This window comes from Tenrec ecaudatus, chromosome 11 (assembly GCF_050624435.1).
Source record: "Tenrec ecaudatus isolate mTenEca1 chromosome 11, mTenEca1.hap1, whole genome shotgun sequence".
NCBI lineage: Eukaryota > Metazoa > Chordata > Mammalia > Afrosoricida > Tenrecidae > Tenrec > Tenrec ecaudatus.
The window spans coordinates 97,969,708-98,041,796 of NC_134540.1; the positions used below are offsets into that span (position 1 = coordinate 97,969,708).

Below are 72,089 nucleotides of genomic sequence, written 5' to 3' on the forward strand. Positions count from 1 at the left end.
TCCTTGTAATCGGTTCCCTCTTTCCAACCCACACTCCCTCCACTCTCCCATTATCACAACTCACACCACTGGTTCTGAAGGGATCATCTGTCTTTGATTCCCTGTGTTTCCAATTCCTATCCATACCAGTGTACATTCTCTGGTCTAGCCATATTTGTAAGGTAGATTTGGGATCATGACAGTGGAGGTGGGGTGGGGGGTGGGAGGAGGAAATATTTAGAAACTAGAGGAAAGTTGTATGTTTCATCGTTGCTATATCACACCCTGACTGGCTCATCTCCTCCCTGAGTCCCTTCTGCAAGGGGGTGTCCAGTGGCCTACAAATGGGCTTTGGATCTCCACTCTGCACTCCCCACCTCATTCACTGTGATTCATCATTCTGATGATGCCTGATACCTGATCTCTTTGACACCTCCTGATTACACAGGCTAGTGTGCTTCTTCCGTGTGGGTTTTGTTGCTTCTGAGCTAGATGGCCACTTATTTACTTTCAAGCCCTTAAGACTCCAGATGCTATATCTTTTGATAGCCAGTCACTATCAGCTTTCTTCGCCACATTGGCTTGTGCACCCATTTGTCTTCAGCGATCATATCATGGAGCTGAGCACATAATTATGTGATTTTTTTGTTCTTTGATGCCTGATAACTGATTCCTTTGGCACCTCGTGATTGCACAGGCTGGTGTGCTTCTTCCATGTGGGCTTTGTTGCTTCTGAGCTAGATGGCCACTTGTTTACCTTCAAGTCTTTAAGACCCCAGACACTATACCTTTTGATAGTCGGGCACCATCAGCTTTCTTCACTACATTTGCTTATTCACATGCTTTGTCTTCAGCGGTTATGTTGGGAAGATGAGCATCATAGAATGCCAATTTAATAGACTAAAAGTATTCTTGAATTGAGAGAGTACTTGACTGGAGGCCCAATATCTTTCTGCTACCTTAATACTAAACCTATAAATATATGCACATAGATCTGTTTCCCCATCCACATACACAAACATATTTGCATATGTACATGCCTTTATTTAGACCTCTGTAAATTCCCTTTGCCTCCTAGCTCTTTCCTCTACTTCCTTTGACTTTCCTCTTGTCCCACTATCATGTTCAGTCTTCATTTGGGTTTCAGTAATTTCTCTTGGTTACATTACCCTTTATTATACCCTATCAGGTCTCCTACACCCTTCTCACCACCGATTTGGATCATTTGCTCTTCCCTTGGCCCTGGGTTTGTTAACACTATGACCTTTCCCCCCACTTCCCCTTCTCCCAAGTCCCCCTGAAACTGTCGGCCCCATTGTTTTCTCCTCAAAATTATTTATCCACCTTATCTTATTTAGACAGACCTGCAGAGATAATAACATGCACAAAAGCAAGGCAGAGCAAAACCAAGCAAAAATATACAACAAAACAACAACCATCTAATGACAAAAATCAAAACACAGCTAGAAAGAAAAGCTTGTAGTTAGTTCAAGGATTGTTTGTTGGACTTTAGGAGTGATTTCCAGTCATGTCTGTTGGGGTACCATGCCCTAGCCCCAAAGTCCACCTTCAACAGTCCATGGGGACCTTGCCACTCTGTTCCCTTGTGTTCTGTTGCACCCCCTCTTTTTGTATTTTTCAAGGCTTAATAACTGGCATGTGGTGGGCAGAGAAGGAGAAGACAGCAGAGAGTAATTGTGATGGTTAAGTGAAAGCAATCAGAGTATGGAGCTTTAACTCTGTCTTAACAGCCTGGTTTCTGCTCTGTCTCCTTTGTGAATCACTATGGGCTGAATAGAGAGAAAACAGACATGTACAGAATCAAGTTGGCCAGATTACACCTTTCTTCAACAAAGCCCCATGTGCCCTTTCCAGCCAGAGGAAATAATCTATCTTTCTGGTTGTAAGCTGTGAGGGCATCATGTGATTCCGCAGGGGAGGGAGAGCAGTGCTCTGTGCATAGTTGTCAAGCAATAAAATATTGAACCCTTTGATGACAAGGAAAAGAATAGAACTTAGAACTCTTAAGCCTTTATAGATCAAGACACAAAATAGCAATTGTGACAAGGCAGGTTATGAGTTTAGCCATTCTGGGCAAGGTAACAGGACCTCCTACAGCTCTGCTTTTAGAAGTTTCACTTATATCGTAACTCATCCTCCTGTCCCGGGCAAAGGAGCCGCAAGAAAACAGCTGTACAATGATTTTAACTATATTCACTGTTTGGTGGAGGGTTAGCTCAGAACTTGCCTCTCCCTGTGGATTATCTAAGACCACTAACATCAATTGAAGAAATTCTCTTCTGAGTGGAATGATTTTCAAAGGTTCTTCTAACCAGCTATTAGTTTTGTGATGCTTACTAAATAGCAAGGTTAATAATTTGGCCTCCACCATGGGCTCAAACAGAACAATGGTCAGGTTGATACAGAACCATGTAGTGTATTGTTCTGTTGCACATACAGTTACTATGAGCTGAAACCAACTTGATGACACCGAACAACAAATGCAGCTGCAGCAATTTAGTACATGTTTCCTCTTTACAAAAAGTTCCCTTCCTCTAGGGATATCCATGCAGAATGCATAATGGATATCAGGGAACAATCTGTATCAGATCGGAGATTGAGAAGTAGCAGAAATATCCTGTACCGTGGTAATATAAGTCAAAATACCCAGGAAGAGAAAGAAAATATATTGTGTAGCTCCATCATTGCCTAAAAGCTGTACTCTTATTAGAAAAATTAGTGGTTAATTCTAAAGCAATCATCCCTTCTAAGGATACTATTTTCTTTAAAATTTGGACTGTGTCACTTACGATTTATCTTAATATCATTAGTGTAGTGACGACTATAGAATTGAGTTAAAGCGATGTTGATTCACAGCAATGCCATAAACGAAGTAGAACTGCCACCCTGCTCTGTGGTCTTTGGAGAAGCAGAGCATTTGGTTCTTTGTTCTTAGTGTGATTGCTGTTAGATAGAGTGACGTGCACCCCAACTCGTTGCAGCACATTGTGCTCTACTGAAACGCTGCCCATTTGTCATGAAATTGCCATCCTCAGGATAGTTGCTGTCCCTCTAGATAGCAGGATTTCCTGCTCCAGGATTTAGCCTCTCTGGATAACTCTTCCAAAGGAGGAGTGTTCTGCTTGTACTTTTTTTCCAAGACAGATTTATTTATTCTTCTGGTAGTAACGAAGAACTTTCAATGTTATTCTCTAGCATCATGAAAATGAAATCTTTCTTCCTGGTGTGTTGTCCGACTCTCAAATGAAGATGAGGTTGCGGAAAATGCCTTGGCTGGTGCTTACACACTTTAGTCTTTGAAATGATGGTATTACTCTTTACACTTTAAAGAGGTCTTGTGCAGAGCGCCCCAACCAATATGTCATTTGATTTTTTGAATGCCGCTTCAAGGATTGTTGTGGATACAAGTCAAATGAAACCTGTTAAAGTTCAACTTTTTCTTTGGTTATTAGACATTGTTTATTGACCCAGTTTTGAGTATTTAGACTTTTTTTTAACTTTGTAGTATTACTCAAACTGAAGACCTTTGATCTTAACTAGTGTGTTATTCTGGGTAGACTAGAGAAACAAATTCATAGACACTCATATGTGTATAGGAAAAAGCTTTACATACAAGAGCAATTGAATTTTGAGAAAACAACCTTATCCAGATTAAGTCTGATGTTAGCCCATATGTCTGATACCAATTTATAAAGTCCTCTTCAGACTCACAAAACACATGCAATGTCACCAAACGCAGGAAGATCACAGGCCAATGGGTGGAAACTCTTGTGGACCCAGTGGTAGTGGAAGGATCTCAGCACTGATAGGGATCTTCATGTGGCTCCTTCTTCTCCGGGGTTCTAGCATAGTCCCATGTGTCTTCTCAACAGGAACATCTCACAGGGAGTGAGTGTGTGTCCCGCCTCCAAAATGTACTCTAGTATCACATAGTCATATCATTCATAGAAAGGCATAAAAACATCCTAAATAGAAATTTGATGTAAATGATTAATGATACCAATGGAAAAATGCAGGAAATATTAAAAATGATGATAGGAATATAGAACCATTGTACCAAAAGACTGTACTAAATAAAAAACTGTACCAAAGGAATTGGTCTATTGTCAACCCTTTCAAGAGATTTTGTTTGTTCAAAAATCAATGGTATTGAAGGATGAATTCCAAGGGGCATTGAAGGCTGTAGCAGAAACAACACTACAGGACTTTACAGAAAGACAGAGAAGCACTGGCAGCATCTCAAGCCTGTGGCACGGAATTTGGCTAACTGGCCAGCTGACCGGAAGAGCTTCATGTTTGTGTACATTATAAAGATAGTGACCCAACAAAGTGCAGAAATTATCGAACAGTATCAATCCTGCTACGTGCAAGTGAATATTTGGTAAAGACAACAAAACAGTGGTTGCCACTGTAATAGGGAACGGCTATGGAATGCTGATGTCACGTGAATCTTTGCTGAAAGCAGAGAATTATCAGAAATACATTTACCAATGCTTTAGCAACTGCAAAGACAGTTAATTATATAGATCATACCAAATAAGGATGACATTGCTAAAAATGAGAATTCTGGCATACTTGCGTTCATGCAGAATCTGTGCATAGACCAAGAGGAAGAAGTTCAAACAGAAAATTGGAATAGTGCATGGTTTAAAATCTGAAAAAGTGTATGTGAAGGTTGTATTCTTTCACCATATTTATTCAAACGGTATGCTCAGCAAACAATTTGAGAAGCTGGATTACATGGAGGAAAGCATGGTATAACAATTAGAAGAAGGATCACTGAAAAATCTTTTTTTATACAACTGACAAAAACCTTAAATTCAAGGAGAAACCATCACACTTAATTAATGTGGTAGTTACATAATCTGTTGTCAATTTTAGACTTAAGTGTGAAGGGGTGAAGTCAAAGCTGTCAATCAGGTCACAGCTTGATGACCTCATTTGGAGGCTCTAAGGAGATAAATAGCTTGCTGAAGGTCAGACACACACTTTCTGTGAGACATTCCTGTTGACTAGCCACATGGAGCTATGCTGATGGAGCCAGAGCTGTGGAGCTGGAGAAGCCATGTGCAAACCAATGTCAGCACTAAGATACTTCACCATTGGATCCACGAGGCTTTCCACCCACTGGCTTGTGACCTTCCTGCACTCAGCATCATTGTATGTGTTGCGTGTGTCTGAAAAGGAATATACAGACTGGTACTGGACATATGGGCTAATATCAGACTTATGGACTAGATCTCTACTGGTCTAAGATTTTTTTTAATGTACAAGTATTCTTTATATAAAGTTCTTTCCTATACACATATGAATGTCTATGAATTTGTTTCTCTAGTTTACCCAGACTAACACACATTTGCCACCAGAGTATTATATACATTGAACACTATCTCTATTTTTATCTTCTTCTGAATATTTTTGTGTAGAGCTCAAAGTGATAATCATATAAACTATGAATCAGTGACATCCTACAATGAGCCACTGAGTTCCTATGTGTTTGCTTATTTACTAAATAAAGGGATGCATTTCAGTAAATTTTTCTGATTCACTTACCAAAACGTGTGTGGCTGACATATTTAAATGGAGCCTGAAACAAATAAAATTGTCCAATAATATGAACTGGCCTGCCTTTTGAGATCCAGAAGACTCAATAACATTGAAGATGTCAATATCAGTGACTGTAAGAAAAAGTTTATAAGGCCTCCCACAAGTCCTAGTAGAAGAAACACAGCATAAACCTACTTGCATTGGAGATCAGCTCCTAAGACTCAATATATGAGCTTGTGTCATTTGTGACCAGTCTTCTGCCAATTAGAAGCCCATTAGGAACCAGAGCACCATGATACATCAAACCAGAAAATTCTATGTGCAGCCTTCTTTCGTGAAGTGGAAGTGATAGAAGAGTAGACCTAAGTGTCCAGAGGACTGAGTGAACTCGACTTTGTGATTAGGAAGTGTCCACTAGTGAATTGAAAATTTGACATACTTTAAGAACAATACTTCAGAGAATCTTGAGGTGAGAAGAAGCATGCATGAACTAGTGCCATCTGTCAATTCCGTTTCATGGCAAACCCACCTGTAACTGAGTAGAACTGAGACCAAGAGAATTTGGGGGTTGTGATCCGTATAAATTATATCATACCTTTCTTCTCTGGTGTTACTGGATGGGTTCAAATGACCAATATTTGGGTCAGGAGGCAACTATAAACCACTCATAAATCCCATGGGCCTAGGAACTAGTGCCTGGGAGTGCCTGTGTAGCACAAATAATCCAGCCTAGACTATGAGCTGAAATGCATGTGATTTTAACACACCCCAAATTGCCTCAGAAGAACAGCCTAGGGGAGTGAATCTGAAAGCCTTATAAAGTCCTTTACACTGCATACAAAGATTTTCCATGAATGGGAATAAAGTCTATAGCAATTAGCAATAACAATGAAACATGACAAAGCAGCCACCTTTGGTTTTCAAATAACCAACATAACTTTGAATTGATAACGGAGTATAAAAAACATTCCTTATTATTAATCTTGAATAATTTATCAAATAATATAATATATTGAGCAGTTGTTTTACCTAGTTTACCATGATTAACCTAAATAGCTTTTATTGCATTCTCCTTCTTGAAAATTGAATTCTGGTAATATATTTTTCATATGACTGATACATTTTTTACCATGTTCACAAATTTTGATTAATAGTTGATTTTATTTTTTGTGCAATAGTTCTATACTATCTTATTTATTATGAATATTTGTATCATTAATTCCTCTATAATATTTACTGGTCTTTCACTGTAGCATAAAGTTCTCACTTAAGCATCTTACTCCATCATCTTCACATGCACGTGACACGTACACAGAACACCTGATTGTAATGCTCCTCCCTTTTCTGCACATTGTGCTAACCTAGTCAAATCCCCCTTTTGTGTCCCAAACACTTCTCATGAGTTTCTAAAACCAAAGTGTCCCTCAAGTTTTCAACAGTTATAATTTTAATAATTCTCCTGCAGTTAAAGTATTCTTAGCATAATTCATTTCTTTTGTATACCCAAAGATATACTGGGTCATGGAATTAAAAGAGTATGGTTCGTTGTCCAGACTTCTACTTTTATCCACGTCACCCTTTGTTAGTGAAGAGTTTCATTCAATGTCACACAGAGCCCGCCCTGCCTCTTTTCAGTGCCTTGACAACAGTTAGCACACTTTGAATGAAATGAAAAACCACATCCCTGAAGACCTACAGAGAACCGAGGGCTCAGTGTGCTAAGTCCTTCCATTGTATATTCTGATGGTTTCTTAAGAATGGACATTAAACATCCATATGAATTCTCTTAGGCATTCTGAGTATTAACAAGGTGTGGGGAATCCTGAGAAGAAAGCAGTATTAAGAGATCTCCAGAGGGTAAAAATGGAAAGCAGAATTAGTTTTAAGTTGCATTGCCTCATTCCTATCATTCAAAGTTCGTTTTCTCCTATATTAGTACTTCCTATCTACTTATCATTTTATTTACCGTGCACATTTCTAATCAACTCCCACAGCTGTCAGAAAGATATCCTTACCCTTTTAGTGTCCTCTCTAAACCTAAACATAGACATTTGTTATGAATAAACCAGGTATAAAGCATCATCCTTGATGAGATCATCAACTTGTTTGTGCGCTTCTCCTAAGATATCCCTTATTATCACAATTACCTGAGTATGTTTCTGAAATGTATTCCCTTACCTTCTCTGACAATCAAAACTGTTTTCATCCATTACAGTGAATTGAATCCACATCTGAATTCCTTTTAGCTGTTCAGAATAATAATGGTGGGTTGAGATAATTAGGTTGTACTTATTCATATAAAGAATACCCACTAAAGAATCATTTGTCATTGAAATCATATTTCGCATATTCTTGCTTTTAGAATGCAAAATAATACTTTTATTTTTATGGTATGATGAAGAAAAAAATCATAGACTTTAATTCTAGGGATTCTACTTTATTTCCTTATCTCATTGTGATTTCATCTACTTGACTTTTGATTCTTCTACATCATTCAATATTTGCTCTCTTACTTAGAACCCTCAATGGTTTTTGTTGCTGTGGTGGTTGTCACTCTGTCTTTTCAAACACTCCAGGACATTTAAGAGAGTTGTAAAAAAAAAAAATCAAAACAAATTAAATAAAACATATGTTAGGGATTAAATTGTTTGCCCAAATGCTGTGTTTTAAGTTTTAGAATTTAAATTTAGGGCTTTAGAAACCCCTAAGATGTCTATATTTGTAGATATCATCTCATTTGGGAATAAGATGTTCTTTGTTATGTCAGTGAGGCCATATCACTATGCAAGTGTGTCTATAGCTTTTGAGTTCTAGAAAGAACTGATTAGGCACAGAGATGTCAGTGCAAATAACATGGAAGATACATGACACAGATGAATGACCAAGAAATGAGGAGCAGACGCTGAAAAGAGGCAAGGACACCCCACCAGAGCTTACAGAGAAACCCCTCCCCTGGAAGCGAGGCCCCGAAGTCAGAAATCTATCCGTATGAAATGCCGAAATAAAGCCCTGCTTGTAAAGCCCCACACTTGTGGCATTTTAAAAAGAGCAGCACGGAGAAACTAAGAATTTCGTACTGAAGAGTGAGGTGTTCTTCTAATGCATACCTAAAATGTAGAAGTGGTTTTGCATCAGGGAAAAGGGTTGAAATGGATGACATTTGAAGCGCTTTATAAGTCTGTAGTTTGCATTGAGGGACTCCTGGTGGGAACTAGGGCTATTAAGGGCAATACTCACTGGGGCACAGAGGAGTTAGAGAGCAGAGAGTCTCTTGCCCCAGCCAGAAAGCTGCTCGCTAGAAATGTGGCCATTAAATGTACCCTGATGAGCTGTTGACAGGAGGAGGAAAGGCGAGCTTTGGAAAGAAGGTGATGGATGTTATGCAGTGCAGAGAGTTTGCCTAAATTTTGAATGATTATCCAGATAATTGAATGAGATGTCTAATATTCTCCTTGGGGGAGAAAGATAGGGACTTAAAAATACACTGTGAAAAATAAAACAAGAAATTAAATATTTAGAATATTCCATTGTAATAACTATGGTCCAATGTTCTAGAATTCTTACCAACAATGTGACAAATGAGTTTTGTGTGAGAGAGATTGAGGCTGTGCCTGATAAACCTAGACCTAAACCCAGAAGATATGCCATCAGCATAGACAGTACAAAATGAAAGAATTATCCAGGAATTCCGATCAATGGAACCTCTTGTAAATATCTGTTTTATTCCAAGAATAGGAAAGCACCATCTATTTTCTCCTAATCTGTAAACTGTCTTTTCACTTTGCGGGTAAAGTTCTTTTCAGGAACCAACTTCTAGGTTGGTGGCTCAAACCTACCAGCCACTGCTCAGGAGAAAGACAATGTTCTCTGCTCCGGTCAGGATTATGAAGTCTCAGAACCTTGAATAGGGGGGTGATGAGTGGGAATCTACTCAATGACAGGAGGTCTCTTTTATTTGATCTTTTGTTGCTTCAATCCCCATTGAATGGGGATCCTTGCAAAAATTAAATTGACCCTAAATGCATGAGTTTCTTGACTCTATTCCATTGAAATCTATAGTTTTGCAATTATGCCAGTACAAAGCTATTTTAATAATTGTGTATTTGTAGTATGTTTGCAAACAAGGAAATGAGTCCTTTATTCTTCTATTTCATGATTTTGAAGGCTGTCCTAGGGCCCTTAGCTTTGAAAACAATATTTTCCAACTCTTCAAAGATGCAGTTGTAATGTCGACACAGACTACATTGCATTTGCAAAATGGTGTGTGGAGTGTTGACATCTTATCATTATAATATCGTTTTCCAATTCATGAAATGGACTTTCCCCCTCTTTTTCTAGCCTTCTTTAGGATTTTTAAAGCAATGTTTTATATTTAACCTTATTAACATAAAATTTTACTCTCCTTGTTAATCCAAGTATTTGAAATAGGAAAATCTGAAATTTTAGTTTTAGATTTTACCAGAGCAGTTGATATGTCCAGCAAGCAGAAAGTCCATGAAGATAGAGTTGAACTGAAAAGCACCACCAACCAAGTGGATTTACTTGACATGTGTAGAAAATTCCACGCACCAAGCAGAATAGACATCATCCTCCAACTTCCATTGAACATTATCCAGCTAGGTATCATCCTGAGTAAATAACACACCATAGGGACTTTAAATAAAAAATATCAGGAAGTCTGTTTTCTGACCACAAAGGAATCAAATTATACATAAATCAGAAATAAAGATGAAAACGAACACACAAATATTTTAAAAATATTAATCTACACATTTTTAAGTTAACATATGTTTCAAAAAGTCCCGAGGAAAATTAAACATTTGGACAAAACAAAAGTGAAATTACAACTTTTCAAAAGTTGTGGGATACAGAGAAAGCAGCACTTAGACGGAAATTTATAGGCTTGAATGTTACATTGGGAAAGATGAAAGGTCTAAAATCAATAAATAATCTTCCAGACTAGATAGTTATAAAAAGAATTGAAGGCCTGTAAGACAAGCAAAAGAAATTAAAATTAGAACACAGAACAGTGAAATTGAAAGAGTACAATAATAGAAAAATAATCAATGAAAACAAAAGCTAGTATTTTTATGAAATCAATAAAATTGATAAGACTTTGTTTAGATTCTCTACCGTCCCCCACCCCACCATCCAAAAAAACCCCTCATGAAAATAAGCCATGATAGCTTGACTTGTAGATGCAGTATTAATATACAACATTCATTTGCTCTGCTATTTCTTTTAACCTATGTTGAGCAATTGATATTTGTAAAATCTGAAAGTCCTATCATTTACATTAGAATATAAAAGTAAGTAAGATAAAATGTGAAAATATGCAGGAGATCTATGTGAGCAAAAGAACAAAACTCAAATAAAATAATCCAAATACATGAGTTAATGCATATTATGTCATTTCTCACAATTTATCTTATGTACTTGTGTTCATGGGTAAGGTGATGCACTCATGTAAATTCTTCAAAATTTTGTCTAAAATATTCACTCGATAAATTTCTAACACATTAAAAATATTGAAATCTGTTAAAATTTTAAATCACCAAAATATTTGGTATGACACACAAAAAGAAGAACGTCAGATAATTGACATTAGTTTAATATTTAATATAAAGTTACAACCATCCAAACAAAGCGGTAGCAGTGAAAAATACTCGTAGATGAATAAGTCAAGAGTAAAAATGTAGATGGTCCAGAGATAGATCCAGAAACATATAACCCACTGATATTTGTCAGAGTCAAAGACCGTTTTGAGTGTGCATAGCCTCCCAAAGAATATTGCTACAGCCCTGCAAAGTATTGTCTCCAAGTGGGTGTCCATATTAAGTGTGCCAATGACAACCCCCACCCCCCGGTTTCTATCAATGCAACTACTTCAGGATGGTTAGGAACCCTTAGAAAACATGATGGAACCAATAAATCCCATGAGCACAGGTGCACCCCAGCCATTTATTTGGTGTGAACGGTGTTCCTTGATCTGAGGAGATATTGTGTTGCATTCTGTGTTGATACCATGATGCATTCTGTCGCCCCACCAGTGGTACTTTGGACACAATATTGTGTGCAGCAGAACAAATCTGTGTCCGGAGTTTCTGTTTCGATAAGAACAAAACATTAGCGCTTTAATGATGGAAATGATCCAAAACAATTAACCTGATATAAAGTAGCCAGTTGACCACCCAGATGCATGGTGCCACATGGGGGCTGAGTAAGGGTCTCTGTATCTGGCTGATTGGGCACTCAGCAGTGGCCGAAGTCTGGATGACCTTGTGAGTAAAAGTCCTCATGTTAATTTACTTGTGCTTTCATCAATGACATACATTCCTGTCACCACAGTCATTTTGCTACCTAGGGTCACTATGAGTCAAAGCCCACAGGATGGCAGTGGAGTTTCTTCACTGTTATTTGTTTGTTGGTATATTTATTACAGTATTATGATTTATGGTGAAAAATGAGAAAATATATACAAGTAAAACTTATAAAATTTCTGCACTGTGTTGGTATATTTATTACAGTATTATGATTTATGGTGAAAAATGAGAAAGTATATACTTAATAGGCTATATTTAATCATTTAATGGTAGAATATAGGTTATATGAGTATAACATTTAATATAGTAAAGCATTGTAATGGTAATACCCTAACCAATAGTCTAAATTCTTCATTAATATAGGTATATTTACCACTGCTCTCAACACAGTGCAGACATTTTATAAGTTTTACTTGTATATAATTTTTCTTGACATTTTATTTAAGATACAGTTTAGTTTATGTTGTCGTATTACCAGCTACATTATTGGTAAAGATTTGGAAATGAGCTTATGATTCTTGACTCTAAATTTCATGGCAAAAAACACTTAGCACGTCATTCCCTGTTTATAATCTCAAGATAGACAATTTCATTCAGTAAACTACCGTCATCCACCTCCACATACTTTTCAGGTCTGAACATAACGATTGATAGGAAATCAGAATTACAGAAGCCTATGTATATTTGCACACTCCTTTATATAATATAGTGATCCTTTATGTTTTTTCTGAACATTTCTGTTTTCCTAGAATTTAAACATATAAATGGCTTAATCATTTCCACTGTACAACTGCAATATTTAGTAACAGCAGTAATGGCATGGGCAGCCATATCTGACATCCTCAGTGTCCCCTAATGCCATGAGCTAGCTAGCAGTCAGACATGCTTTCATTCTCCATCTTTCTTTATCCTGTTCCGACAGCAACACGTCTACCCGCTGTAGTCTCCTCTGCTGTAGCTGAGAGTTTGTGATAATGGCTACACAGAGCTCACCGAACAACACTCATGATTAAGAGGGTTGATTAGTGGAATTAACAGAGTATCATAAATCTAAACCCCAAACCAAACTCATTGGCACCGAGTCAATCCTGACTCATAATGACCCTCCTGTAAGCCTTTACAGGAGTAGAAAGCCTAGGTTTCCTCCCTCAGAGCTTCTGGTGGTTTTTGAACTGCCAACGATGCACATTACAGCCTAATGCATAATCACCACACTACCACTGCTCTTTGGGATCAGTAAATAGTAGGGATACAGTCATGAGTCCGCAGTGACACCTAAAACAGAAGCTAGGTCTCTCTGGTCCTCAACCTCTGGCCACTTGGGCCCTTTGGTCTTGACTCTGTGGTCCAGGGCACCTGCCTGTCTCATTGTCCTGTAATTTTAGGGTCTGTGGGGAAAAGGTATCCTATCTTCTCAGAGGTTATCCTATGGGGAAAAGGTATCCTATCTTCTCAGAGGTTCTCCTCTGGATCTCTGAGACAGCCTCTGAGACAGCCACTGTGCTGTCTCTGCTAGCAGCCTCTGCCACGTCAGACAGAGATGAAGAATGCACTTTTCTGATGGTCCTGAGATTTCTGTCTTTGTCTGAGTTGGCTCTTATACACAGAGTTTTGATGGAGATGTGAATTTCATCTTTCAACAAACCATATAATAATGTGTGCGCTTGGTTTACACTCTCTACTGCATTAGAGACTCAGTTGACCACAACCTTGTCTGTATAGCAAAAAACTCCATCTAAAATGGGATTATAGTCACAGGCAGAGTTCAAAAGGGTATAGGTATTATGGGTAATTTTAGTACATCACAAGGACATGGATATGGATAAAGGGTCTTATTAATAGACTATCTCTCAGTAAGTAAAATCTAGAGAAAGCCTAACATACACATCAATAGTATATAGTTGTCTGAGTCACATCTGATCCATGATGCTCTCATGTGTGTCAAAACAGAAATATACTTCTAACAGTTATCATTGGCTGATTTTGGGAATTAATTGTCATTTTTCTTATAGTAGTTCCTTTTGGGTTAGCAGCCCAGTGTGTTATTCATCTGCATGGACTTCCTGTAAGTATTAAAATATATAAATTATGTACTGACAGTACACTGAGGAAAAACTGACAAAAATTCAGAAAGGATTCAGAAGGGGGAGATGGAATGAGAAATATCATTTTTGATGTCAGATGGACCTTGGCTGAAAGAAGAGAATACCAGAAATAGGTTTGCTTGTGTTCTGTTGACTATGCAATAACATTTGACTATGTGGTTTCTAACAAACTACGTAGTCTTAAGAATAAAAGTTATTCCACTAGTTGTACTCATGCGGAAGCTGTACATGGGTCACGGGGCACTTGTGCAAAAGAACAAGGGAATAAGTATGGTTTAAAATAAAAAAAAGATTTGTGTCAAGGTTGTATATCCTTACCATACTTATTCAATCTGTATACTGAGTAAATAATTCAAAAAGCTGCATTATATGATGAATAATGCAGTATCAATACTGGAGGAAGGCTTAATAACAACTTTTGTTATACAGATAACACAACATTTTTTGCTGAAAGTAAGGAAGATTTGAAACACATATTTACGAAGGTCAACAATCATTGTCTTCAGTGTGGATTACAACACAATGTAATGGAAACCTCACACAATCCTCACTCCTAGACCAATAGTAACATCATGATAAATGAAGAAGAGACTGAAGCTGCCAAGCATTTTGTCTTTCATGGATCCACAGTTAGTGGAAGCAGCAGTCAAGAGAACAAAGGACGCATGGCATTGGCAAGTCTGCTGCACAAGACCTCTCTTAAGTGTTGAAAAGCAAGGATATTCTTTTGAGGACTAACGTGGGCCTTAGCCAAGTCATGGTATTTTCAATTGCTTCATATGCATGCAAAAGTTGAACATTGAGTATGGAAGACTGAGATGCATGAATGTGTTTGAATTATGCTGCTGGTGAAGAATATTGAAAGTATCATGGGCTGACAAAAGAACAAACAAATCGATCTTGGATGAAACAGAGCCAGAATACTTATTAGAAGCAAGATGGTGATACTGTGTCTCACATATTTTGAACATACCACCAGGGAAGACCATTCCCTGGGAAAGGACATCATGTTTGCTAAGGGGGAGGGTAGAGAAAAAGAAAAATCCTCTTGATAAGATGGATTGACACAGTGGCTGCAACCATGGATTTAAGCATAAGAACAATTCTGAGGATGGTGTCCTGTTCTGTTGTGCACAGTGTCACTATGAGTCAGCCTGACTCAAGAGCACCTTAACAAAAACATAATCAGTGTTGGTGATTTACGGACCTCTAAAGCTGTCTCCTACAGAACAGGCTTGAAAGAACTTTCAAGTACTTGTCTTAATGTGCTTAATCTTAATTGATGTACTTACTCTTTTGATGCTTGATATAAACTTCAAAATAAAATTGTATCTGTATCAATGAAGAACTGCCAAATAAATTACAAGTAGGGTAATTGTTATATTTTGTAATTTTCTTCTTATAATTAGTTTTATGATTTATAGGTGGTTACTTTCTTTTGGTTTCAAGAAACTTACTACTTTGATAGATTAATATTTTGAGGACCCTTTTCCTTTAACTATTCTTTTTATACATTAACCTATTTTTGCATTATCCTGTGCCCAAATTTTAAAAGAGAATGGCTCTAAGTAGGAAACTTTTTCGAGTACTGCATAGGTGCTGTCAACATTCTAGAATGTATTTTAGTAAAGAAGAATTTTGCTCTTTTGCCAAACTTCCAACTTTTTCACACCTTGAAATGTACCTAGACTGTCTTCTGCAGGAAATTCTGACAGCATTTTACTCAGAAATTTAAACTTATGTAAAAACCATCGTAATTTTTATTTCATCATCAGTTGGTTTCCAAATTAAATTAATATGGATTTTAAAAAACTTTTTCTAATTGTTTAAAAATATTTTTTCCTTATCATTAACACAATTTCCTATGTGGGGATTACAGAGAATAATACATTTTCTTTAAGAATTTTGATGTAGTTTAATAAAACACGAACTGAACAAAAGGAGGGAAAAACTGAAAATTGGTTAAATTCCAGAATATTTTACAGATATGAACTACTACTGTTAAGCTCAGATTAGTTACAAATTTAACAAATAGATTCTTTCTCTGCAATAATTTTATTTTAAAATTTTACTTAGATATTAACATAAAATTATAGCAAATAATAAATATTAAATTATTTGTGCAATTGGTTTAATTTATTTTAATATAGGTTTATTGAAAGATATCCTAGTTAATTTTTGAAGATGCTATTTTCTGTTGTTTCTGCAAATATATTTAAAATATATTTGCTTATTCACTTTTAAAATAGAAGATAAAGCTTTTTAAATTTTTAAATTAATGTCTTACTCTTATGTTTTAAACATACTGATTCTGGGTTATTGTAACAGAATTTATAACACCCCTAGCACTTACTTGTTTTATATGTAAATAGTGCTTTTATCACTCATCATATTTAAAGTATTTATGGATGTGGAAATATACACTAACAAAAATGCAATGTTTATTGGAAAGAAAACCTTGCTTAGATCCATGAGAATGTGTCTTTTGGTGGCTTGGATTGCTTTTTAATATAGGAAAGCTTCTTAGTAGTAAATTTAAAAGATGTTTTAAAATCGACATAACAACCAATATTTAAGAAGACTAAATAAATGAAAGTTATTTTATATTGGACGTTTCTTAATGATATACAAATGCTAAAATGATTTATATTGTATAAGAAAACCACTGAAATTAGTGCGATATCTGGTAGCATTCCAAGTACGATTGATTAATAGTCAAATACAATTCCCTTTGGAAGAAGGGAATAATGAAAAAAAATGGTATCATTAAAAGAAAAGAAAAAAAACATGTTGGAGGATTTTCTAACAGAGAGAATAAACAGATATGAGAGTGAAGCAGATGGTGGCCAGTTATCAAAAGATAGAGCATCATTATTTTGTCATATCTTTCCCTATCCGGAGTCTCCCTTCCCCCCTTTCTCTGACATCCCTCTCCCAGGGAAGAGGTCACATGTGGATCCTTGTAATCAATTCCCCCTTTCCAACCCACTCACCCTCCACTCTCCCAGCATCGCCCCTCACACCCTTGGTCCTGAAGGTATCGTCCACCCTGGATTCCCTGTGCCTCCAGCCCTCCTGTGTACCAGTGTACAGCCTCTGCCCTATCCAGTCCTGCAAGGTAGAATTCGGATCATGGTAGTTGGGGGAGGAAGCATCCAGGATCTGGGGGAAAGCTGTATTCTTCATCGGTACTACCTCACACCCTAATTAACCCATCTCCTCTCCTAAACCCCTCTATAAGGGGATCTCCATTGTCCGACACTTGGGCCTTGGGTCTCCACTCTGCACTTCCCCCTTAATTCAATATGGTATACACACACACACACACACATATACATACATATACACATACACACACACACACACACATATATATATACATTACCAACGGCACATGAGGGAGGGGGGAGCAGGGAAGGAGGGGGAAAAAAAAGAGGACCTGATGCAAAGGGCTTAAGTGGAGAGCAAATGCTTTGATAATGATTGGGGCAGGGAATGTATGGATGTGCTTTATACAACTGATGTATGTATATGTATGGATTGTGATAAGAGTTGTATGAGTCCCTAATAAAATGTAAAAAAAGAAAAGAGGAGAAAAAAATGATTAGGGCGAAGAATGTACAGATGTGCTTTATACAATTGATGTATGTATGTGTATGGACTGTGATAAGAGTTGTATGAGCCCCTAATAAATTGTTAAAAAAAAAGAAAATGATGATAACCACATGTGTACAAATGTGCTTGATACAATTGATGTATGGATTGTTATAAGAGCTGTAAGAGCCTCCAATAAAATGATCTTAAAAAAAAAAGATAGAGCATCTGAGGTCTTAAAGACTTGGTGCTAAACAACGACCATGTAGAAGGAAAGCAACTCTGTCCACGTGGTAGAAACACACCATCCTATGTGATCACGAGGTGTCAATGGGATCAGGTGATCTCAAAAGATTCAAAACAAAAAATTATATTGATGCAAACAAGAGGGATCGGAGCGGAGACCCAAGCCCACCTGTAAACAATTGAACATCCCCTCACAGAACGATCACACAGAAGGTATGATTCCGTCAGGGTGCAGCAGTATGGCACCAAGTAAACACACCATATTCTTCTAGTTCCTGAATGTTTCCTTCCTGCTCCGACCATTACCTCAGTTCTACCATAGGAATTGTGCTAGACAGGAGTAAGCATATTGGTACAGATAAAAGCTGTTGACACATGGAATCTAGAACAGATAAGCCCCTCAGGAATAGTAGTGGGAGTCACAGTGACACCATGAGCTGATAGGGAGGGTAGAGGGAGGGGGATAAAAGGGGAATTGAACCGATCACAGTGATGGCTATATACCCCACCCCACCCCGAGGATAATGAATAACAGAAATGTGTAATTCACTGAGAAGGGAGACAGTGGATGGTGTAAGATACGAAAATAACAATAATAATATATAAGTGATCAAGGATTCATGAGGGCGGGAGGTTGGGGAAGGAAGGGAAAAAAGAGGAGCTGATACCAAAGGTTCAAGTAGAAATAAAATGTTTTGAAAATGATGACAAAATATGTACAAGTGTGCTTGAAAAGAATGATTTATGGATTGTTATAAGATCTGTAAAACCTCCAATAAAATGATGAATAAATAAATATCAATGATTGTAATAGTATATTCAGATGACCAAAATTAGATCCATATTAATATTGTACTTAACATGATTTAGACCAGTGCATGATAATAATTTTTCACATTTTTATTATAGACAGGGAAAAAGAATGAACTTGTTTTGTAACATACCTCTCACTACAAAACGAAAAAGGGATAAGAAAATGTTAAATAATCTTAGAAGCCCAAGCACAATGAAAAAATGGCTAACCGTCTTATTTAATTTTATCACTGACCCAAAGCATGACCAGAAGTACTACCATGCTCCATTTGATAATTGCAGTTGCCTAATGGGAGTTTCAAGTTAATTAATATTTACTTATACGTTTTCCAAAGTACAATTCAAGTGAAGACAGTGAAATCATATTTCTAGATTTACAAATAGGTTTTGAAAGAAATTTTCTTAAGGTCATTTTAAAGAAATTATTGAAAGTGGAAGCACACCGGTGACCAGCAATATCTTCAATGCTCAAGTGAAGCCTCATGGAACAATGATCTCCAGGTATAGCATAAATGCTTAAAACTATATTTAAATATGATTAAAATTATATGAGTGGCATAAAGCCAGAAAAGGACACCTGCCCCTATTGCTATCGCGAATTGTGCAAAAATATATACTTCTGGTTGCTTTCACCATCTCAAATTCACTACCTTTAAGAAATTTTGGATAAATAAAAATTTACAGATTTTAAAATACTAACGTAGATATGTGTTCAGAAAAAAGTATATGGCATGTTTTCAAAATAATAATTGAATAATAAAGAATAGTTTATTAGATATTTGAAGCATATAAGATGTTTTAATACAATTCAATGACATTTTTGCAATCATCATTGACTTGCATGCATAAATACTCATTTATGAATAAAAGTGCTTCATTTTGTATGAGAAAGCATAGGTAGACAGAGAAAATCTATTTTAATAATCTTGGCTATTGTTGTTATTGTCAACTTCATCATTAATCCCTTTGTAAAAGTGAAAATTGTATGTCTCTTAAGGCGAGTACGTCAGTTTCCTAGTGCCTATGACATTTCTTCCTGCAGAACAGTGAATCTGTCCTGGAAGAAGTGCAGTGAGAATTATTCTTAGAAGGGAGGAGGGCGAGATTGGGTCTCTTGTACTTTGGACATACGTAGTGTCTGGAGAGACTTATCCCTGGAAAGACATCATATTTGATTTAGTAGAAGGGCAGCAAAAATAAAATAAATAAGAAAGATCCTCAAGGTAATGTACTGACACAGTGGCTGCACTCAAACCTAACATTGTAAGGAATGAACAGGACTGGGCAATTTACATGAATTAGAATTAACTGGACAGTGTCTAACAACAAGGCACTTTCCCATGTCTTCAGTATAATCCATATGAATATAGAGCTCATCTCACAAATAGATTTAATATATTGAATATTAATAACCAAAAATAAAGCAAAACATCATTTAAAAGCCATTACTTAAGACATCTATCAATGTGCTCATGTTTTGAACCTATGGCCATTCTTACCTTCCAAGTTCTTCCTTTTGAACTGGCAATCTGTGCCTTGTAAGCAGAAATCTTCCTTTCAAATTTCACAGATTCACAACTGTATTCCAGAGAATAAATAAGCATTGTGGATGGGATACAAGTATGACTCACATCTTTCTTGCTTTAAAATAATTACATATACTCTTACTCTGTTTGAATAACTGCCTCCTTGTCCATGAACAGATTTCATATGAGCACAAGTAAATATTCTGGCATTCCCATTCTTTGCAATGTTTCTAGAGTTTGTTATAATCCACACAGCTTAGTGCCTTTCTAAAGTCAATAAACAACAAATAAAATCTTTCTGGTCAGCTCTCCTTTCAGGCAGGTGGAAGCAACAACTAAGAAATTAGTGGATATAGTACATTAGGAAAATCTTCGGCTCAAGATTCTTTAGAAAATTAGAGATCAAAGATATCACATTAAGAACTAAGTTGCACTTGTCCAAGCCATTTTATTTTCAACTACCACATGCATGTAGAAACTGAATGTGGAAACTGCACATTATTTTCAACTACCACATGCGTGTGGAAACTGCACAGTGAATCAATTGGAAAGAAATTGATGAATTTGAAGTATGGTCTTAGTGAAGAGTATTGAATATATTCAAGATGTACATCCAGAATGTTCTTTCAGAATTAAGAATAGGGAGACTTCATTTCACGTACGTTAAACATACTATCAGGAGGGACCAGTGCCTGGAAAAGGAAATTATACTCACTTGGCAGATGGTCAGTTAAGGAAAAATAGGACACTCCAGAAGATGAATTGACACAGTGACTATAACAATGAGCTTAAATAGAAAAACGCATGAGAATAGTTAAGGATTGAGCAGTGTCTCACTTTCTTGTAAATAGGATTGCTATAATTGGATTGCCTTGACTTTACCTAACAACAAAATACCACCAATCAAGGGGCGTTAAGTGAGTTCAATTTATTTTCTCTGGGTTCTCGAGGCTAGCATTTAAAATAGGAGATAAATTGGCCAAACTTTTCTAAAAGAAGGTATTTATTTTCACTCACAACTTCTACTACCCTGAGCATTATCTAGCATGTAAGCAGCTTCACCTGGTGCTCTCTCTGTCTCTTAGGGATTGTTTTTCTCTTTTATGATAGGATTCAGATGAGTGTAGAATCCACCTACTTTACTATCATATCAGGGTAATTTAATTGATACAATCTTCCAGGACACTATTTCCAACAAAATCATTTGTACTGATTCAGTGGTGAGGGTTCAGAAGTATATACATTTATCAAAAGATATAGTGTCTGGGGTCTTAAAGGTTTGAAGATAAACAAGCAACCATCTAGCTCAGAAGCAACAAAGCCCACATGGAAGAAGCACACCAGCCTGTGTGACCACAAGGTGTCAAAGGGATCAGGTATCAGGCAGATTCAAAGAACAAAAAAATCATATCATAGCAAATGAAGAGAGAGTGCAGAATGGAGACCCAAAGTCCATCTGTAGGTAATGGGACACCCCGTTACAGAAGGGCGGCAGGGAGGAGACCAGCCAGTCTGCAGTGCTGCAACAATGAAACAAACAACTTTCCTCTATTTCCTAAATGCTTCCTCCCCCACGACATCCACACTCATGATCCCAATTCTACCTTACCAATCTGACTAGACCAAAGGATGTACACAGGTACAGATAGGACCTGAAAACACAGGAATCCACTACAGATGATCCCTTCAGGACCAGTGGTGAGAGTGGCGATACCAGGAGGGTGAAGGGAAGGTTGGGTAGAAAGGGGGAACCTATTGCAAGGATCTACATACAATCTCCTCCTGGAGGGGCTGACAACAGAAAAGTGGGTGAAAAGAGACGTCTGACAGTGTAAGATATGACATAATAATAATAATTTATAAATTATCCAGGGTTCATGAGGGAGGGAGGAGTGGGGAGGGAGGGGGAAAAATGAAAAGTTGATAACAAGGACTTAAGAGGAGAGCAAGTATTTTGAGAATGATGATGGCAAGGAATGTACAAATGTGCTTGACACAATTGATGTAGGTATGGATTGTGATGAGTTATATGAGCCCCCAATAAAATGATTAAAAAAGATGTAGTTCAATTCCTCAAAATCCTACCCACAAAACCCATGCCCTTCAGATGTGCAAAATACATTCACCCCATCTCAGCATACTCAGAAGTCTAAGCCCATTTCAGCTTTGACTGTAAATGTAAAATCTCACCTAAATAATCTAACTCAAACTAATAGACTCATGGTATAGTTTTTCCTGAGACAAAATCCTTCCCATTTGTGTATCTGAAAAAATGAGAATGGAAAGTATCAGCTTACAAAGCACAATGATTATATGAATTAAAATGCATAAATTAAAGGTTACTATTTCAAAAGAATAAATTGAGGTTAAGAATAACCATAGGTTCAAAACAATTCTGAAATAACTCTAATAGACTCTATGATGTGAATAATAGTCCCCTTCTTTGTCATTCATGTGGCTTTAAAATAGAGTATATTTCTAAATTCCTAACAAAAAACTGTGTTTTTCTGACAATTACCATTTACAAAAAATAATGGTAAATAGCTTAGGTCATCTTTATTTTTTCAAAACAAAGCATGTATTTATTTTAAATGTTTAATTCATATCATTGGAAATGATTGATTACTAAATGAATGTATATCTTTTGAATTGAAATTATGAAACTGGAGAGGTCAATAGAGAAGTATAACTTTATCTGAATCAATTTCAGTTTTCCAAACATTAAATCAAATCTCAAGATGAATCATTTGGGGCACTCTGAATATGCATTTTTCACAGACAAAATCTGGTGTTCCTTATTACCTAATGAAACTTTCATTATAGAATTTGGAGAAAGATAATTGAAAAATTGAAGTTTCACAATAAAAAAGTTAAAAAATAGACTGAAGCACCATATTTCCTATAGAGAGTAGACATACAAAGTAATCCAAGTAACCTATGATTGTTAGGAATCTTACTGGTTGAACTTAACCTCAAGGTCAATAGTTTGAATCTACCAGCCACTCAGCGGGAGAAGAAGCGTTCTACTCCAATAAACTTAGTCTTGGAAATCCACATGGGGCAATTATTCCACGGGTTTATATGGTTTCTATAATTCAGAATCAACTAGATGGTAGTATGTTATTGTTTGCTTCAAAGAGAGGAATATTTAAATGAACCATCTATACTGGGTGGAGTCCTGGTGGTGTCGTGGTTGCGGATTTAGCTGTTAACTCTAAGGTCAAAAGTTCAAAATCACCAGCTGATCATTAGGAGAAAGGTACGTTTTTTATACTCCTGAAAAGATTTACAGTCTCATAAACCCACAGGGACAGCTTTACCCTGTCCCATCGGGTCACTGTGAGTCACAATCAATTCGATGGTAGTGATTTAGGTTGGGTATATTCAGAGTGAAGGAGACCTGATGGTTTATGAGTTTAAACCTTATGCTGCCAACTTTATGGTCAGCCATTCAAACCCACCAGCTGATAAACTAAAGATGAAGTTCTTTGGTCCCATAAAGTTTTATAATCTTGGAAATTGTTTACTCTGTCATGCAGAATTGCTATGAATTGGAATTAATTCAATGGCATTAGGTTGGTATAAAGAACTTTTTGTTCTCCACCCTCAGGTCATCAAAATAGTGCATGTCAGAAAGAAAGTTCAATCAAAATCTTCAGTGATTTCTGCTTTTCCAAAATAGCTTCCAATAATTTATTTCAAAGGATGCCTAAGTTCTTTAACTATAGATAGTTTTGGATAGTGGACTTAGCATTTCTTGAATAAAATTGATTATAACATAAGAAAGATTTGAGTGGGTGTGATTTTCTACACCCACTTGAATCAGATAAAATTGATTTAAAAGGAATCTTTGAAAAATATTTTAAAAATATAATTGTTATTCTCTTTTTATTTAGAAAATGGACAAGCCAATTCTTATCTTCTAATAATTAAACAAATAGCCCTTTTGACTCAATAAGTTAACAGTAGCTAACTAACCAAATGCTTAAGGGTTTGAGCCCAGAGAGCAGCTTCCCAGGAGAAAGACCTGCTGTTTGCTCTAGTAAATATTAAGCAAAGAAGCCAAGACAACTTTAAGACAATTCTGTTGTCAAATGGGGTTACCATAATTCAGAATTGACTCAAAGGCTTCCAACAGTGATAGCAACAATAACAATGATACTAAAATTCTTATTAATAGCGTCCTTAAGAAAGCTATCAGATCTATCCCAACAGCCAGTGGCTTTCATACACCTTGCTGTTGTTGTTAGGCTGTTGAGTTGGTTCTAACTAATAACAACCTGATGTACAACAGAATGAAGCACCACTTATTTCTCTGCCATTGTCAAGATTGGTCTTATATTGGAACCCATGGTTTCAGCCACTGTGGCAATCCATCTTGTACAGTCTTCATCTTTTCTGATGTCCATCGACTTTTCCATGTGTGATGACTTTTTCAGGGATGGGTCTCTCATGAGGATCCCTGGTAGTGTAGTGTTTTGACCTCCCCTAATACATGTCCAAAAGGCTTTGGATCTTTGCTTCCAAGGAGAATTCTGGCTTTACTTCTTTCAAGACAGTTATGTTGGTTCTTTTTCATATTCTATAGTACTTTCAATGTTCTTCACCCGCACCATAGTTCAAAGGCATTTATTCTTCTGATTTTCTTAGTTATAATTAATGTTCACATATATTGAAAATACCATGTTCCAGAAATTGTTTCTCAATGTCAAATGTGTGTCTGTCTCATGTTTTATTTGAGTTTTTCTGAAATATAGCTATTCTACCAGACCAAAAAACAAAAACAAGATAACTTGGCTTGGATCAAGTACACCTTAGTTCTCAAAGTAACCTGCATGCATTTCCACAAGAGGTCTGGTGCAGCAGATTCACCAAATATAATGAGTTTGGTCTTTTGATGGGTGCTTCCATGAGCATTGATAGTAGATCCAGGCAACATGAAATCCCTGACAACTTCAATCTTTTCTCCATTTATCATGATGTCACCTATTAATCCAGTTGTGAGAATTTTGGTTTTCTTTACATTGGATTGTAACACATACTGACTTAAATAACATATAAATCATCGTCTTGAAATATGGGCGAAGAACCTAGAGTTTTCTCAAGCCAAACACAGGCACTGCCATTGAGTCAGTTTTGATTCATAGTAACCCTATTGGACAAAGTAGAACCGCCTTTGTGGTTTTCCAAGACTAACTCTTTATAAGAGTTGAAAGCTCTATCTTTCACCCATTGAGTGGGTGGTGGTACAGAATGACAGACTTTGCAGCTAGCAGTCCAATGTGTACCCAAGTTTGCCACCATAGGTCTTTTACGATGCCTTAAATTCTCTATATTTTAATAGTCTACAATTTATACATGAGCCATTGTGGTAGATCAAACTATTACCCACAAAGGACTTAAATTAATGAAGTAGTCAGAGGCACCTGGTGCTGTATTTAACTCACTTGGTATGTTATTACAAAATATTTTATAATTAAATAATTAGTTCTCAATGCATAGTGTACTTTAATTAACCAAGATATTTTAATAATATTAGATGCTTCACAATTTCTGTATATATCATGCTGTAACATGACTAAGCAGTGCTAGGAACAGCATATCCATTTGTTTCCTGGAAGTTGAGAGTACTCCTAATCCTCTATATTTTGTAAATGAAACTAAGCTTTATTAAACTTCTAATCTTGAAAAAACAATTTCATTGAATTCTGTATGTGTAAAGGTGGTTCTGCTTTTAGGAGAAGTTGCAAGTGATTTGGCATATTTTTAAATGTTCATTTGTCTCTTCTTTTAATTTTAATTCATTTTTTGAACTATAAAATGTTTCAAAGGTACTGAAAAGTACAGCCAACCATGGCACATTAATTCCAATATTTTCTAGGTTTTTTGCTTCCTTTCTACTCCTTTTCCTTCAATATAGGTATTACCTGAAGCAAAAGCTTTCCCCTTTTCACTCTGCCTAAAGTTTCCATTTTTATATCATGTTTAGGGAATATTTTAGACATATTTAATATATATATAACTATCTATAAAATAGAGTTTAAAAAACTTTTATTATGAATTTTGTGATGTTTGCAAAGCCTTATATTCAGTCTTATATTCTACAATTCACGTACCTTTCCCCCCACTCATCCTTTGCAGTCTCTTCAATGTGCTCTCAGTTATTCCTCTCACTCCCTTTGTTGCCTGTGTCCACTCTTTCCTCTTTCCTACAGCCCTTGAGCTCTTGTGTGTCCAGAAAGAGAGTTGATTCAAGATCTGAGATGAATAGCATCCTTTTTCTCTTAAATGGTGGGTTGTCTAATAATAGCGTGAGTTCAGCGCCAGACCTGAAGAATGACAAAATAGAATTTTAAATGTATTTATGTCTTAATTAGCATAAATTCTATGAGATTATGTTACAGCAACTTGCTCAGTTCCTTTGTAATAAAATTTTGAAATGTCTATATAGCTAAGACATTTAAATGTTATGTTATTTTTCAATAATACATTTTGGAATAACAATGTCTGTCAGCAACCAATATTAGTGAAGTTCTACTTTCTTTTGTTTGTCTTATTGCAATATCACTATTGTGTTAGTCTGGGTACATTAGAGAAACAAATCTACAAAAACTCATGTACAAGAAAGAGTTTTATATAAAGATTAAGTGCACATGTAGAAAACATCACAACCCAGTGCTGCCCAAACCCACAAGTCCAACATTAACCCTTATCTCCAACACCAATCCACAAAATCTTCCTGCATCTCACAAAACACACACTATGACATGAACTTCAGGAGGAAAGTCCAATCAGTGAACATGTAAACATTTCAGCACTGGTAGGTGTTTGCATACGGCTGCTCCTGCACCCAGGGCTGCATCAGGGTAGGTCCATGCAACTTCTCCTCAGGGATGTCTTTAAGGAAATGAGTCTTGCCAGCTGAAGCAGGGGATTGTCTAAGGCAACTGTGCCCTGATCCGACCATCACAAAGCAAGAGACCCGAGAACTCTAGAGGCTAGGATCCCCAAGCCATTTATCCCTCAGCTCTTCAATTAACCCCACATGTGTTTATTGGCCAGGTTGGCACAATAAACTAACTACCTCAACTATGATGTCTCTTTTGCATGTGAAATACAAGTATATAAGATTCTTAAGGACCACATTGAAGTACTAGTTTTCTACAATTTTTCCAATGTGATAATTATAAGATGTTTTGCTGTGTATTATTTTATGTGTATAAGTATCTGTTATTTTATTTTCCTGAAAGATTAAAATGAAACCAAACCAAAACCTTGTGGCATGCTTGTTTATATGGGATTTTTTAAACATTTGGGCAATTTTTAAAAAATCATTTATGTTTTCAGGCTATTTAATCATTTTCAGTTATACATTTTATATATCATATCTTATTTGTAGTCATGGTAGCACAGAGATTGCATATTGGCTCCCACTGACAAAGTTAATAGTTAAAAAATACCAGCTTCTCTTCAGGAGAAAGATGGGGCAGTCTCAGAAACTCACAGGGACACTTCTACCTCATACTGTATGATCACTGTGAGTTGGAATTGACTCAATGGAAATGAGTTTGAGATTGAGTTTTATTTGAGGATTATCTTTTACTCGTGTGTCAGTCTGGATTATCTGGAGGACGCAAACCAGTGACGCTTATATGGATGCATATGTTGAGGGAAATTTCTATCAAGACAATGGATCATACAGTTGTAGACTGGGGCAAGTTCCAAGTCGTGGCAAGTTCCCTGGTCATGCGCTGATCTTGACTCTCATAAGTATGAACCCAAGATTGGCTAGAACATGACTGGATTGTTGCTAAAGAGGTGACTATATCCAAGGTCAGCAGGCCAGGCTTGTAACTGCTGAGGAAAATGAACACAAGGAATGGAGGTCAGGTGGCAGACCACTGACGACCATCGGGATTAGCTGGTATTGTTGCAGGCCATTGGCTCAGGTCCAAAGGGGCGGAGTCTGACAAGAGAGATGCAGGATTCAGGCCCAGCAAAGGCAAGCCATGTTTCCCACTTTTACTGGAAACAGGCTACACTTTCAAAGAAACTTGCTTTCACTGGTTTGATTCCTCAAAGCCAATGTCATCATGGAGATACTCCTGGAAGATTACTAGATTTAAACATGCCAATCACTGAGGATTCTGGCTCAGTCATGTTAACACAAAACCATAACGCTCATGATATGCATGTATATATGTATTTATGTTTTAGTCTATTGTCTGGGATCTCACATGCTATGTTGTGCATAAGAAATAATAACACTTTGTATTGTGTAGGCCAGCTCTGGTAAGGACAAGGCTAAATTTGCACATACTCTTTATTATTATTATTATTACCTACTTTTATGGGGCTCTTACATCTCTTATCATAATCAATCGATATAGTCATTGTGTCAAGCCCATTTGCATCTATGCTGCCATCATCATTTTCAAAGCATTTTCTTTCTACTTGAGCCTTTGAAATCAGCTCCTCATTTTTCCCTCCCTGGGCCCCCTCCCTCATGAACGCTTGATAAGCGATAATGTCACCAAGGTTGCTGAATATTATTATAGAGTGAAATGCTAGTGGTGATTCCTTTCTGACAGGTTGGTTATATTGTGAGTCATTTATGTTTATATAATGTTTTCTATTTTACTATAATATGTACTTCTTATTTATTTAATAAGTTTTAATATATAATAAAATAAATGATCATTTAAATTAAAAAGGGTATTAATAGCACAATATCCAAAATTCTAAGATCTTAAAATATTGGAGGAGAAATTGCAATGTGGCTGATGGTCCTCTAATTTTTAACATGATATGAAGAATAGCATGAATATTTTACCTCAATCCAATGATACCATTTAGGATAATTTTAGATAAATCTGTATTTGATATACCTATATTTTGTATCACATTCTAGTCTTTTCTTCTTTTGATATCACAGTTATAGTAACCACATAAAATGAATTTGAAAACATTTTTTTTTTCAGTCTTCTGAAATATTTTATATATTGAAAAATTACATCCTCTTTACAAATCTTTTAGAGTTTTGTTATAAAACTGATTGTGACTGCTAGTATATTGTGTTCAAGTGAGAGTGGACATCAAATATTGCTTTAATTTCATAACTAATTTAAAGTGATATTTTATTTTCAGTCAATTTATTAACTTGTTTTTCGAAAATTTGTCTATTGTATTTGTGTTTTAAGTTTATACGTAATATTTATTTTATTTTTAAAGATATTATATCACTTATTTTGTACTATTTTAATTCCTAAATTTTGTGTGCATGAATGTGTTTATATTTCCTTTACTCAATATACAAGAATTTTTATCTATTATATTTGCATCTAGTTTTTATTTTCAAAGTTTTATTTATTTACATACATATAATTCACATATCATATAGTTCCACAGTTTGATTACATCAAGAAGAGTTGTATAATCATCACCACAATCAGTTTTAGAATATTTCTTCATGTTTTTGAAATACTTTTATTGGGGGCTCTTATATCTCATCACAATCCATACATTCATCCAGTGTATCAAGCACATTTGCACATATGCTGCCATCATCATTTACAAAGAATTCTCTTCCCACTTGAGCCCCTGATATCAGCTCCCCATTTCTTACCCCTCCCTCCCCCGCCCACCCTTCCTTACAAACTGTTGATAAGTTATAGATTATTTTTTTCCATATCTTACATCGTCCTCCGTCTCCCCTCACCCACTTTTCTGTTATTCATTCTCCTGGGAAAGGGTTTTGATTGATCCTTGTGATCGATTTCCCGTTCTTAAAGAACTGGAGTTTTGAAAATTATTTTCTATGGACTTTGTTTTCATTTTTAGTAGTTGCTGTATCTTATATATAGCATTTATTTATTCACATATTTCCATGCTTCCACTTTTAGTTTTCCCCAACATCACCGAATTAATTTAGATTTGGCAATTATAAAAATGTTTTAAATATGTTTTAAAACTAAATGTCCTTTGGAGTACGGCCATTGTTGCAATAACCACAATCCTTTTCCATTAATTTTTCTATTAACCAGTACTAATTCTTCGATTTTCTGTGTATTTTTCTTTTATTAAATGTTTGCATCAACACATATGTGTTTACTTTTCTAAAACACGATGCTTTTTGGAATTTTTGTAAGAATCCTTAATCGTAAATGTGTGCATAATATCACTGTCTTTATACTTGTGAAATTATGTCCTATATCATGTTCAGTTGGCATAACAGTTCACGAAAGGCTGTGTTCTACATTCTACTTTGATGTGTAGAAACTGAGGTCTTAACACCTGTGAACAGCTGTCTAAGATTAAATAAGAGTGAGGAAAATCGAAAGGCATATGAAGATAATCATTCCATTGGATGAATGCCACATTAATATAAGTCTCCATGATCTTGAGACCAAAAGGATTAGATAGTACCTAGATACTGATGTCAACTAGTCTGAACAGAATCACTGGCTATTCACCAAAATAGCCAACTTTGATGTAAAAACTTGTAGCAGTCTGGTTCTATCAAGATGACATTAGAACCCCTATGGCAATTGTACACTATACTATAATGTTGATATGAGATGGAATAGATTTAAAGGCAAATAAGTTTAATATAGTGTGAATATATGTGAAACATTAAGAATATCATACTCACACATAGACACATGTATATTAACACACACACAGATGCATGGCTCTTTCCTCAAATGCATAATTCACAAGTTTTACTTCAACAACTCACTGATAGTTCAGTTGTAAGATTCTCATCTTCCTTGACGAGACCTAGGTTTGATTTTCAGAATAAATCCTATGTCAGTGGAAGCTTGTTGCTAAGAGGACACAATTTCAGCCAAGATGCCAAGCTAAAAGGGAAATAGGAAGAATAACCGGGTATCATGTTTCTTAAAATCAGCCAATGAAAACCTTTGAATCACAATTGATTGATCAACCACCAGTTAGGATGATGTCCCAGAACAACCAGTTAGGTTGATGTTAGTTAGGATGATGTTTGTCCATGGGGTCATAATAACAGTTAACAGCAATAAAAGTTAAACACGCTTATCTGCTGTTTCATCCATCCACTAATATTTTCCCTCGAAAAAATGTTTTGTTATTTCTACAAAGCATATTTGATTATTTTCCATACATGCCCCATCCTCTTTCACAAACATTGTTTCTATTGTGTGTTTTAAGACTTCTTGCAATTTCATACTTTCATTTGAAGCATACATCCATAGATTCTTTCAATTTACCAAGTGTCTGCATTTTAGGGAAGCACCCATATTTTTAGCTGGTAATTTTTCTTGCTATTTGTGATTATTTAAAAGCTATTTCTGTTCATGGCAGTCTATGTATTTGAAGTAATCCTCCTAAATGATCTTGAGTTTGCATCAGCTGCCTATGCTTAGAGTGTCACTAACATTATATCAATTTCTAGGTTAATTCTTGGATATTTAAGAAGATCATAGTTAATGTGAAATCAAACAATTTTAAAGAAAAGTAATATTATTAGGCATTAATATATTTAGTAAAATTATTGTAACCTAAGCACCCACCCCCACCATATTCAAGTGGATATCACTTTCCTTACTGTATCCTATGGATAGGGAAATTTTTGTCGAAGTCATGTTCTGAATAAGATTTTAATTCTGTAATAACCAGGAATTTCATGAGGTTAAATGTTTATAATCTGAGAAACCTGATCACTTTTTATGAGTCTGTAATGATTTTAGGGTACACATGACTAACTGACATCCACACTTCTTCCTGTTTGCTATCCTCTTTGCTGATAAAGTGCCTACAGACTTTATTTACCAATTTGGATTAGTAGTATTTTCTAAATATATAACATATAAATGTACTGATTCAAATGTAATTTGGGCTATGATTGTACATCCCATTTGTAACTTTTTCCTTTCTTATCCAAAAGTATCCATGGAATTCATAATTATTTAACTCTTTTTAAAATGAAATGTACCAACATTGACTCCATCAGAGCATATAATCTCCTTTGCCTTTTTTGGTTTATTTGGACATGTCAATCTTTGATTTTTAATCGCAAACCATTTGTCATGACCCCTATTTTGTGTGTGTGTGTGTCCTTTGTATGCACAGAATCACAGTCCATTTACCTGTGGTTCTTCTGTTGTTTTTCCTTCTAACCCACCAGTCTGACCACTTCCTTCCCTCTGTTTTTATTCCTTTCCTATGGTCACTCTCTTTTCCCCACCAATCGTCAGCTTCAACCACGATGACTGAAATATAAAGTATGTACAAAGACTCACCGTTTGAAATATTTGACACCTTTTATTGTCTTCTGATACAATGCCTCAATAATAACAACATGTGTCTACATCTTACCTATATCTTGAACTTATCAGCTTCATTTGACCTAATAAGGATGTTGAGTTCCCTTTTCTTGATCATATAGTCCGTGCTCTCAAATCAAAACTGCACTAAAAACTCAGCAGTTTTTAAAGTAGTTCTCTTGGTCAAAACTAAAACCGCCAAGGAAATTTGTTAAAAAGAAAAGTATTGAATTCCCAATTCAGATCTACTGGATCAGGTATTCTGGGTATTTTAACAACATATCCAGGTGTTTCTTATTGATAACATCTTCCACAAGATGTCTTTCCTCTTTGAGACATTTCCTCTTCCAGATCCTCAGGAAGTCTGCCCTGGTAATTTGTCCCAGGCATCAGGCTTCAGTTTGGACCTACCCGTACAATGAAGCTATGATGTACTAAATTTTTACGATAATTACATTATCTTGTCATATACCAATTGACTGTTTTAATGTTAGCCTCTCACTCAGCCACTGTGTCTTTGATTTGCTCTCATCCCATAAGTGTCCTGTAAGAGAAAGCACACGTGCCCCAGTGTGTTCTGAGACTGTAAATCATTTTAGAAAGAGAAGTCCTCATCTTTCTTAAAGGTAGAACATTTGGCTTTTCCAATGCCTGACTTATAACTAAAAGATAAAAAGTTACAAAATATTTTGAAATGAATTGATGATTGAATATAAACTCATAGTTAAATAAGGCTTGCTTGTAAGAATCAAAATAATTTCTCTCCATTAGAGCATGAGTGTCCATCTCCTGTTTAAGTATATTTCCTGAGACAATTAATATAAATGAAGTGCTCATTATCAAGTGAGCTTCAAAAATGTTGAGAAAATGGAATTAAAAGATGACAATTTTGTGACAAACTTTTGGATGTTTGTATATTTTGGAAGCTTTGCATCTTCTATTTTCTGAATTCCATTGATATAATTTATTTATTTTTGTCAGCAAAGGTTTCCTAGTGACGATGTATGACCTTCTTCCACTTATTTTATACCCAACGATGAGTAGGTTGCATCATGTTCTACAAACATTAATCAGTGGTATTAGGTTAAGGGAGAAATTCAAGCGTAAATGTGCTCAATGAATTACTAAATACGTGTTAGGAATTATGTCTGTGAAAAATATTACCACACATTTGCAATAGACTACTACAGTTGTACTTAGAAGCTTACCTGCAAAGGAGAGCTGGTGGGCAGAGTGTGAGAGGTCAGATGTGGGTTGAAACCTCAGAGGTTACAAGTTTGCACTCTTTTCCATATCCCTCACTCTTTACCTCTGGTGATCTCCTGTCATTCATGTTCTGTCAAATTGTCTCACCTGAGAGAATTTGATTGTCATTAATTTAATTTCAGTTATGTTTTCTTTTTATTTATTAAGAACTATGTATACATAAAACAATATGATTCTGTTTTTATCCCAACTTATTTTGCTTTATATATGTTCCATGAATGTTAACTTTTACAATCATTTTTTCCAAACTCTATGTTTATATGTTTTATGCTTTTACATCTTTTCAATATTTTATCTGTTTTCATTTCATTTTTAATTCTTCCAATGTTAACAGTTCAAAATATACCATTAAATATTTTAATATTGTACCTTTTAATTTTATAATTTTCTTTAATTTATTTATGTATTTTAAAATTTTTTGTGCCTATTTTTACTATAGCCTCCGTTCAACGATTTATTTTAGTAAAATTTATATGTAAACATTTTACTTTTGGTTTTTATAATATGCATTCATCCTATTTCAGAAGTCTCTCTTTCAAGTTTATGTATTATTATTCAGTAATATACATAATTGTCATATTGATATGAGTATCAATATGAGTGGGGAATGTCAAACTATTAACATAAATTTTAAAAATCTTATCCATCTGGCTTTCTCTGCTTCTATTAAAGCAGAATTGTTTCCCAGGACTCCTCTGTTACTATGATCCCTGGACTCCTCTGTTACTATGATCCCTGGACTCCTCTGTTACTATGATCCCTGACTCCTCTGTTACTATGATCCCTGGACTCCTCTGTTAGGTCAAGCCCAAGTCATACTTGCAGATCATACATGGAGTTAGGAATTAGTGTGGGGGTAGTAAGGAGAGAGTTAAACTGGAAACTATTCTGAAGATAGATTCAGCAGGACTTGACAATGGTCTGGCTATGTCAGTAGGTGTTTAACTTCTAGTTGAGATAGGGGCCGTTAGGAAAAAACAAGTTTAAGACTGAATATGAGACACGTGTCAGATTTAATTTAGACATATACATTTATATTAATAACCAAAGAACTAGTAATGAAGTCTTTAGACTCTAACTTTTCTACTGCTATTATATTGTTGTATTTGAAACCATGAGAGTAGAAGAGACTTCTGGTAAATGGGTTGCAAAACTGGATTAAGGGGAAAGACTTGTGAAGGAAATAAATACCAAAGTTCAATAGAAAATCCAAGAAAATGTGCTGTCACCAAGAGTAAAGAAAATATTTGGGAAAAGGAAGCTCCATCAAACATGTTGATGACTGCTTACTCAGTGGTTCTCAACCTGTGGATTGCGACCCCTTTGGGGTTGCACTATTTCTAACAGTAGCAAAATTACCGTATGAGGTAGCAAGGAACATAATTTTATGGTTGGGGGTCACCACAACAAGAATAACTGATCAACGGGTCAGGGAATTAGGAAGGTTGAGAACCACTGGCTTAAGAGTTCAATAGGATTAATGGTTTCCAGTTCAATAACAACAAGCAACAAAAGTGTTTCTTTTTTAATGTTGACAGTTGTTTTAAAGCTATTAGCTTTGAGTTAAAGATTGGCGAGTTAGATGAGATAGGCAGATAAGCTGACTTAACATTTGCTTTATGCCACTCTGGAAAGGTGGCAAAATAGTCATGTGGAATTTGCAATAGGATATGGAATGACCGAATGGTTTTCTAGTAGTTGGGAATATTTCTAGCACCTTCAAATTATTTTGGTATCACATTAAAAATATGGCAATATCGTGACCTGAAGAATTTCAAATGTTCATATTCTATAGTTTTCTGCATGTAGAACAAGTGATATTTAGGAAGTCACTCTACGGGGCTTCAGAGAGAAGGAATGTGAACTTTCCACATTTTCTAACTACCACGATGTGTACAGTAGAGCACCTATTAATGGCACACCTTGGAGCCCTGGTGCCATAATGAATATGCATCGTCTGCTAATCAAGAGCTCATAACCACCACTACTCATGGGAGAAGACAAGGCTTTCTACTCCCTCCCTGAAAGTCTCAAAACCCAGCTGGGCAATTATACCCAGCTGGAGAGTTTCGCTGTGAGTCAGATTTTAATTGTGCCCATGATTTTGAAGTTTTCTATGTGAATATGGTTTATGTAGTCCCAAGCCACAGACATATCAGTGCCTAGCAACTTCAAAACCACATGACAACAGAGGCCCTCAGTTTTGACCCACTAATTAACTCAATTTTATAATTATAACCAGTTAGTTATCAATTGTTGAAATTTTCTGCATCCCTCATTATTGCTTATTACCCCAAAACTCAGCTAGTTCCTTTGTAATATTTTTTACACAATTTATATCTTAAACAGAGTAAATCACTTAATTTGACACTGATCTATTCATTTGCCATTACTTACCTTGTCCTTCTCTCATAACAACCTTGAAAAATTATCTCCCACTTAATACTCTCACCACATTCGCTTGTTCCCTGCTATACTTTCCAATCCTACTGTGCTGTACCATCAAGTGAAAATGACATTAATGAACCCCAGGGAGCAGAAAGAACCTCAAATAAAAAGTGCCAATCATTCCTGTTACATTACATATTCTTTATTTACTAATCAGTTTATGTTAAATTATATGCATTAATATTCTAATCTTCATATTATAATCGGGTAATTAGAAGTAATTAGTATAGTTAAGTCACTCAAAATAGATTCTTTAAATCTTATATCCTCTTAGATATTTTGCATAGGCCCCTCTAAAATTTACATAATTAAAATAGTTTTTTCTTAAGGAACAGTTTGAAAGTTAATGTAATTCATAGTTTTTAAAATTTGATGATATTCCACAACTAATTACAAAGGGGATAGCTGAACAAAATGGTCTCATATTGAATTTTGGCTTATGTCCTTTGGATATGTTCTCAGGAGAGTATTCCCTGATAAAGGACAGCATGCTTTGTAAATATAGTACCAGCACAAAAGACCTTTGATAGGATAGAATGACCTAGAGACTGCAACAATGGCTCAAACTTAACAGTTGTGAGGATGGTGCATTGTTTCACTTTGTGACACATTGGGTCTTTATGAGCCAGAGCCCTTGCAACAATTATCATGCTATATAGTCATAGAGGAATGTCAAATTCAGAAGCAAAGAGGAAGGGCAGATGTTAGAAATGATGCTGGAGATTGCATTGATATCTTGCCTATGCTTCCCTGGCCTCTCCATCCACTTCCATCCGAAGAAACAACCAGCCAGTGACCCAACACTGTAAAAAAGTTATCACATAGGTGATGTGTCTCACTCAGGCAAGCTTTTATTTCAAATGAAAAGTACCTTCCAACGGAGGAGCAGGTCAGTCTTGGTGAATTGAGGACAACCTAAGGTGTTACAATGAAAGATGTTTATTCTACTTTTACAATGTATGATAACCAAGGGGAAGAATATTCATGATTTTTCTACAGAAATGGGGGCACTTCTGATAAGTTTGAGGTCCATCCCTCACTTTCCTTTATTTGGTCAGATTGGAAGTGTCACAGTGCTATTCTAGGTGATGGAAACCTGTCAAGCACTAGTGGGTGTGATTTTTATTATGATAATGAAAAGCAAAATTTTCTTAGGCCATTTTTTCCAACACTATCTTTTAGGTGGTAGAGAATTCTCTAACCGCAAGTCCTTGAACTGGTAAATTTTACTGCAGTTTATCAGCTGAATTATTCTCTACTCCCTTCTGAACTCCCTTCTTCTTAGATTATTTGTCAATCAAATTGTCCAGGCTCCCCGTTCTTTCCCTAACAGCATTAATCAGGGTTCAGTAGGGCACTAATGGATCACTCAATGTACCTCTGATCCCTTGAGGCCTCCTCACCCCCCACTATCATGATCCCAGTGCCGCTTCCCACTCTGGGCAAGATGGGAGCATGCACATAGTTATAAGCAAGAGATAAAACTCACAACATGGAACTCAGGAACAGAAATGAGAATAGAGATACCAAAAGGGTAGGAGGAAGAGGATAGGAGGTGGGGAGGGGAGAGGGGCATCAATCACAATGAATGACGCATAACCACACACCCCCATCCAGGGGGGAAGACCAACAGAAACCACAGGGAAAGTGAGACAGTGGTCGGTATGAGATTTGAAAATAATTAACAATTTATGATCTATCAAGGGGCCACGAGGTTGGAGGCAGGGGGTTAGGGAGAGAGCAAAAAAAGAGATGATCCCAAGGGCTCAATGGAAAGTAAATGTGTCAAAAAGAATGATGGAATATATGTACTAATATGTTAGATACAACTGGTGTATGGATTGCAACAAGAGTTGTCAGAGCCCCCAATATAACGAGTAAGAGTCACAAAGCTGGACTCTTTGAGGAACTGTACATCAGCATTGGAGGGCTCAACCACTTATGATATACAGATGACACAGATTGCTTGCTAAAAGGGAAGAATTGGGTTCTCTGCTCCTCCTCGTGTGACAGGCAGTCTACTCCTCCCGTTCCCATGCAGTCCCAGCCACATCTCTGAGACACGATGGTGAATGGATCAGAGTGAACGGATTTGGCCGTATTGAGCACCTGGTCACCAGTGCTGCTTTCCACTCTGTTACAGTGGACGTTGTTGTCATCAACAACCCCTTCATTGACTTGAACTACTTGGTTTACATGTTCCAGTATGATTCCACGCCCGGCAAGTTCATTGGCACCTTCAAGGCTGAGAATGGGAAGCATATCATCAATGGGAAGGCCATCTCTGTCTTCCAGGAGCAAGATCCCACCAACATCAAGTGGGGTGATGCTGGGGCTGAGTATGTCGTAGGGTCCACTGGTGTCTTCACAACCATAGAGAGGGCTGGGGCTCACTTGAAGGACAGTGTCAAATGGGTGATGATCTCTGTCCTGTCTGCTGATGTTCATGAGAAATATGACAACTCCTTCAAGATTGTCAGCAATGCCTCTTGCATCACTAACATCTTAGCCCACCTGGCCAAGTTTACGCATGACAATTTTGGCATCATGAAAAGACTCATGACCATAGTACATGCATCACTGTCACCCAGAAGACCGTGGACGGCCTCCCTGGAAAATTCTGGCACGACGGCCATGGGGCTTCCCTAGAACATCATCCCCGCATCTACTGGCACTGCCAAGGCTGTGGGCAAGGTTATGCCGGAGCTGAATGTGAAACTTACTGGCACGGCCTTCCGTGCCCCCAACCCCAATGTGTCCATTGTGGATCTCCTCTGCCATCTGGAGAAAGCTGCCAAGTACATGACACCAAGGAGGTGGTGAAGCAGGTGGCAGATGGTCCACTCAAGGGCATCGTGGTCTACACTGATGACAAGGTTGTCTCCTGTGACTTCAACAGTGACGCCTGCTTGTCCACCTTTGATGCTGGGGCTGGCATTGCCCTCAACGACCACTTTGTTAAGCTCATTTCCTGATGTGACAATGAATTTGGCTACAGCAACAGGGTGGTGGACCTCATGGTCCACATGGCCTCCAAGGTGTGAGAGCCCCCCTGGACCAGCAGCCCCAGCAACAGCACTGGAGGAAGAGAGGCCCCCAGCTGCTGGGAGTTTTTGTCCCCAACGCAATCCGCCAACACACTGAGAATATTCCATCCAGGCCCCCTGAAGGAAGGAGAGGGACTTAGACAGCCCAAACTTGTCATGTACCATCAATAAAGTACACTGTACTCAGCCAAAATTAAGGGAAGAATGGAAACATACTGATGAAAATCAAAGACTACTGCCTTTAATATAGATTTCATGTTAAAATAAACAACTATCCTCACAACGGGACCAATAATCAATGCTTTGATAATTAGAAAAATATTCACGTGTCAAGGGTTTTATTTTGCTGAACTCACCAATTTCCCTCTTTAAACGCTCAAGGAACCACATGACCTACTTCTTTACACAAATCAATTACAAAATACTTCTTTATAGTGTAAAGGAATAAAGATATAATTCTGAGGAATAAGGTAAACCTGACCCAAGCTGTAATATTTTAAATTACCTCATGATAATTAATAAGGAGGAGTGAAGATGAACAGATATATTTGGTCTATGGTGTATTGGCAAAGAAAAATGAAAATACCATTAACTACCAGAAGAAGGAAAATAAATGTCTTGCAAGTACACCTGGATCCCCCTTAGAGAAGAATGGTAATATTTCCCCTCAGGACTTTGGACATGTTTTCAGGAAGGACCTTGAAAAAGTGTCGTGATAGTTAGGTTTATTGTGCCAACTAGGCTTCTGCAGGAACATGTGGGCAGAGTTTAATCAAGTAACAGCTTAATTGGAGGGAAATCATTGTAAATGACTCTCTGAGGCTGGCTTCTTCCTCTGTCTTTCTCCCTGGTGACCAACAATGCGCTGCTGCGTAAGCTAGTCCTTTGCCTCAACTGTGTGCTACGCTATCTGTGGGCCCAGCCAACCAGTGAATCATGTGGCCTTGCTGTGCATTACTAGAGCTTGAGATTCCATTAGGACCTTCTTCAGAACACTGCTGGGGGATCACATCACTAAGGCTTGTGGTGTCATTGGGACCTGTTTCGCTATGCTCCCAAGCTACTGGCCTCTGCTAGGCCTCAACTTCTCGTCTTCCTGCTGTTGCTGCCCCAACCCTGCCACATCTGTTGCCTGCAAACCAACTCTGCTCGTCTTGCCTCAGGGCAAGTTCTGCTGTCTTGACCTTGGAACAGCAACTGGCTTGTGTTGAAGGACCTTCAGTATATGAACAGTTACATGAGAGAAAAAAAAAAACCCTGTGAAATACAACTGCTCTCTTCAGTATGGATTGTCGATGTAGAGATAACAAAAACCCTCATACTTGGATGAATAAAAAACAGAGAAAGCATTGAAATTTTCAAATATTATACTTGGATATACAATCAATATTCTTGAAAGCAACATTGTTCAATAAATTCAACACTGTATTGAATTGGGAATATTGTTGCATAAGACCTCATCACAATTTTAAAGAGCAAGATGTCATTTGGAAGAATAAGGTATGCTTGGCCCAATCCATGGTATTTTTACCTGTCTTATATACAAATGAAAGCTGGACTTTGATTAAATAAGACCATGGAAGAATTGTTGTGTCTGAATTATGGTGCTAAGAATTTTGAATGTACCACTGAAGGCCAGAGAAACAAACAAATGTGCAATAAGTACAGTAAATTTATCAGAAGTCCCCCCTATTTCTCCAGAAAAATCATGAATATTCTTCTCTTAGAAGCAGAGATGGTGAGAATTCATCTCATAAACTTTGGGCATGTCATCAATAGTAAACAATCCCTGAAAAAAGACATCATGCCCTGTATAGTAGGAATTCAGCAAAAATGAGGAAGTCCCTTAAGAAAGTGGATTTACAAAGTGACTGCAATGATGGATTCAAACAGAGCAATTGTGAAGATAGCACGCTATCGCAGAGTTTCTTGTTCTGTTGCCTATAGGTTTGTACTTAACAACCACAACAAATCTTAAGTAAACTGCCTTATCTTGCTCTTGTGTAAACAGTGATTGGTTAGCATTTGAGCCCTTCAGCAGTGTGCCAGCAGGATTCTTTCTTTATTTCTTACCTTCTCCTATCCTACATATATCCCTTGAATAGCAAAACAATTTTCATTCCATAATAGATCATTGAAGATACAAGTGTGTTTCTTCTTTTACCATTTTACCCACCTCTCTTCACTCCACCCCTGGTACCATAATATGTCTGGTTGTGTAGACTAGAGAAACAAATTCAGTGACACTCATATAGGTGTAAGAGAGAGCTTTATATCAAGCAACAATTGCATATTGAGAAAATGGCCCAGCCTGGTTCAGATAAAGTCCATAAGTCTGATATTAACAAATAAGTCCGATACTTGTCTATAAATCTCTCTTCAGACTCACACAGTCACATGCAATGATGCAAACTTCAGGAAGACCACAGGCCAGTCAGTGCAAAGTCTTGTGGATCTAACGGCGGTGGAAGCCTCCTAGCGCTGGCGTGGGTCTCCATGTGGCTCCTCAACAGGAAGGTACAGCAGTGTGTGGGGCTCTTGAAAGTCTCAGAAAGTCTATGTGTGACTTGTCAATAGGGGATGAAGGGAGAAAGATTGGGAAAGCAGCCTCCAGAGAACCATTTAGCTCAGTTGACCTCCAATCAAGCTTCAATCTGATTGACAGGCTAACATCGGCCCCTTCTCCCTTCATTCTCTCAAGTAGACATGAGATTACGTAAGAAAGGCATCATGCTTAGAAACAGAGGAGGATTTTCAAGACTTACGTACACAGTGACTGCAATATTAGGCTCAAGCTTAGCAATGGTGTGGGATGGTGTACGATCAAGCAGTTCATTCTGTAGTACATAGGGTTGCTATGTATTGGAATAGTCTTGACAACACCAAACTCTGAAATACTCCCTGTTATGTTCTCTACAGGGAGTCCCGGTGGCATAGTGTTTACATGATGAGCTTCTAGCTGTAAGGTCAGCAGTTTGAAACCACTAGTCTCTCTGAGGGAGAAAGACAAGGCTTTCTCTTCCTGTGAAGAGCTGCAGTCTTATAAACTTAAAGGGATCATTTTTCACTGTCCTCTAGGGTCTTTATGAGTTGGCATGGGCTTAATGGCAGTGAATGTTGAGTGAGTATATCTATACCTATATCTCTGTATCTATTTTCCAAACTCAGATATTATTTAAAGTAATATAATTCACTTCCTTCCAATATAGTGTAGCACTATATTGTCCCATTAAAGTGCCCCTATTGATGTGGGTCAGAGCTCTATAGAGAGTGTCACATAATAACTATGAATTAATCTTATTTAGCTGACTCAATTAACATTTGAAAAATATGTGAGTCATGGCATAAGAGCTGTGTGTAAAACCCAGAAAGAAAAAAAATAATTATTTTCATTGACATTCATGAAGTAGTTGGACTTGATATTTATATTTATGTTTGGTTGGTTGTTTTGGGTTTCTTAAAGCAGCTGTGTGCAAATCATTATATATCAATGGCCACTGGGAAACATTGTCAACATCTGGAGTTTTTATTAAACAAATATGAGCAGCTACCATTTGATTGCTCTTTCCCAAAGCAGAGATTAAATAATAGTCCATCAGACACCTGCTGCATAGATTCATCAGAGCAGACTGCCCTCTTTATCAAAAATGAAGTAGTGTCTTCCCTATCTTCTCCAGCACAAAATGTGTGAGTGTGATTACAACCAAATAAGAAGAAAAGAATACTGACATTTTATTCATTGCTTAAATAAGTAGAACATTTGAAAATGTGGTCATTGCGTCATAAGAGATTTATCTATTTTTTCTGTGAATTTTGGATGCTTTATGTTATTTTTAAAACTCACTTTGCTGGAAGCTCTTACATGGGCCATATCATTCTTTAGCTCAAGCACATGAAACAGTATTGTACAATTGTTAATACAGTCAGTTTTACAACATTTTTTTCCTTCTTGAATTCATTGATGTCAGCTCCCATTTCTCCATTTATTACACACACACACACACACACACACACACACACACACACACTCCCCCCCAAAATCCTATCTATCTAGCTATATTTTTGTGGCATCTTACAACATCCAATATATCCATTCACATGGAATTCTGCTGTTTATTCCAATCAAGTGGGATTATACAGTCATCAATGCTCTCAGCTTCCTTTCCCTCCCCCCATTTCTCATTCCCTCAAGAACCATTACTCCCGTTACTGTTTCTGAAGGGCATCTATCTTGGCTTTCATGTATCAAACAATCTTAATTATTCTTACAATTGGAGAAATGTATAACATCATGGTAAATGGGGGGAAAAGTTTGAAGTTATCAAGGATTTTATTTTGTTTGGAATCACAATCAATATTCATGGAAACGACATTTAAAAAATGCAAGAATGTATTGCACTGGGCAAATCTGCTGCAAAAGAACTCATTAAAATGTTGCACGGCAAGGAAATGACTTTGTAAACTAAATCAAGCCTGATTCCAACTGTGATTGTTTGTTCTTTCTTTATTTTATTGGGGGCTCTTACAACTCTTATTACAATCCAAGCATCAATTATATCAGGCATATTTGCACATCTGTCGCCATCATTCTTTTATAGACATTTATTTTCTATCGAGCCCCTGGTATTAGCTCCTCTTTTTTCCCTGTCCCTCTGTTGTGACCCTTTGATAGATTATCAATTATTATTATTTTCATATCTTACACTGACCGCTATCTGCCTTCCCCCAGGTTTTCTGTTGTTCTTCCCTCTGGAGGAGTGCATGTGGTTATGTGTCTATCATTGTGATGGGTGTCCCTTTCCACTCCCCTCCCTCCCCTCCCACCCCATTCCTCCTACACATCTGGTCTCGCTATTTCCATTTGTGTTCCTGGATTCTGTGCATCGTGAGCTGTTATCTATACCTGTGTGTACGCTCCGGTCTAGTCCTCAGTGAGAAGCAAGCACTGGGGTCATGATAGTGGGGAATGAGAATCCCTCAAGGAACCAGAGGAATATTGTGTTTCATTGGTACTTATATAGACTTTTGTGGGCCAGGAAGAACACTAATGACATAGTGGTTATGAGTCAGGCAGCTGACTACTAGGTCAGCAGCTCAAAACCACCAGTTGCTACTCAGGAAGAAAGGCAGTGCTTTCTAGCCCTGTAAGGATTTAGTCTCAGAAGCCCATGGGGACAGTTATACCCTGTCCTATAGGATGTCAGTGAGTGAGCATCGACTCGATGGCAGTGAGTTTGGTTTTATTATTAAATGTGTGTGTGTGTGTATTCTCCCATAATATGATCTAACACAGTGTGGTCATGTCCATGCTCAGATCTTCTGTGAGACAGCCAAGCAATTCATTTGGTCACAGTCTTGACATAATTGAGGAAGGCTTCTTTCAGGATGTTGCCTACTCTTAGTATAACAGTCTCTACCGACAGTATGGAGACGCTAGAGCTGTTTTGCTGCTGGATTTGGATCTTAAATCTGGTTCATTATAACTCTGAACTCACTGCCATGAAATTAATTTCAATTCACAGCATTCTGATTCATTGAACTCCAGTTATATCACCAGCCACTTCCACAGGTCATCATTGGACAGTTTACTTCTACACAATGTGAGCCACTTATTGATATTAATAACTTTCAATATAACTACACATCCAAGATGAACTGGTTTGGGCTCTCTCTGTAGAACCCAGCCTAACTCACAAGCTATGGTGTTCTCAATCTCCTCAGAGCATGTGAAAGCTGCATAGGAACAAGGAAAACCAGAGAAGAATCGGTGCATTGAAATCTAGTGTCAGAGACAAATATTGACATTTCCATGAGATGCCAAAAGAACAGAAAGCAAAAGCTGTCATGGAAGAAGTACAGCCAGAATGTTCCTTAGAAACAAGGATAGTGAGACTGTCTCACATATTTTGGACATAGTTTCAGGAGAGACAATTCCCTGGAAAAAGGCCTCGTTTGGCAAAGTAGAAGGTCAATGTATCAGAGAAATACCCTCAAGAAGGTGAATTGGCTCAATGGCTGTGACAATGGGCTCGGACGTCACAATTGTGATGATGATACAGAACTCAACAGTGGCCTGTTTGTTTTTACATAGGGTCACTCTCGGTTGTGAGGTGCATCAATGGTGCCCAACCTCAAACCTGTGTTTTCAGGAATGGAAACATGGGTAAACATTTCCTGGGTTCATGAGAATGTTTGCACAATGGTGGAGGGCACATGTGCCCCAAGTGAATTGGTAGTGGGACGGCAGGGATGAAGTTTGTTACTTCAGATTCACAAAGTTTACAAGCCCTCACCAAATGGTGGCACCAAATGGTGGCACAACCTGCCCCAAACATTGAAAATATAAGAATATTGATAGGTGGCTTACATATGCCACATAAATAATGAAAGTGATAAAATTACTTTGATTACCATGCAATAGATAATTTAGGTCCTAATAACTTTAAAAAATATTCACACCATAGTATGCACATCATTTAGGTTTGTTTTCAGGTAAAGCTAATGAGTTAATTCTGGCCTAAAAGAGGGAAAAATTTTTCCTATAACAAGAATATTTTGCATGAAAAGTTGGAGCAATATTAGTATATTTCCAGGGTTCTTGTTCTATTGTCTATTGGCTATTATAAAGTACCTGCTCCAGAAAGGTAGAGGAAGAAATGGCCCAGCACAGATCCATTTTCTGCTTTTCATCAGAAAGGAAATGTCCCTTAAAATTCCTTCACCAGGCCTTGATCTGGGGCTCATGGACACATGAAGCCAACTCTACTGAAAAGTGGTCACAGAAATAGGTTTGGAAGTGACTATTACACTAACCAATCAACAATGGGATATTTGCTTTCTGTTGCCAGCATCTCCAAAACCCTGTCAGCAATTCCAGTCATCAATTATATCATCAGCAGCATAGGCTTATTTAACTTTTAATGTCAATTACCAAATGTAATGGGTAAATTGTGCACTCCACCCCCTTGTGAAATATGCACTTGGATCCCATGCCCTCTATCTGTGACTGTGAACTCTTTGGGACCTATGATATTCTCTGTTATGCTAATGAAGCCATAGCCAAGTAGCTTTTGTCTTAAGTCTAATTTTGAGATATAAGATGAGCAGATAAGACACACAGAGAATCAAGTATACAGATGCATGTTACTTGGAGATCACTAAGAAAACCAGGAACATATGGGTATAGATCTGAGAGACAGAAGTATCTCTCCTCAGAGGTGCCAGAGAAAGAGTTTTCCTTTATAGATGGTCCCCTGAATCTAGACTTCTAGAATTCTTAACTATGACCATATTCTCATCTATAAAGTCATTCACTATTAATATTTATGTGACAACAGAACTGGGAACTAAAGGCACCAACCAAGTTAGTTGACTTCATACTGTCCAATTATGTCGACAGACAACTTTACATAGAGTCTTTTCCTTTGAGTATATTAATATGAGCTTACAGAATCATGAATAAAATGCAAAGAATTCAAGTAGACATTTTCCTTAATCTCTGTCTCTAAGAAGATATGCTAATGCAAAACAGATGTTCCTGTACAATTTCAGAAACTACCTGGTAGATGTATCCCATGGTGTATCTGAGTGACCTATTCAAAAGTCTCTATGTATCTTATCTAACAGATGCTAGTCCAAGAGATTAGACTCTTGTCAAGTACACTCTTTCCATACTAGGGACCTGAACCTGATGCACTTTCAAGGTCTCTTCTAAGGATATTATCAAATTTGCCTGATTGTCATCTTAGGACTTGTTTATATCCACATGAGGTCAATGCCGCCTCCCTCATTAATTTTCCTGCCATCTGTGCTGCCAGATGTAGTGAGAACAGGGAGGCATCCCACCCAAGGGAAGAGAAAGCAACTCCGCCCAACTGTTTGAAATCGGCCTCAGAAGGATTGTTTTCTTTGTTCCAGGAGATTTTGTTCTCAGTAACCAGAAGTAAAACTCTGGATACACAACACATTGAAAAACAGCCACTCATGTAGTGATATACGCATACACCTCTGTACACACATGATATATATGTACATATATATGGATATACTGTATATATCTCTTGTAAAATAATCTGGAAGTAATTTTATTGATAGAAATATACTGAACTGCTGTTGTTCAGATAGCAGAGATGAGATTCACTCATAATAAGAAAATCACAGGAACGTAGGGCATGGAAAGTCAGAGACTGACAACATTCTATGTTAGGGATATAAAAGACATCTTAAGTTTTCCCTACTCATTCCTGGAGCAAATTACCAAGGTATTCCAAATCCATAGAATGTAAAAAATAGTGACACTGTACGAATGATCTAAAAGCAACCTTAACCTTCACTACTTCCGATCCTTGAACAAATTTTCTCACTCACTTTGAATTCATTATTTTTTTATCCAAATCACATTATTAGGACATAATCTAGACATCATACCATGTAATAGTTCAGTCATATCAAGCAATGTGATGTGTATAACAGCTACCACAATCATTTAAAGAATATTTTCTTCCTTCTTGTACTCCTTGATATTTGCTCCCAAATAGCCCTTCCCTCCCTGCCCACACCCTCAGGAACCCTTATTGTAGTTATTGTCTCCATTGATTAACGCACACTGGGTTTCATATAGGGGAAAAAACATAGAAAGATACATTGCAGGGAGTCAAGAACACTACCAATAGTAACAAATCATAGCAGATAAGTCCCAATCAGAACAGCAGCACATTTTAAAAACCAGACCAAGCTCAAAGTGTATCCAAAGAGAGATCAAATGACAAGGTTTTAACCTTTCAAATCATATTTATCATTTTAATCTCCTTTAATTGTCTCTCCAGTGCTCTGTCTGAAAGCAAGGTTATTCCCATGCCTCACTTACAGTCAGAGGGGGTCATCAGAGGCGTATTCCCTGTGTAAATCCCGTGAATCTATTTTGGGTTTCCACTGCTATCCACTGGCTTCTACAAACCAAAATTGTATCACTTAAATTCTTATTTATTTATTAATTAAATTCACTATTAATGGGGATTTGATACATATCTCATTGCATAGTTAAATCACATCAAATAGAATTGGTATCCATTGATATTAAAGTTTCCACCCATTGTTTTCTATGTTTTGTGTACTACTTGAAAGCATCTCCCTTTATACCCCCCACCCCCCCCCTCTGTACCCGCATCCCTCTGAAACTCTTATTCTAGTTGCTGTCCCTATAGGTCAATCAATCCTAGGTTTCATATACCAATAAATGGGAAAACATATCACCAATTCAAGGGGGTGCCCTTGAATGACATACCACCTCTGAGACACACCCTAATATGAACAAACAAAAACCAAGCAAAAAAATACAAACCAAAAATTCAGAAAAATTTGGAAACCAGATCAGGTCCAGCATGCATCATAGGGGGGAAGGTATACAGACAACGTTTTAACTGTTCAAGTCCGATTTATGTCTTTGATCTTCTATGCTCCTCTCTCAAAAGCACTATGTTTGGTAACCACTTTTCTCCCATTGCTCAATTGTAGATAGAGGGAGTTTTGCAGAGGTGTATTGCCTATGTAATTCCACAAATGAATCTTGGGCTCACACTGTCCTCCATAATCTTCTGCACACTGTATTCTCCCAATTTAGGATCTGATAATAATTCCTCCCTAAAATTCAGATTATATGGTTTACAATCCTTGGGGGACTGACGATGGTGTGCTTCTCCCATGTGGATTTAGTTGACATCTCACTTAGATGGCTGATTGTTTGAAGACCAGCCTTTAAGAACCCAGACATTATTTTATCTGATAGTCAGGAACCATCTAAATTCTTCACCACATTTTGTTATAGCACCATGTCTTCTATGCCCCCTTTCTGAGGGCATGTAGAGATCAGGGCCGTGGTGTAATAACTGATTGTCCTTAACTTCAAGGTAGGATTTAGTGAGAACTAAAACTCCATTTCTGGATCTATGTATTTTTTTCTTTTAATTTGTTATGACTTGGACATTAATACATATGCCCTATAATTTTATAGTTCAATCAAGTCAAGCATAATTGCTTCCATAATCAGTTCCCAAACATTCTTCTTCTTCCTGAACTCCTTGACATTGTCTCCCTTTTATTGTCCCCACCCCAATGGGTGTCCCCCACCCGGAGCCCCTAAAACTATTGTTCTGTTTGCTGTCACTATAGGCTCATCAATCTTGGGTTTCATTTATCAACACAGAAAAACAAATAGCACCACTTCAAGAACTTTATCCCAATGATTTAGCACCTCTGAGAAACACCCTAATATGAAATAGCATAAACAAAACCAAACAGAATGTCTGTCACAGGATTGCCGGAATGATACATATCTTGATATGGCGCATAGGCATTGATGTAGTGAGACCTTGTTTGTGTGCCTGCCAGCAATTCACCACTCTTGGTACTGCTGTCTTCTGCTTCCTCGGACACTGTGTATTTTCTGACTTGAGTCCTCAGGATAGTAAGTTCTGATACCATTCTATCCTTCAGATTTGGATGATAGATTTTCCATTCTTGTTATTATAGTGCTGAAAATCAGGGGAGATGTTGGGAAATTTCATTCCTTAAATTTGAATCACGCTTCTATAGATTCTGAGTGTTAGAAAGAACTCTCATACCAGTAATCTCATACCACTGACTCTCATACCACTGACTCTCATACCACTTACTCCTATTCGTTACAGAAACCAAGGCTTCCGATTTGTTCCTCCGGGGTCAATCCTGGTTAAAGAGGAGAAACCAGAAGAGATCCAATACTTCAAATTTGGCTGAACTGGAACAAATGGAATGAGAATACATAAGGAATGAAAGCCCACTAGAAAATGTCTCCCTCTTAGAAACAAGGTCACCATGTGTTTTTCAACCTTCCTAATGCCACAGCCCTTTAATGCAGTACCTTATGTTGTGGTGAGCCCCCAACCATAACATTATTTTTCTTACTACTTCATAATTGTAATTTTGCTACAGTTATGAATTGGGCAACCTCTGTGAAAAGGGGCCCAAAGGGGCCATGATCCACCGGTTGAGAACCACTGCCATACATGGTGAACAACATTTCTTGCCTCTTGTATTTTAAGTAGTCTAAACAGTTGTGACCCAGTCAAAGACGGCAACTACTGCAAGTGTAGGTCTCACCAATTCTGCCAATAATTCAGTCATATTTAGTGAGGTCTTGAAAGGGCTCACTCTAGATCTTCCAAATCTCAGGAAACACCTGTATTTTGTGTTTTTCTAGTGCAGGCATCATTTCAAATCACACAAATGTCAAAACTTCAAGTCTATTTTAATTTTTTTCCTGATTGGTCAGACTCAACCAGTTTAAATGTTTGAAATCTTCACAGAAACAGAAGTGTCCAGAGGTATGCAAAAAACTAGTATCTTGCAGGTCATATGCGTAGAGGCAGTACTTTACCATTCTGGAAACTGTGATAGATAACTCTGCGACTATGACTGTTTATATTAATATTTTAGTTTCTTTCATAAATGTATGCAATTTTATCAACTAAATTGAAAATTGCATTTATTGAAATTAAAAGTCACTTCTTTTATGTCGTATGAATACCATCAAGGTCTAGTAGTAAATCTGTTTTAGGATTTAAACTCCTAAAATTTTCGTGGTGTACACAAATCTTACACAATTTAATGTGCCGAACATGGGTAGGTATTATTATTCCATATTCAGATGCTATTCACACGATATAAAGGAAGTGACTTTTAATCTCAATAAATGCAATTTTCAAGTCAATCCCATTACCGAGAGATCCTGTGTAAAATTTCGGAGGCCTTAAGCCCTTTGGAAGCGGAGAGTTTCATCTTTCTCTTGTGGAGTCGCTGTTGGGTTTGAACTGCGAGCATCATATTTAGCTGCCAATTCTTACCCAGCATCGCCAATGGGGACACTTGGAATAATAACAATAGTAATATTTTATTATTAAATAATGTTGCTGTCAAGTTGATGTATAGAAATTTACAAGGGTTTTCTTCTGCGGTACCTCTGGATGCATCCTAACGATTCTGTCAGTGGTCAAGCTAGTTTACCATTTTCACACAGTTATTAGTTAAGTCTAATCATTCCACTGCCTTCAGTAAGCATGGGATCTTGGAGTACAACTTAATCCATCAGATCTCCCATTTCCTTAAATTGGGATCAGCCAGCAAGATAGTCACTTATGTTGGAATTTTGTCAATGTATCATAAAAATGAATAATTTAGGTTTTCTACATTTTAATGTAATTATATTCAAACATTCATTTTGGAATCCAATTAAACATGTTCTACTAATCTAATACCCAGAACAAACTCATACCAATGTGAATGGGGGATGGGGGCATGCAGTGAAGACCCAAAGCCCATCTGCAGCCACTTGGATATGCCTTTACAGAAGAGTCACAAAGAAGAGACAAGCCAGCCCAGCTGAAGTATAATACCAATAAAACATACAACTTTCCTATAGTTCTTTAATGCATTCTCCACCCTCAATTCTACCTTACAAATATGACTAGATCAGAACATACACACTGCCACAGATAAGAGCCCACCACACAGGGAATCCAGGACAGATAAACCCCTCAGGACCAATAATGAGAATAGAGATACCAGAAGGGGAAGGGGAAGGTGGGGGGAGAGAAGGGGAATCAATCACAAGGATCGACATGTAACCCCCACTCACCAGGGGGATAAACAACAGAAAAGTGGGTAAAGGGAGACAGCAGATGATGTAAGAAAAGAAAATAATAATTTATATTTTATTGAGGGTCCATGAGGGAGGGAGGGTGGGAAAAGGAGGGGGAAAATGAGGAGCAGATATCAAGGGCTCAAGTAGAAAGAAAATGATAATGGCAACATATGTACAAATGTGCTTGACACAATGGATGAATGTATGGATTGTGATGAGTTGTAAGAGACCCCAATAAAAGTATTTAATAATAATAAAAAAGTTCTGCTATTGATAGATGCTCTAGAGTCAGCTATGTACCACAAAATGAAACACTGCCCAGTCCAGAACTAAGCAAATAATTGTTGTTATGCTTTGGTCCATTGTTGTTGTCAATACATATATTTTATGTTTATTTCTAAGGTCTGTTCTCTTCTGACATTACTTCCTAATTACATGAGACTAAGTCTCACCTTTCTGGCTTCTAGAGAACGTTCTGTCTATACCCTCTCCAACAGAGATTGGTCTGTTCTTCCAGGAGCCCACTGCACTTTCTTCACCAACACTGTAATTCAGATCCTTAGATCTTCTCTGTCCCTTATTTATTGTGCAGCTTTCCCATGCATATGAAGCGATTGAAAATGACATGGCTTGAGTCAGTGGCTACACATGTTTACCATTTAGACATATAACCTGAGTCCTTAAAGTGACATCTTAACTCTTTGATCCTTTAATGACTTCTTATGCATCACAGTTTCGCCATGCAATACAAAGTCTGAGTCCTCGATTGCTGTTTCCATGTGCAGTGTTTTTGGATCCAAAATCCTTGAAAATGTCAATCTTTTCTCTGTTATTATCTATTGGTGCTATTGTAGGATTTTTTAAATATTGAATTGTAATAAATATTTTGGTATTAACTAATAAAGTGCTTCAAGTCCCCCTCATGTTGAATAACCAATGTTCTGTCATCAGCATATTGCAGGTTGTTCGGGCAACTTTCTTCAATCCTGATACATTTTTCTTCATGTAGTTCATCTTCTCTAATTATTTGCTCTGCATACAGATCGTGTAAGTACGGTGACTGAATAAACCTCTGATGCATGCCCTTCTGATTTTAGGTGATGCAGTATCCTCTTGTTCTGTTCAAATGATTATCACTTTATCTAAGTCCCAATTCTGTATGAATAAAATTAAGTGTAAGGAATTAACATTTTTTGGTTTTACTTTTGTAGTGTTTGTTTTCTTTCAGCATTATGTATGTTCAGTATGTTCTTCTCGTTTGCTTTCCTAAATCCAGTACTTTGTACATATTATTATGTGTACATTATATGAAGATGGCAGTTGAAACTTTCTGTTCAGCTTTTCATTTTAATTGTTTCTTTTGTTAGCTTTAGCTAATAATTGCTCACAGTCATTTTGATCTTGCCTTTCTTTCCTGTCTTTCTTTGATCTTTTGTTTTCCTTATATATGTTGTTGCTCTTGGTGTCAGCTTACAACTCATATGGTGTTCAGTCATAGTGATTAATCAGATCTGTCCTTTTGATAACTCTACATTCGGTGGGAAGGACTAAAAGCCATAATCCAGCTCCTATTGATTTACTTGTTTTGAGCTCCAACCAAACTAGCAGTGAGCAATTAATGATTTGCTCCACTGTCAAATAATAGACTTTTTATGATGATGAGCTTCTTCATGCAATAGTGGTTACGCGTTGGGCAAGTAACCACCATGTTCTAGAGTACGAAACAACTAGCTGCTCCTCTCGAGAAACTCTAGGCTTTCTACCCCCTTCAGGAGTTGGACTCTCTAAAATTCACAAAGTCAGTTCTGTCCTATTCCATAGGGCTGCTATTAGTCAGCATCTGCTTGATGGCTGTGAGTTTGGTTCCAGGTATCAGCAGCTTGACACTGTATATTCTGGTTGGCAAGGTTTGCGTGTATAGTTGCATATTGCTGGAAAAAGTTATTTTTTCAATGGAGAAGTCATTGTGTTTGCAAAATTCTAACATGCCATTATATCTTGTTTCTATTACCAGGACCATATTTAGCAATTACTGATGCTTCCCTTTTGTTTTCCAAATTTAACATTCCAATCACATTAATATCAATACATCTTGATTGTATGTTTATTAAGTTTCAAACTGAAGAAATCGGCAGCATGCTTCACTTTTTTCATCTCTAGCTTTAGTGACTGGTTCCTAAATTTGAAAACAACAACAAAAATGTTTCACTAACTTGTCTTCATTGGAGATATATAGATATTATCCTACCACAGCCAGCATTGAACTGCAAGATAGACCTTGCAGTGTTCTTTTGGCTGATGAATGTGACATTTCTCTGGAATTTTCTATTTCCAGCACATGTAAACCATATGATTAGGCTATGATCTCAACCTCTATATGTTCCATTTCATTTTTGACCATTTCTAATTTTCCCCAGTTCTAACTTCATATTTTTCAAGTTATGATTTTTAACTATGCTTTGCAGCTGTTTCTTATTTTGATTCATGCCTCATCAGTGAGTGAGGTTTCTGAAAGCTTCACTCTATCCACATCATTCACGTCAACCCTACTTTGAGGAGGCAACCCTTCTTCATTTGAATTTTGATTACCACCCAACTTGAGGAACTAATATTCTAGCACGCTTTTGCTGCTCTTCATGACATTTTCAATGATTGCTCTCTCAGAAGCACCTGACCTAATTCTTCTTCCTACTCTGATCTTACACTTGAAGCACCACTGAAACACTGGTAACTATTTTGGTATGTGACATACTAGTCGCATAATGGCCAGCAAAATACAAGCCACCACAGTTTAAAACACAGAAGGAATATGGAGAGGTTGTGTTGTTGTTGGCAGACAATAACGACAACAGAAAGAAACTGCCAGTCCGGTGTCATCCTGACGATTGTTAAATTTGAGCCCATCACTGCAGACACACTGTCAATCCATTTTGTTGAGGATCTCCCTCTTTTTCACTGTGCCTCTTCTTTACCAAGCACGATGTCCTTTTCCAGGGACAGGTAGCCCATGCCTAAAATAAGTGAGATAAAGTCTCACCATCATTGTTTCTTTCTTTCATTCTTTCTTTTTATAAATCATTTTATTGGGGGCTCGGACAACTCTTACCACAATCCATACATGCATCCACTGTGTCAAGCACATCTGTACATTTGTTACCATCATCTTTCTCAAAACATTTGCTTTCTGTTTGATCCCTTGGTATTAGCTCCTCATTTTTCCCCTCCCTCCCCATTCCCCTCTCCCTTATGAACCCTTGATAATTTATAAATTATTATTTTGTCATATCTTACACCATCTGATGTCTTCCATCACACACTTCTCTGTTGTCCATCCCCAGGGAGGAGGTCATATGTAGAGCCTTGTAATTGGTTCCCCCAGAGAAGACTCTTTTATGGTGATAGTTTGTAAGTTTCTTGAGCTCCTCACATAGATTTATATATTCATAACCTATTGTATATACAAGAAATGTAACTAAAAAGCCACAATATTGAATCTAATACTGTTATTAATTTGATATAACCAATGACAAAGAATTGATGAGGCTCACTCTTTGTCAGGCACTGTACTTCCTTTCTTCAATCTTTTTTTTCTCTCTAATCATTTTCTTAGGGCTCATACAAATCTTATCACAATCCATACATACATCAATTGTGCATTCACTGCCATCATCATTCTCAAAACATTTGCTCTCTACCAAGGCCCCTGGCATCAGCTCCTCATTTTTCCCCTCCCTCCCGGCTTCCCCTGTCTCATGAACCCTTGATAATTTATAAATTGAAGTGTCAAAGGAATCAGGTTCCAGGTAACATCAGAACAAAAAATCTTATCATAGTGAACAAGAGGGGGACTGCTGAGTGGAGAACCAAAGCACATTTGTAGGCCGCTGGACATTCCCTTTCAGAAGGGTCTCAGAGAGGAGCTGAACCAATCAGGGTGCGATGTAGCAATGATGAAACATGCAACTTTCCTCTGGTTCCTAAATGCTTCCTCCTCCCACACTATTATGATCCCAACTCTACCTTACAAATCTGGCTAAACCAGAGGATGTACACTGGTACAGATAGGAACTGAAAACACAGGGAATCCAGGGTGGATGATCCCTTCAGGACCAGTGGTGTGAGTGGCAATATTGGAGGGTACAGGGAGGGTGGATTGGAAAGGGCGCACTGATTACAAGGATCTACATGTGACCTCCTCCCTAGGGGATGGATAACAGAAAAGTGAATGAAGGGAGATGTCAAACAGGGCAAGATATGCCATCATTGTTTCTAATGAGAATTCAATCTGTACTTGTTCCAAGACAGATTTGTTAGGTCTTTGGCAGTAAATGCCAAATATTCATTGCCAGCACCATAACTGGAATGCATAAATTCTTCTTCAGTCTTTCTGTTTTTTTTAAAGAAAACATTTTATTGAGGGCTCATGCATCTCTTATCATAATCCATACATACATCAATTGTACAAAGCACATATTTGTACATTCGTTACCCTCATCAGTCTCAAAACATTTGCTCTCCACTTAAGCCCCTGGCATCAACTCCTCATTTTCTCCCCTCCCTCCCTACTCCCTGTCCCTCATGAACCCTTGATAGATAATTTATAATTTTTTTGTCATATATTACACTGTTTGATATCTCCCTTCACCCACTTTTCTGTTATCTGTCCCCCAGGGAGGAAGTTATATGTAGACCCCTGTAATCAGTTCCCCCTTTCTATCCCACCTTCCTTCCACCCTCCCGGTATCACAACTCTACCACTGGTCCTGAAGGGATCGTCCGTCCTGGATTCCCTGTGTTTCCAGTTTCTATCTTTACCAGTGTACATCCTCTGGTCTAGATCGATATGTAAGGTAGAATTGGGATCATGACAGTGGGGGTGGGAGGGGAGGAAGCAGTAAAGAACTAGAGGAAAGTTGTATGTTTCATCATTGCTACAAATGTGTGCATAAGCAAATGTGGTGAAGAAAGCTGATGGTTCCCGACTATCAAAATATATAGTGTCTGGGGTCTGAAAGGCTTGAAACAAGGTAAACAAGTGGCCACCTAGCTCTGAAGCAACAAAGCCCATATGGAAGATGCACACCAGTCTGTGTGACCATGAGGTGTTGAAGGGATCAGGTATCAGGCATCAAAGAACAAAAACTCATATCATTGTAAATGAGGGGAGTGCAGATTGGTGACCCAAAGCCCATCTGTAGGCAACTGGACATCCCCTTATAGTGTGGTTGCAGAAGGAGTAGATTGAATTTTATGACTCTCATGGTTTCTACTGGAATAACAAACAATGATTCTGAAACATGCTTACCTAATAAAATATAGGGCATGTGTCTCAAGATGTTCAGCATACTATAGAGGTCATGCTAGAAAGAATTAAGTCAGAACACCCATAGTATATTAACCAAGTCTTATCTTAAACACCGGTATTATACATTAAAGGAACTAATATAGTCCTTTGGACTTAAAATCTGTAAAGAAAAACCAGAATACAGCAACCTTAAGGTCCTGGAATAGGAAATTATTGGATTTCAATTCAAACCTCTTTACCAATAATCGGCAAATTAGTACTCCTATATATTTTACACATTCCTATTTTCTTAACTTTCTAAGGCATATCTCTTTTTAAACTTCATTCTGCCATAGTGGGTGATTGTTAGTGGACTTTGTAACCTGTGTCTAACCCATATTGTTTTCTTAAACAAGATTCATTCACATTTCTAAGATGTATAGTGTAATACCCCATGTAATTTAGTCTAAAGAGCTTTTCCATGTACCAATATTCATCCACCTAAACAATTTTCTAAATTCGATTGCAGTGGATAATATAATGATACTATCATTAGCATTCCTAAAGGCCACATGGTGGTCACTTAGAGTATCCCTCAAAATCAAATTGATAATGCTGACACTAGAGTTGAAGAAGGATGTACACCTTAGATATGAGATTGGATTTTGAGCTGACACTCACCTGTAAGCCCTAACCTAAGAAGAATCAGTTCTCATGATGTGTCCCTGATGAGTATTTACCCTCATGAAGAGATCACTGAAGATAAGGGTGCTATCACAAAGCGTGGTGGAAAAAAAACAGATGGTGCCCAGCTATTAGTAAAAATAATATCTGACATCTTGAAAACTTGTCCTAAAAAATGTAATCACCTAAGTGAGGTAACAGCTAAGCCCACAGGAAAGAAGCCTATCAGCCTATGGAATTCAAGGATTGTAAATTTTTTAAAAGCCAGCATCAGAGGAGGAAAATGTCTTAGAGCTTAAATTCAGAGCATCTAGTTTGTGGAAAGCTAAGGAAGACAGAGAAAGTCTAAAAACCCATTTGAAAGACCACATGATAAATGAGCCTCCATTGAATACATTCAGACCTTTGAACAGGGATGTGAAAAACCCTGGCCACAGACAGTACTTCAGTAATTGAATCACTGAGGATTTAGTTAGGTTAAAATTTAACAACTTATCATTTGTTTTCCCTTTAGTCCTGCTCTTACTATGTTCTTTTTTTTAAAATTTTTTTTAGATTGAAAAAAATGTAACCAATGGCACTGAACCAGCTGTGTAGAAAATATTAAATTAAAACCTAATCTACTGTATAAACTTTCAATGAAAACACCGTAAAACTCTATTTAAAAATATATAGAGATAGATAGAGCATATGGAAATACCTACAGGTTTATGTTAAAAACTCAAAGAGAATCAATACTGTTGTATCTCGATTGGTAAACTCAATCAGTTTATCTAGTATTTTTCTGTAGATCAAATTTATTTTTAAACATCTAGTTCTGCCTGAACATATATCAAATATATATTCTTGAAAGATCACCTCTAAAATATCTAAATCACAGACTCATTCTATCTACTCATCGTCCTTCTCTTTTCAAACTGCTCTAGACTAATGCATATACCAGGAACACATAAACTTAGAACAAATCCATCAGCCATCTGTATCAGTGGAGCTGAGAAACAGAAAAATGGATATAAGAAATTGATAAATAACTCAGATGGCATAACAAATTGGTGAGGAAAGGAGATACTCTTTAAGAGGTAGTGAGAGAAGTTGACTTTAATATTTCAATATTTATATTATATTAATTATAGGTGGCCAGTATTACAATTTCCAGAAAAACTACCAAAAAATCCAAATGACTTTAAATTAAGGTGGAATTTCTTAAACAATACTACAAAGTATACAATTATTAATTAAATAAGCAATATATTTTACATTAAAATTTTATTCAATAAACTAAGACATATGCAGATGTATAAGAGTTGTCATATATAAAAAAGATATATAAAATTAATTGAGCAAACAGATGATTTGTATTTAGAATTTATAAAATAATAATTTCTATAATTACAAAAACATCCTAATAGAAAAGTGGCCAAGGTATATATGAACAAAAAAATCAAAGAGGAAAAAAAATAGATGACTAAATATTATAGAAGATACCAAATGGCAAGAATATTTGGTGAAATGTGACAGGAGAGACAAAATTAAAACTGGCCTTGCAAAACAACTTTAACAACATTTCATTTTTTCTAATATTGAATAAATTGAGCCTTTCCTCTGGGTGTTACAGCTGATATGACCTAAATTTATTCAATTATAGGTTTTACTGATCTGGACATTACTTTACGAGTCAAAGTTTCACAAGCTAAAAATGGTTGCAGAACAGATTTTCATTGTTCATTTTAAAAAACACATGCACATTCTCAAGTGGAACATCCTGGATTGGTATTATTCAACATGGCACCATGCCCCCGTGAAAAGAGCTGATTATTAAAATACTACTCAGCCTTCCAGTGGGTACACGAGCGCACCTGCAAGCGAGACACAGAGAGTTTTGTATTTTCATTTCAGTGGACTACAATCTCTCAAATCTCCCATAAATTCAAATAACGCTTGTGCATTACTTTACAACATCTGGTTCTAGTGGCAAGTTATAGTGTGAAGTAGCACTCAGAGATTTGGAAAAGAGATTGCGTATAAATGTGCCCCTCATTTGTATATTTTCATTGCAAAGACATACAGGACTTAAAAGCCCACGATCTGTCTGTCATGGATATATTTGTGTGTGTGTGCATGTATACATACACACATGGTTAAACTATCTAGAATAACACTTGCAATTAAGTCCAATTGAATAGACATTAATTAAATATGACACTCCAGTAGGCTCTGTAGGAACAATGAAGTTGCTTTGATATGATGCATAGATTTCATGAATGCTCTAATAAGGCATATATGAATATTAATATTGAAAGGCTGATAGTACTTAGAAACACAAAGTTTGATATATAATTATATAATGGAGAACATTAGAAAGTCATTAGAGAAGTCATAAAGTTCTTAATATTTTTTATTTTAGGAATCTTCTGTTACATATATTTTAATGCCCGAATTCCCATTGGTAACCTTCCTTTCTACTGGCCAGATGTCAAAATACTTTCTATGCTCCATTTGAATATACTATTGTCAAAATCAAGTATCAAATGCTTCTAGCCACATTTTGAACCATTTAAATAGTCAGCATATTAAGTTATATGTTATAGGTATAGTAATTTAATTTTATAAAAACAAAGTGGTACCAAAAATACCTGGAATTTTTTTCAGAGCTATTTATCTATCTATCTATCTATCTATCTATCTATCTATCTATCTATCTATCTATTTACAAAAACAACCTTATCACCTTCAAATTACTCTCCAATATGCTTAATACATTTGTCAAGTCCGCAATTCCAATCTTGGAAACATTCTACAACCTTATCTGTTTGAATGGCTGACAGCACTTCCCTCATTTTCTTCTTCACCTCTTCTGCATCTCAAACCACTTTCCTTTAGTGTCTCTCTTCATTCGTGGAAGCAAAAAGAAATGGCGCTGAGTGAGGTCAGGTGAGTAAGGTGCATGGTGTAAGGGAGGTGTGCTGTTTGCATTTTTGCCCGAAACTGGAACACTGAGATATCTGTGTAAGCATGGGCATTGTAAATGTGGCATAACCAGCCCTCCTGTCCACAACAAAATAAGCCTTTTTTGCCACACACTCCCACACTATTATTTCAGAACTTTTAAATAGAAAGCTTGATTAATAATCTGACATTGTGGAATGAACCCAAAATGCATGACTTGTCAACATTTTCATCCCTTTGGGAAGTTGACAGACATCCAAAATGAGGTTTGTCTTCAATTGATCTTTCACCTTTTGTGAAATGAGAAAATCACTCACACACTTGAGTTTTTCCAATAGGGCTGTCCCTGTAAGCTGTGTTCAACATCACAATCGTTTCTTTGACATTTTTTCTGAGCAGGACACAAGATTTCATAGCTGTGCACAGTTTTCTTAAGTTGGCCATCACGAAAAAATGAGGTTCAAGGATAATTGCTTTTAAGAAAAAATTCACTGTGACCAGAGAGAATTTTCCTAGTAGATGCCACTGGGTGCACTAAGCCAGAGAGAATTACTCTATGCTAACCTAGTAGGAAAAATGTGGATTATGAAAGCTCTGCCCAGCAGAGCTTTTGTTCATTTTTGGGGGTGGATACAACCTTGTACATGTGCAAAGGAAATATGGTAACTATTTCCTATGCTTTTTTATGTGTTAGAAGAAAAGCTTTTGCCAACCTAGCACAGTATCAAGATTCTGAATATATGTATAAAATATAATTATATTTTCTCTTGGAAATCACTGTCTAATAAAGCCCAGAGATACACTAAGAAATAAAATTTAAGGACATTATTGTTTTTTTAAATTTTTTAATTAAATTAATTTGTTATTAATTAATCATCAGTGCTGCATGCCAAATTCTTCCATGTAAATTATTGTAGAAGTTAATATAAAAATAAAAAGACCAGTAAACATACTAAAAAGCAAAAATAGAAGATACTTTTCTTATGTCTTTGGGCTCATTCTTAAAAATAACCAGCAATATATCTTTTTCAAGGTTGTGTTTTTTACCATTTCTCCAGAGAGATGTGAGAAAATGGGATGGGGCCACAACATACCACCTACAGCTCCCAATACCAAATGCCACAAGGCAGAAATCGGACATGTTTCCACCATTCCTCCCTTTTACCCTACTATGATACCAACTGCCTTTCCTACAGCACTCTACTCCTTTGCTGGATGTGATTATTTATTGAAATGGTCATACAAAATTCTCAAACAATACTCAAAATTATGGGATTTACTAGAAAAGTTGGCAGTTTATAATTCAGATGAAAACTCATCAGGATAATTCAGATGAAAATTCACCCCGATACAGTTGTTCTGTCAAGGCAGTCACTCTATCTTGCCGGTAGGCAGCCTATCACTGGCCCTCAGCATCATGACCTGGTGTCTGTCATGCTTGGGCAATGTTACAAAGCTTTATTGGATTACCAATAAATGCCCACAGAGCACACCATACCACCATAAGTGTCAGCTCCAAAGTACTCAGTTCGATTTTCATAGGTCAGAAAAATCAGCATCCCCTATTAAGTACCTGAACGCATCCTATTCCACAATCCAGCCTCTTGCTTAAAGTTACTCCACCTTTCTGGCTCTATGGGCTGGAAGTCTGCCACTCTATCCCATGCTCTGGTTCCTGGCCCTGTGGCTATAACTGTTTGGCAGCTCCTTTGGTTCAATGAAGTCTCCAGGATAAAGCCGCTTCAATGAATAGAGATTCTGAGGTCCAAAGGGCATGCTCTACTCTTGGCTCTCCTCTTTTCCTGGTAATGACTTCCCTTCCAGGTACTCAGAGGGTCATTTTATACCCAGCAATATAACAATCACATTCATCCTATTGATGCTCACTCACATATGGATCATAGAAGCCAATCCATCTTTTCACTGCTTTCTTATCAGACTTGTGGGAAAACAAAGATGATATGGTCAGAGAGGCAGACATTGGTTGGAAAAGCCATATTAAATAATTCACGGCCTTGCAATATCACTTTCCCTGAAACCCATAGATTATAAAAGTAATTTAAAGTATATTTAAGACATTATAAATGTTACAAAGTAACACTTTGTTACAATGTGATTGAAATTTTAATAAAACTACTACAGATCTACATAGTCACACAAATTATACAGATAATAAACTAGACTTTAATGACTTCATAATAGAAATAATTTACTCATGTATACAAAAATTTTAATGAGTTTTGCATTTTTAAAAGCAAAATAACCCAAACTAAAAGGATCTTTCTCTCCATTGCCTCTATAAAAATGTGTCTTAAAAGTCTAATTTTCGTGACTATACATTTATTTTTATTAATCCAAAAATATGCAAAACTAAGTTGTAGAGATAAATCAGGAAAAGTGGTACCTCATTTTTTACCTGGGTTGCATTGACAGGGTGAGTTTTCTTGGAGATGAGCATCTTGATTTTTGTTTTTGTTTTTTTATTTTTAATATAGTATGCTTAGTGGTAGCTCCATTTTATGACCCACACGAACAGAAAAAACGAAAAGAAATGTCAAACAATAAATCCTCAAATGACAAATTATGAGAATATATAGATTAGTTAAGCAAGCCCTAATGAACAATGCTTAAGGTCACACTGGAAAAGTACATCACAATTTCTACTTCAATTTTATTGTCTTAAGCTTAATATATCATTCCAAATTTCCTGGACTATCATATCCAATTTTATCTCACAGAATTGTTACCTGGTGGGCCACAAGATAATTTTGTGAGACCCTTGTGGATTTCCAAGATTGTGAAAGCTTTTTGCGGAGCAGAAAGCCTCATCTTTTTATCTATCTATCTATCATCTATCTATCTATCTATCTATCTATCTATCTATCTATCTATCTATCTATCTATCATCTATTTATCTATATTCCTTTAGAGTGGCTGGTAGTTTCAAACTGCAGGGCTCCCTAGAAATGTGTTATTTTATACTTCTTTAAGTCTAAATCCTGACACCAGCCTTATTTGCCTGAAATGAAAGTGCCAGCAGGACTAGGTTCCTGGCTAAAGGTGCTCATAGAGAATCCATTTATGTGTCTTTTCCAGCTCCGCAAAGCTGCCCTTATTCACTGGAGCATCGATCTCCTCCAACCACAAAGCGTATATTGCATTGGGAGACTTTCGGAGAATAAACCATTCTTGCTTGTGTTTGCGTACATCTCTTCTCCATTTTTACAGAAAATATAATCAGATTTAAATTCTGGTGACACCGTGATTAAATCATGGGGCTACTCACTGAAAGGTTGGCATTTGAAACACAGCTGCCATTAAAGCCCATTTTATGGGAGAAAGATGTGGCACTAGGCTTCTGGAAATATTACAGCCTGGGAAACCCTATGGGGCAGTTCTACTCTGAGTAATAGAATCACTGTGACTTGGAATCAACAATAATTGATATATATGCATATGCATTATATATATCACACACATAGTTGCTGCTGTTGTTGATAACATCATGAACTCTGGTGGTACAGTGCATAAGCACTTGACTGTGACTGAAACGTCCGTGGTTTGAATTCACCAGCTGCTCAGTGGGAGTAAGATGAGGTATTGGGTTTTGTGTTGGGTTGATAATTTAACACAAGATGCAACTGAGGCAAGAGGTTATTGCTTCTACTTGGTCCTTCTCAGCTGAAATATCAAATGAATATTAGCCTGATTACAAGTATATATTATTATTACATGCCCCACCCCAGCTCACCAGTTTGCTCTTATTCATTGTGAACTTAAACACACAGATTCAGACACTGGTCCTATCTAGACTATTCTCAAAATTGTTAAATCTGAGTCGGGTGTTGAAGCCCCTATGTCAATTCAATCAATTGAGAGTCTTCCTGAACTTTCTTAACCTTTTACTCTGTGTGTAGAAGTAGTATAATTTTATATAGTTCAAATATTTTGTATTTTCAGATACTTAAGCCATACTTGTTTTTCTAAGTTTTATTGGCGTATAAATCACACATTATGCAATTTGAAACTTCAGTCAGATCAAGAAGAGTGTGCAATCATCACCACCTTCACTTTTAGAACACTTTCTTCATTCTTGTACTCATCATTTCTAGCTCCTCATTTTCTGCCAACCTCCCTTCCTTTGTCACTAAAGAACCACTAATACATTTACTATCTCTATAGATTTACCTATCCTGGGTTTCATATACAGTAAAAAATCACTGAGGCAAACACTGGGGGTGTGCAATGGAGCAGCAGGGGAAGCAGAGCAAAGAGATCCTGAGGGAGTATAAAGGATGGACTTTAGGGCCAGGACATGGCACCCCAAAGACCCATGCAGAAAACACTCCTAAAGGCCAACAAACAGACCTCGAACTACTAACAGTTTTTTTTTCCTTTTTGCTATCTTTTTGTTTTGTCTTTTCTTTTTTCTCTTTTTTTTTACCTTGTTAATTTTCTATGTTAGTGGCTTTCTTGCCTATCAGTGTCTCAGTGTTGCTGCTGTCGAAACCATGTTCTTATGTGCCACTTGGGTGCTATCAAAGCCATCGGCATTTGTATGCACATATTACTATATCAGCAGGTCCACCAAAATAAGATAGGCTGGACAAAAAATGAGAGAAGAAAATAATGGGACCAACGGTCCTGGAGGGACATGAGAACGTGGGAGATAGGGGAAGGGAGGAGGTGTTGGCCAACACAGGGACAAGGGAATAACGAGTGGTTCAAAATGAGTGCAGGGAGGGGATGGGAGGACTGGTAGGGAATGACCAAGGGCAAGGTAACTGAGAGGAATTACTGAAACCAGAATGAAGGCTGAACATAGTAGTGGGACAGGAGGAAAGCATAAGGAAATAGAGGAAAGGAGTAGGAGGCAAAGGGCATACAGAGAAACCTAAATACATGCATGTACATATGTAAATATATTTATGAGTATAGGGGAAATAGACCTATGTGCATATATTTATAGGTTCAGTAGTAGGGTAGCAGGTGGACATTGGGCCTCCTCACGCACACTTCCTCAATACAATAGCACCTTGCCCAGCTAAATGGTCATTCCATGATACTCACCTTCCCGACATGATCACTGAAGACAGACGTGTGTATAAGCAAACATGGTGAAGAAAGATGATGGTGCCTGGGTATCTAAAAGATATAGCGCCTGGGGTCTTAAAGGCTTGAAGGCAAACAAGTGGCCATCTAGCTCGGAAGCAACAAAGCCCACAGAGAAGAAGCACACAGCCTAAGCGAATACAAGGTGTTGAACGGACCAGGTAGCAGACACCAAGGAACAAAAACCATCATTGTGTGATCACCTTCCTCACATAAATGCTGAAGACGAATGTGTGCATAAGCAAGTGTGGTGAAGAAGGCTGATGGTGCCCGGCTATTGATAAATATAGCATCCAGGGACTTAAAGGCTTGAAAGCAAACAAGTGGCCATCTAGCCCAGAAGCAACAAAGCCCACATGGAAGCAGCGCACCAACATGTGTGATCATGAAGGGCAGAGGGGACCAGGTCTCAAACAACAAAGGCGGGAGGGGGGGGGATCACATCACCATGAATGAGGGGGAGTGTGTGATGGGGACCCAATGCCCATCTGTAGACAGCTGGACATCCCTTGCAGAGGGGTAGTGGGAGGACATGAGTTACTCAGGGTTCAGTGTAGCAACAATGAAACTCAAAACCTGCCTCTAGTTCTTGAATGCTTCCTCCCCTCCCAATTATCATGATCACAATTCTACCTTGCGGACCTGGTTAGACCAGAGGATGCACAGTGGTGCAGTAGGGATCTGGAAACACAGGGAATCTAGGACGGATGCACCCTCAGGACCAGCTGTGGGAGTGGCGACACCGGGAGGGAAGGGGGTGTAGAAAGGGAGAACCGATCTTGGAGATCTATGTGTAACCTCCTCTCTGGGAGATGAGCAATCAGAAGGTGGGTGAAGGGAGACGCCGGACGGTGTAAGATAAGATAAAATAATTATTTATAAACTATTAAAGGTTCAGGGGGAAGGGGGAGCAGAGAGGGAGGGGGAGGGAAAAAAAGGAAACCGAGCTGATTCTAGGAACCCAAGTGGAAGGCGAATTTTGAGAATGATGAGGGCAACAAATGTATAAGGGTGCTTTACTCAATTGATGTATGTATGGATTGTGATAAGAGTTGTATGAGTTCCAATAAAAAGATGTATTAAATTAAAAGAAGAAAAACTAACAACAGTAACAAAATAAAATAAATTAAAAGTCTAAATTGAAAAGAAAGTGGAAATATTGATGAAAAAGAAGGTGCATAATGCCTTTTTAATCACGTGAAATTATTTGAGAGGAAATATTAAGAGCCAAATGGAGGGTGAGCATGATCATGGACTAGGTGGAAGGTGAAATGAAATAGAGATAAGAAATGGAGGCAAAAGCTAAATATTGAGGGATAGCTATAGGCATGTATATATGCAAATATACTAATTTATAATGAAAGGGTTAGAGAACAATCTACATATATTTATATGTTAAGAATTGAGACAACACATGGACTTTGGACCTCTACTCAAGACCTCCCTTAACACAATAACACTTTATTCTATTAACCTAGCACTTTTTGATACTCACATTTCTGACAAGATCTCTGAAGACAAAATGGGTGCATAAGAGAATGTGGTGAAGACAGCTGATGGTGCCCAGCTAAAAAAGATATAGAGTCTGGGGTCTTAAAGACTTAAAGTTACACAAGCAGCCATCCATCAAGGAAGCAACAAAGTCCACATGGAAGAAGCACACCAGCCTGAGTGATCATGTGGCATCGACGGGATCAGGTATCCAAAGATACCAAACAAACAACTATTGATGCAAATGAGGTGGTTGGAGTGGAGACCCAAAGCTCATCTGTAGACAATTGGATATCCTTCCCCCGCACACACACAGAAGGGTTATAAGGAAGACATGATTCAACCAAGATGCAGTATAGCACTGATGAAACACACATCATTCCTCCAGTTCCTGAATACCTGCCCGCCCCCCACCCCCCCACACACACACTACCCTGACCCAGTTCTACCTTTCAAATCTTGCTAGATCAGAGAACACCCATTAGTAAAAATATGAGCTCTGGACATGTGGAATTCAGTAGTTGTGGGAGTAGCAATATCATGAGGGTAGGGGATGGTCAGGGAGAGAGAAGGGGGAAAAGGGGAACCCATCACAAGGTTGGGTATATAGCCCCACCACCAAAGGGGATGGATAACAGATGTGAGTGAAGAGAGAGAATGGACAGTGTAAAATGAGAACTAATAACAATATATAATTGATCAGTGATTCACAATGATGAGAGGGTGGGGGAGCGAGGGAGAAAAAGAGGAGCCTGTACCAAAGGTTCAAGTAAAAAATGTTTTGGAAATGATGATGGCAACATATGTACAAATATGTTTGCTACAATTGATGTAGCAATGCTGTAAGAGTTGAAAGAGCCCAAAATAAAATTATTTTTTAATTATTTTTTAAAATAGAACAAACTTAAAAGGATCATAATGGAGATCAAATAATAGGGTGATAAACTTTAACTTAATTGCATCTACAACAATCTTCTTCCAGTGCATTCTGTATGAAAGCAATGTTATTCACATCCCTGATCCATGGCCAATGGGGATTCCACAGGGCTTAATCCAAGTGTATTTCCCCTACCATTTTGTTTTGTTTTCCTTAAACTAGAACAATTTTAAAATGGGTGAAAATGGAGATCAATGGTAAGATATTACATTTTGACCTAACTATATCTGCCATAATTGACTTTACAAGGCTCTCTGACTGCTAATAGGTGATGGACATCTTTCAACTATGATCAGAGTATTCAGCAGAGACTTAATCCATGTGTGAACCTGCATGTGAATTTTAGTTTCCCACTATCATCCATAGCCTTCTGCAAACCAGGTGTTAACAATTTAATCTCTGAAACCATTTCCTCCTTTAAATTTGGATTATGTTATTTATAATCATTGAATTAAACAGGCTGGTGTGCTTCTTCCATATTGGTTTAGTTGCTGCCTTAGATCACTAAGCCTTCAAGAACAAACATGCTATTTTCTATGACAGCTGGGCAAAATCTATGTTCTTCACAACACTTTGCTATAACTAGCATCCATATCTTCAGTGATCTCTTCATGAGGGTGAGCATCAATCATTTCACAAGAACTAATTTTTCTTAGATTGGGGCTAGAATTAAGTGCAACCTCAAAATCCATTCATGCATCTCTATTTTATATATGTCTCTGTTTCACCTAAGAGACATCAGTGACGTTTTATGTTAGAGAACAATATGTATCATCTCGCTGGGTCATCCCCTCCACTGTCATGGAATCAATGCCAACTCATAGTGACCCTATGTGGCAGAGTAGAACTTCCCCTGTGAAACTCTGAGTCTGAAAATATTCACAGGGATAGAAAAGCTTATCTTTTCCCTGTGGAATTGGCTGGTGGCTTTGAACAACCTTGCTGTTGACCTTCAGTCCACAGATCAGTGAGTAACAAGTAGGTGTTCTTGTTACTCACTGAGAGACCAACACCTGGAGGAGGACATCATGTTTGGTAGAGTAGAAGAGCAATAAAAAAGAAGAAGGCTCTGCACGAGATGGATTGACACAGTGGCTGCAACAATTAGAACAATTGCAAATGACTCAAGGCCTGGCAATGTTTCCTTCTTTAGACATAGGTTCACCATGAGTTGGAACCAGCTCCATGGTACCTGACAACAACAACATTAATGTCTTGGAAGCCCTGATGGCATAGTCGTCTAAGCATTGAGCTGCTAGCTTCATGGTCAGCTGTTCAAACCTACTCATTACTCTTCCCAAGAAAAATGAGACTATGTGTTACTATAAAAATTTAAAGCCTTGAAAGCCCAAAGTGAGCCTTCTACATTGCCCTGTAGATGCCTAATGGGTCAGCATTGACTCATGACAATGAGAGATTAGATGTTTTGAGGAATTCAATAAGCACTCTTGGTGTGGTCCCTTCATTTTGAGAAGTCAGTTTTATTTTAATACCTGACATAATCCTTGATGTATTATCATAAATATAGGGTGGTATATCTTTATTCATCCTTTTACTTTTAGCATGTCAGAGTGGGATTCTCATGGGAAGCATATAGTGTATTTACTTATTTATTTTTTTAAATTTTTTTACAAGCAATAAATGGTTCTTAATTCTTTTAGTCATGGCCATTAGCCATACTTGGTCAGTTTCTTCTTCTTTGTTTGTTGATTTTTTTTTACTATTTCATTGTGTTTTGTTTTCTTTTTTAATCATTTTATTGGGGCTCTTACAGTTCTTATGACCTTGTGATGGTTTCCCCCTTTCGCTCCCTTCCCCTTCCCAACCATCTTCCTATGCTCAAGGTATGGCTACTCCCACACTGTTCCTGAGGAGTTTATCTGTCCTGAATGCCATGGATTGAGAACTGTTGAACTAGAGGATAGTCAGTGTTTCATCAGTGCTGTCCTGCACCCTGGATATTGTCTACAATATCTTCATACCACTCACACTGAAAGCGACTATGTATATTCTGAATAGCCGCCATATGCAAACCCGTTTTTATGCATTGTAACTGTTCTTTGTTTCTGTACTTTGTCCATCTCTGTCTGCTTCTGTCATCTTCACTGAGAATTTTGTGCTCTTGTATCAATTCCGCCTTACTTCCCTTTTTAAGATATGTATCTATGTTATCTTATATTATGCTTTCTTATATTATTTAATTTAGTATTTGCCCTAGAATTTCAATATAGGATGTTTGTCTGCCTGTGTGAAGGCACCAGCACAGCTAACTATGGCTGTTTTAATTAAGGGCTACAGTCTCATTGAATTAAAAAGCACAAAAGTGTATTCTTTCCTATTTTTGGAAGAAAGTATCTGAAGTCATGACATCATCAGGCTGCATTTTCTCCAAAGACGCTAAGAGTTGTAAACTGCCTCTTCCAGCTTTTGGCGAATGTCAGTCTTTCTTTATGTGGATTCACAGTATTCCGTCTCCCTTCACAGAGCATTCTCCTGTGTGAGCACGCTGGTTTCAAGACTCCCTCTGCATCGCTTTTGAATGGCTACATGGCACTGTGTTTAGGATTCATCTCAAGGCATCAGAATAAGGGCTACTCACCAGATGCTAAAATTAATCAGACCTCTGCCGGATAAAGCAAAATTTACTCTTCTGCCAGATAATGTAATAATCACTCTTGCCATATAGAGTAATGATAAAATGTAGGGGGTTAAAAGTGAAAAGAAATTTTGAGTGTCTATTCTTTAGCTTACCAAAATCGCTAGGAGTTCATATTGGTATTTCCAAATCCATAACCCAAATCAAATATATCCTTAAGGAATTATCTTTGCTTACCCAGAATCCAATTATAAAGAGGTGCTTTGTTTCTAAATAATCATTTAATAACATTTTCTCTAATCTTCATATTAATCCAGATATTAAATAACAAAAGTTTAAATCAGATATTACAAAATCAACCAATTTGCTTACACTTTCAGGAATGTGATAGAAATTTTTAGAGTCAGTATGATTTAAATTATAGTCCAAGAAAACCATGTAAATTCTAATAGCAGATGACCAAGTGGATTATATATCTTCACCTTATATATATATTAATATATTCATAGAGCAAGGTTTTTGAAATGAATAATGCATTTACAGAATAATTCTTAGGTACAAAATAATCTTCACTAAAATAATTTTAATCTCTTTTTCCCCTTAGTAGTATGTGACTTTGCTACATAAAACAGAATGTTACACATTAAATGACAATGGAGTAAATAATGAGGTGCATGTGAATAACTTTGTATATGGAATTTTGAACAAATGCACAAAAAATACTACTTATACTAAATACATGTCTGGTAGCAATAATGTATACATTCAAGGACTGCTAAGGAAAGGGCAAATGGAAAAGAAAGCATAGAACCCTGTAACTGAACCCTGCTGTTTGCTGGGATTGCACCACATATGGTCCTCAATCTAAAAGCTCCACAACAGAAGGCAGCATTCTATGCCCTAGGGCATTCTTAACAAATAGATTATAATAGCGTGTATAGAAGTATGGAAAGAACTCTTCTATTCTGTGTGATCCAGACAAATAGTCAAATATATATATTTTCTAAAAGGCTTCTTAGTAAATGTAGCTTTGTAGAACTCTGCACACCAAAGGACATGTCTGCACTCCAAAAATTGGCAAAACACATGATATCCCTCACTCTGAGAAATTTATATTACACTCTTTTGAGAACAGTCATATCT

The 72,089-nt window shown here is 37.1% G+C and overlaps 1 pseudogene; it reads left to right on the plus strand.

Annotated features, from left to right (window-relative positions):
• The first annotated feature begins 2,560 nt into the window (after positions 1-2,560).
• LOC142461020 (glyceraldehyde-3-phosphate dehydrogenase-like) lies at positions 2,561-39,217 on the plus strand (annotated as a pseudogene).
• The last annotated feature ends 32,872 nt before the right edge of the window (positions 39,218-72,089 follow it).